Consider the following 72,089-nt stretch of genomic DNA (forward strand, 5'->3'; position numbering starts at 1 on the left):
CAGCTGAGAGAGTGGGAAGTTTAAGGAGTGAAAGCTCAGGCTTAAAAGCAGAGCAGAGGGCAATTTTGGGGGAAGACTATCAAGACAACATGCTTGTTGGGGTCAGTACTGACAGATGTTGGAGGTGGCAGGGAATGGGAAGGTTTTGCTATTGGGATGAGAGGAGGAATTAGATTTATCACAGAAGCGAAATCACTGCTGGGCACTTGGGAAGGGGGAAGGAAGACATTTAGGAATGGAGAGGTTGGGATGGGTAATCTGTACTTTGGGGGGAGTTAAAGTATTAATTTGCACAGACTGTGGTAGTCAGGAGGCAACCAATACACTGTCTTGCCTGTTCATAGAAACTGGACTTTTGACCATGTTTCAATAGATAAAGGCTTCTCCATTACTTCACTTTGCACTAGGTATGAAGTGTCCTCCATTCTTTGTACAATTCCAAGAACTGCACCAAGCCCAGATGAGGAGACATTTATATGGACAATCAGTCACATCCAATTAAGTCTGTGCTGTAAGTGTAGTGCTGATGGGTATAAACCCTCATTCTTCATAGCAACAGCCAGCTGACTGCCTGGAAGAAACTTCTGTAAGTGCGAAAAGCCCCATAATGCACAGTTTCTTCTGGCTCCAACCAGGATACTGACTAGATAAAGCACTGGTCTGAGCCAGCAGGACAATTTCTATGTTCCAAGAGAAGCATGCAAGCACTAAGCAAGAGAAAAGCAGGAAGAACCTTTCTGAATGTAACTAGGACCAAAGCATTAATGAAGCTAGTTTACTTCAAAAAGAGATGGCTTTCAGGTTGCCAGTTTGCTCACATTCTTTGTGCCAGCAGTGGGTCTACCAACAAATGCCACCTCACCAGGATGCAACTAGCCAAAAACTCGAGAAAGTGGACACTTTTCCATTTTTATTTTAAAAAAATCCAGAATACATCCAATAAGAACAATTTTATTATCAGGGAAATTGTTTTACCATATGCAGAGAACAGACATGTTATGGAGCAGAAAGCTTAGATAAGCAATGCACATAACTTCAATGTGGCCTTATTTAAAAGGAATCAAGTTACAGACAAATTAAAGTAACCCGTTCTCCTTCAGTACAAGAATACTAAGCTAGCTGCAGATTTAATGTTCTCTAGCAACGTAGCTGGCCCTGCAACTGCTGAACCCAGGACCGGTTACAAATCAGTTCACAGGAACTTGGCTCCACAAAGAGGATACACCAGGACTCCCATTCCCACCCCAAAATTTGTGACATGGTTTCGAACCTTTAAACAAATATAGTATACCACTTCGTCAAATGTTAGCAGTAAATTATGAGTGAATCCCCATGGCGCTCAGTTGAAAATACCACAGGGCTGATATTTAGAACTTGTCTAGCATGAATTAACTTTCATGAAATGATGATTCATCTAGTGGACACAACACTAAATTTATACATTAAAGAAATTATATATAGAATACTGCAAAAACACAGTAAGACTGAATTCTGCCCATTTCTGCTCAGGAAGGTCCCTTCACTCCCAAGCTTCAGAATTTTCACCTTCTTCCTGCTGCAGTCTCTGCACAAGAGTGACATTCTACTGTTTCTCTTCCTTCTGGTCCCCAGAACTTCCACCAGAACCCTCTCTCTCCGAAGCCATCTGTAAAAGACACCATCTGTTAGTTACAGTACGCTACTCCCACAGAGATATCCTGAGAGCGTGGAAACAGCTGCCCAGGTTTCTTCTAGACTGATCACAAGATTATTCTCACATTGAAAGAAACCCTAAAGGCCAAATTATTGAAGGTATTTAGGCGCCTAGTGGGAATTTCAAAAGCACCTAGGCACCTAACACCCACTGAAACCAATGGGAGTTAGGCACCTCAGTGCTTCTGAATAACTCATTAGGGCCTAAATACCATTAACAATCTGGCCCTGGCTGACCATTTTAGACAGAGCAGTCAGGAAGTCCATGATGAGTCTCTTGCAGCCAGTGACTATGCACAAAAGTTTAAACAACATTTACCATCATTTAATGGTTTTTAATAACTGCATTTGAGTATCTGGACGCAGTACCCTTTCTATGCTCACTGAAAGATCTACACTGATACTTCTGCTAGGAGGTTTGCCTGAGGCCCATTTATCTTTATGTATAAAAACAGTCTCAAGTATTGCTTGTCACCGATCAAGAGCTTTGTAATGACTGTTTCTACAAGGTATTAAAAGTTATACGTAATCCGTGGGACAGATCAGCAGCACAAACAAAATGCTGCATAATATCGAGGATCAGACTTCAGAACTTCCTTGATTGGCTGGACAGTTCAAGACACTGCACCAGATAAGACATCACTAGTGCAACTGCTGCTATTTAGGGTAGTTGACCTGTGGCTTCAAGCTACCCAGGCATGGACAATCCTCTAAGGCTTTATTTGGACCAGCTCCCTCTCCCTGTACAAGCCCTGCACACACACCTTTTTGTATGCCATTTCAAAGAGTTTGAGGGACGCCTGCTGTAGGCTGGATGCTGCTTGTCTGATGTTTTCTCCCGTTTCAGCATCTTTACGAGCCAGCAGCTCTCTCATTTTTGCAATCTCTTCCCTCAGTTTGTTGCACTGTAAACAAGTTACAAACAATAATTACATTGCACTTAGTTTCATTAAAACTGAGCCCTGCCCTTCACTTCTATGGCCCCCTCTCAGCTTTTGCCAAAAGGAGTGGACTTAAGTCTCAAATTAAAAGTCTGCAGTGTCTAGTAGCTTGTCCAGTTCCGAACAGGCACGTATCCACATCACTGAACACACCACAGCTGGCACCAACTGGTTACCTTGTTAAGCCAAGAACTTAAAAGGGCCACGGAAACAGAACCGCCCCCTTTGGCTGAGAGCGGGCCTCACCGATACCTCTAGTGACTTATTGCCACCACAGAGTCAAGGGGAGCAGAAAAAGCTGCTCTTCATCTCTCCATCTTTAAAATTCCACAAGAAAGAGCCACAAAGAGTGTTCAATGCACGAAGCCCCAAAGAGTCTCCTCCCTTTGTTTTGTGTGGGAGGAGTGGGGATGCAAACAATATGGTCTCGTCCCAGTCTCTGCTGCCATCTGTCAAACCCTCCACACAATCTGGCACTTCTTCGTCAGACCGGGAGTGTGCTCAAGAGGGCAGGACTGGCGATGTGAGGTTACTATGGGACAGCTGCATTGACAGAGCTGCGAGGGCGTGGGACACTCACTCAGCCAGGTCTAGAGGCAGAATGTGGGCAGGCACTGCCAGTCCTTTACTTTTAGGCCCACAGGTTGGAAGGAATATTATGTTCTTGAAGCCTCAGATTTTCCTCCTCCAAGCAGGCCATGATCCTTCCAGGGCCCATTAACACTGCCCCTCTGGTCTCCCACAAAGCGAGGGGGTTAGACATGTTTCCCATACAACTTCCCTTCAGAGGCTAAGTATTTAGTCTCTTGTCTTCCCAGCCCCTGCTAGGCCAGAGAACAAGTTCTACCCTCTCACTGGGCTACAAGAGCACCTGGTGTGTCCACACCCGTGTTTTAAAAAGAAGCCCAACAGTGATCTGGGTAGAGCCACTGAATCTTTATCTAAGCTAATCTAAGGGTACTTGCCAAGTATCTCCCGCCTCGGCCCTTCCTAAAACCACAAATTACTTGTTTGAAGTGGATGCTTTAATACTTTTGCAGCTTGTGAACTCATTTTTAAACATAACTTTTGAAATGAAGAATAATGCAGAGATGAAGCAGTCACTGAACAGTTTTAAAACCCCTCTGACACTAAGCATTTGACCCACTCCAGGTAAAGGAAGGAAACGAAGTCAAAACCATTTAAGCTGCTCCCAAGTTCCTGGGTGCTGTACTTGCAAAGTTCACCCACTGTTCTGAGACACTCAGAACAGCATGGAAGCCTTCACTTAATACTTATTGACTTACAAAGAAAACTTGTTTCATACATTCAGTGTCTTTGAAGAAAAAAATTCCCTCTGAAATCAGCCATTGCAAACCTTTCTATGGAGTCAGATCAAGGGTATGATTAATTGAAAAGCCTTTCACATTAACATCTTCATAGGCCACCTACACCTTATTAACATTTGCGACTCAGGGTTTGAAACAAATTCTCTGCTACAATAAAATGTCCTCCCACACAGCCAACCACCTCCACCATCCAAGTGGGACAAAAAGCAGCCATGGACTGTGCCTGCCTTCCACTGTTAAGAATCCTTCATGTATTCTGGAAGTCAGCTTCTCTAGCAAGTTTCAGCCACATGCTATTTTAAACAATTAAGAATCCCTGGGAGGTTACGTGCTAACCAGTGCTTCAACTGAGAGGGAAGATACTGTAGGGAACTCTGGCTCCTTTAACAAAGGCATCAGAAAATACCCACCTCATCTGCTGGCAGCTGATCCTTAAACTCCTCCATCTTAGATTCTGTATCATGGATAATCCCTTCTGCCATGTTCACAGCTTCAACACGTTCCTGGGCAAATTGACAACTGGGTAAGGGTCCATGCAATATAACAGTCAGATCTACACAACTCAGTTACAGTGTAAACAGATGCGAGTGGCACAGAACTGTATGGCTTAGTGGAATGGCAATGGATAGAACTCAGACAAGACTTAACCAACTTCCTTCCCCCACTGTAAGGAAACAAGTCATTTACAGATGAATCTGTGTTTGGAAATCCAAGTGAGCCATCTCAACCCTCATACCCCAGGGAAATTCCCAGCTGTGTTCCCAGATGGCAAGGCCAAGCACATGGCATTTGCTGTGCATGGATTTTCCCGTGTGTCAGTAACACCAATAAGGAAGGCAAAATGGTTTTTGTTTCAGTATATTGGGCAAAACACCTGGAGCCTCAGCTTTCAGACCCAACTACGGAGTTTCTCAGCTGACAGGGTACTAGAAGCAGTGTGGAGCATCATGCCTTCTGTGAATTCGGGGGTCCTTCAGATTTCTGGTATCCCCTATGCTTTCTTCAATATTTAAATTATTTTTGCATATCAGGTTTGCTGGTCAAGAAATGCCAATCTCTACTAGCTTTCCTGGTTGCAAAGATAATCAGCATGGGGCCTGCTGCAGTGCTGCCTTACTACAGGCAGATGAACCACGTGGGCCATTCCTCAAGTGCGTTAATCCATGTGGCGACATGAACTATTGCACTGATGGCAGTCTCAAATAGAGCAGGGCTGGATGTTCCACCTTTTTGGAGGAATACCCCACAAGAATAATGTGATCCTCAGAAGGGTGAGGTGCAATAGAGTTGTTAGCCAAAAACAAACACACACACACACACACCCCACCTTCCTTTATTTTCTATTGATCCTCGTCAGTGGTTCAAAGTTCACAGCACCTAACTCAAACCACCACCACCCCAGGCACCTGAGCTGGTACACCCTACAGAAGCCAAGAGTTAAAAATGGGAACCAGGGAATGAACTGCCCTCATCCGTGAGTGAGTCACTCCAGATCACGGTTTAAGCATGTCAGCAGGCAGCACGGGAAAACCTGTACTGTCTGTGGCGCACCCAATCTGTGGAGGGGTGTCTCCTCCCCATTTCACAGTTGTCATTTGGGCACTTGAAACCACCAACACTAGTTCAGTGGGTTAGGAACACGAACAGTGACAAGACAAAGAGATGGGGTGGGAATGTTCAGAACACTCCACACAAGCCCTATATATCCACAAAGTCTGCCCGACGGACAATACATGAAAACAGACAGTTATGCAAGTAGCTGGCACCTCTCAATAGTGTATTTTGCACATGTAACTTCCAAACGCCAAGCAGTCAGAATCTCAGGGTTTTCAAAAGAGGTATGAAGCAGAGAAGAAAAAGCTACAACACCTCCTAAGAAAACTCAGCTCCTTTCACAGAAAGCTACTCCAATATTCTGCTCTTTCGTCTATACCAGAACTTCACCCTTCTGAGGATCAAAGATTTAAAAGTGTTGCCAAAACAAGGTCACTAGTTCTGTAGAGATGAGAGCAGTGTAAAGCATCTACAGTGTCAATTTCTGCGGTCTGTAAGCATATGCTAGTGCCATATCCTACAGTATCTGCTTAAATCAATGTTCTATATTTAGTAGTGCAATTCATTATAGTTTACTCTCATTAAATTAATTAGTCCCAACCATTAACCTTATGAATATTATAGACTGGATCACTTGAGTGCAGAAAGTGTCACTCCTTTTTGACTAAGTCAATGTGGACTCTGGCCAGATATTCCCTGAGGGAATGGTGATCTCATGTGCACGGAGGCATACCAAAACGCAGATGAGATCTGGCACCCAAGATGCTGGAGACCAGGCTTTTAACATGTGCACTGCAATTGCCTATTAAAGGGTAGTGTGTCATGAGGGTTAGGACCAACATTTTGGTTTCGTAAAAATTAAAAAATTATTTCAATGAGTTCAGTGAAAACGGTTTAAACAGCTCCCTGCTATGTTTGCACCTACCGATGCAGCATTGCACTGTTCCATGAGAAACTGGAAGTGAAAGTGGTAGATCTAGCTTCAATATCCAAGATGAATTAAATGTAAACATTCAACAGCATCCATTGTGAAAAGTAGATTCAACCAGATTTTAAAGTTTCATTCACATATAGTAACAGGTAGGGGAATTTGTCTATTTATAAACACAACCACGTCCCTTTAATTCTTTAGAAAAGAATTTTAAAATACTTAGTTTGTAAACGTAAGGTCAACTACTGAACCGAGGTAAACGAGCTGGGTATTTATATGCTTATATTTTCTTGCAGTTAAAGCCAACTGCATGTAGAAATCTGGTAACAGGGGACAAGTGGTTATCTAGGCATCTACAAACCCATTTGCACATGCAATTGCAGTCATTGCACATGCAAATATAGGCTTGAGAACAACGACCTATGATCTCTTAATCTGGCCCTTATATGTCAAGCCAGAAGTCTTCTGAGTAGAGGGCAGTTTCATAATATGGAATGGAGATTTTTGACTGGTAAACTAGTAACCCATTAGATGAGACCACAATGACCACCATCAAGTTACCTTTCTTCGCCTATCTTCTTCTGCATATTTCTCTGCATTCTTCACCATGTTCTCAATGTCATCTTTGCTGAGGCCACCAGAAGACTGGATCACAACTATGTTAGAAAATATAGTATTTAAAAAAAGCTGTTTTGCATTTTAATCTCATTCCCTACAGCAGAGATCCAAATAATCATGTCTTTTGAAGAGAGAGCACGCCTACATTAATGCTTCAGCCACATTAGCTAGCCTATGTTGCCAGGGATCGTTTCCTTGTACTAATGAGCCACTAGCACAAGGCATGTATTTGACACAGTGCAATAGTGACACCTTAGAGCAGGGGTTTTCAATTTTTGTTTTCTGATGACCCAGTTGAAGAAAGTTGTTGACGCCCGTGAGCCAATGGAGCTGGGGATGAGGGGTTTGGGGTGTGGGAGGGGGCTCTGGGTGCAAGCTCTGGGATGGGGCCAAGGGTAAGGAGTGCAGGAGGGGGCTCTGAGTTTGGGGGACTCAGGGCTGGGGCAGGAGGTTGGGGTATAGGAGGGGATCAGAGCACTGCGCTGGGGATGAGGGGTTTGGAGTGCGGGAAAGGGCTCTGGGTGTGGGGGGCTGAGGAACGGGCTTGGGGCACAGGCTTACCGTCAGTGCCTCCCAGTCAGTGGCACAGCTGAGGTGCAGAGGCAGACTTTCTGCCTGTCCTGGCACCATGGACCATGCTGTGCCCCAGAAGTGGCCAGCAGTAGGTCTTGCTCCTAAGTGGAGGCGTGCGCAAGCAGCTCTTGCTCATAGCACCCTCCACCAGCTTCCATTGGCCATGGTGGAGCCAATGCTAGGGGTGGGGGCAGTGCTCGGAGCCCCGTCGCTCCCCCCGCCTAGAAGCTCCGACCTGCTGCTGGCTGCTTCTGGGGCACAGTGCGGTGTCGGAACAGCCTGCCTTAGCTGGGCAGCACCGCTGACAGGGCTTAACAGCCCGGTCGGCAGGACTGACCAGAGCCATCGCAACCCAGTACCGTCCATTCCAAAATTGGGTCACGACCCACAGTTTGAAAGCCACTGCCTTAGAAAATGCTTAGAATAAACTAAGAGATCCGATAAGAGAAAAGTGTTGATCTCCAATGACATTCATTCCTAGTGACGCATTTACCACCTCTCTGCTCTCATGCGAGCATTCAACTCTTGGGCTCAGAAAACAATCCTTGTACACCTTCAAAGTAACAATGCTGAACGGCTGCAGTTCCTTACAAAGCTGCTAGTAGTCTGTATTATTCTAGTTAGTGCACCTATCTAAGGAGACCTAATAGAAAGTACAAGGACAGAACTGCACTTGGAGAGGCTTGGTATAATGGCAACTCAGATAAAGGCTCTGTTCCCAGCCGTGCTAGATACTTCCTTTGTAACTATCTGCAAGTCACTTCACACTGTTCTTCAGTTACTCCATGTGGAAAGTGAGCCTGTGTATAAGGCCCTCAGGCCAAGCGGGCATTCTGGCTCAGAATGCAGGAGGAGTCTTTATCAGGTCATGGAGTTTCCTTTCACTTTTGGAGAGCAGCCCAGAGCAATTCAGAACCTGGCTTCCAGACTGTTTCCAGCCATGCTCTCCCTCTATTTCCTTCAGTGATAGAGCTGTAGCTAGCTTTCAAATAAAGCCAACTTATTTTTTCCTACTGCTGCCCTGTGAAAACTGCCTTGTTTGAGCCAACGTTGCAATCTGCATTTCAAGTGGGGTGGCGTAATGCAATTTCATTGGAAAGCAAGGGACAGATGTCATTGGACATTTACAACACTTCAGGAAGGGAACCAACTTTAGGTCTTCATCTCAGTAAGCACTTAATTTTTCAGAGTATTCTAGGTGACAGTGAGCCTAAACCCTAAAAACCTAATAGCACAGGTCTATTTCAAAGTTAGACAGGGGATTAACGAGTCAGAGGTTTACAATGGGATCATGGCTGCAACCGGTGTTATACGCTACAGATAGCTAGCTAAAGGCTAGGCCGAGAACCTTGGTCCCCCATATCCAAGGGGAGGTATCTATACTAATCTGTTGAACACCTGTAACCAGCTAATACAAGGCAACAAACAGTGCATGCGCCTGCTCCAAATGAATTTAGTGTTGATAAGGTGTTTTTTGTTGTCAACAACAGCAACAGGACTGAACCCAAAAATATTCACTAAGATCATTAAAGCACGTTTCTAATTATGTTTTCTTCAGCTATAACCTGCAAATTTATCAAGGAATTCCATAACTCTGGAATGAAGAGGCAAACGCCATTTTTGAATGAAGTAGAAAAACTGGAGTCAACAAATTATCATGATACGAAAATAAGTGTCAAATAATGACAATTTTTCTTCAAGCTTTGTAAAAATCCAGCAATCCAGGGTAAAGAAGCTTTCCAAGCCAAAGTTCTAGGGGTCTAAAACAGTGCGACATGTTTACAACAGTAACTGTGGAGGCAATATTGCCTCTAATATTTGATTGTGTTATTAAGTAAACACAGTGACAACAGCTTCAAGTCCCCAAACTCCCTGCAGTTTCAAGATGTTGTTTCTAGGCTACCAGAATCAGCTGGTTATCAGGGGAATCTGCCTTAAGCACCTGGGTTTTCAAATTTTTGTGGCAGAGTAGCTAGGAATAAGTACATTCTTAGTACTGTGCTTCTCTGATCAGATGCACTCTTCACGCCAGGTGTCTTGCTAATTAACCTCCTCCCCCCTAACAGAGCTTGGCACACTGATGCTGTCCCATGACTAGACAATAAGCTGCTAGGACTATTAGCAATATGACACTAGTTTCTCAGATGGACAGTGTGCCAAGGAACATAGCACAGCAGGCAAGTGAAAACGAGCTCCTACCTGGTCCAGGGTTCCCAGTCACCTACCTCCCTGCTCAGCCCCCTCCCTTCTCCCAACCAATGGAAGAACAGAACAGTCTCTGCCCCAAGTGCCTCTGTGGGTAGGTAGCTCTGCCTCTTGGAGGTAGAAAGGGGCATGACACAGCTGCTCACCTATCACTATAAGGGGACTTCTTTTCTGCCAACATCACTGCATTGCACAGAGTGAGAGACAGTCAGGCTGCTTTCAATGCAACTTCATCTGCTGAAGTGAGGACTTAAAAGCTGGTCCTATTTCCCACCAGCGATGAGTCTCAACAGGGGCTGCTCATGTACAGGGCTCATTTTAAATGGAAGTTGGGCAACTTTAAGGTAGTAGCAGACGAGGGTCACAACAGCCTTTGGCAGTCCATGCAGAAATAAAAGTGAATGAATGAGCCACTTTATAGAAGGGTGCCTTTTCTCACCCCCCCCCCCCACTGAAGTCACCACTGCTGCCTCATACCACTCTGCTCCCCGATCACCACATGCTCTGACTGTGCCCTATGCCATTACTGCTTCCCACTGGCTGGCTGTTTGAGAGCTGAGAGACAACAGCAGCAGGGGCAAGGCACACCTTTGCTAGTAAGGAGAATGCTACCAGAGCTGGAGACCAGAGCTGATGGGGAGCCTGGCACATGGGTGGAGTCTGTGTCCCTGGGGGAGGCAGAGTCTGGGGGGGAGAACCAGTCCAGGGTCCCAATGCCCCATACAGCGGCAGGGAAAGGGCTCTGCCGTTACAACCCCAGCTCTAGATATGCCTCCCACTGGCATGAGTGTGCCCCAACTCAGGGACTGACCACAATTAGATTGGCAGTGGGAGGAGAGAGCAAATGTTAAGACAGCAACCAGAGACTGGTAGTAAAGGGTGGAGCTCCGCCCCTGCTTCCATGATGGAGAGGTGATTGGGCCATTAGGTGGCACTGCAACCTGGTGTGTGGGCTCCTGCTCCCAGTCCTGGTGCTGAAGGTTTAACACACTGGAGCTGATACCATGCCTCCTGGATAACTTGTAACAAATACAAGTTGTCCTACCTCTCCCCTTCCCTCCATTTGTCTGCCTATCACCCTCACCTGCTATGCCATGTCTGACTCTAGACTGTAAGCTTTTGGGGGGGCAGGGGTCACATCTAGTTTGAGACATCTAGCACCTATTGGGGTTCACACACTCAGAGGTTACATACAGAGTAGCCAAGCATAATTCCATACATTTCCTTCCCTTCACTATAAGGGATCCAATGATAGCTGCACTTACTTTGCTGTTCACGTCCTGTCCCTTTATCCTTTGCTGAAACGTGAACAATTCCATTAGCATCAATGTCAAATGTGACCTCAATCTGGGGCACGCCCCGTGGAGCTGGAGGAATTCCAACCTGGAAACCAGAAGTGCTTAGCCATTAGTTCCCCAATAGATGTGGGTTTGGTCTACAAGCCTTTAGTGTTGTGCATATTATCCTGATGAACTGCCAATTCAACTAAAACAACCTCAAAGCAGATCCCAGGATATGCCTGTCAGAACTCATGGCAAATTAGTGGTATCTGACAGACTTAATGGGACAGACCTAATTTAATGCAGCAGCAGAAGCTGGGGAAGCTGCCATAAATGTCACAAGAAGAGCAAATGCTGTTTTATTACTTAATGCCAGTAAGTCACTCTGCCCATCCCATGCATGGCAGCAAGTTCAATTTCCTTTAGTTAATTACTTGGGTCTATTCTGGGGAGAGCCAGGCCCCGCTTGAGGCTACTATGTTTAAATGGCCACATATTCACCATGCTTCAGGAGATGCAAAGTCCTGCCTTACTGGAGGGCTCCTTCCAGGAACTGGATTTAATATTAGAGTTGTCAAGCAGGAAGAGGCCTCTTAAGAACCCATATAAGCTTGAGGAGGCCCCGATACAGTACAGCCCTATTCAACATGACCACTCTTGAAATTAAATCACAAGTGTCCATACGGATCAGGAGGACAAATACCTGTACAGGCTGATTACGTATGAAGATAGTCAACTAATCAGCCAACGTCCTATAAACAATATCCCTTGGGCATGGTAACTGCTGTCTACACAATCTAGGCTTCTCCAAAGGGACTTGAAAGGAGGGGGTGATCGGCCAGCTACTGGCTGCCTAGGGACAACTGTGAAGCAACATGGGATCTAAATAGTGAGTTATATTTGGTAACAGGCTCTAACATCCTAGTTCCATGGGTACAAAAATCAATGCCTCTAAGATAGTATGGCTACTGAAGGCAGGCTGACAGTAAGGCCTACTGATTTAGAAGCCTGGATCAACTGGTTCTGTTAAAGTCCCCACTTTCGGGGGGGGGGGGGGGGGCGGGGGGGTTTAAGGTCAAACAAATGGGAGGAGGCTTGGAACTTACTGAGTGAAGGTAGTTTACGGTCATGAACATTTAGTGCAACATACCAAAGTGAACTGGCCAAGAAGCTTGTTGTCAGAAGCCATCTCTCTCCCTCGCCCTGGCATACTTTAATCTCCACTTGAGTCTGCCCATCAGCTGCTGTAGAAAACACCTGTAGAAGGGGGAGAGAAACAGAATATCTGACAGCTTACAACCCCTGAATTGACCTACTTACTACACAAAGACTAAAGGACAGGGAACAGCATGAAAAACTAGAAAGATAGGCTGAAGGGATAAAGAACTACTTTAAATGTGTATTATCCCTCCATGCTTCTCAAGCCTTTTAATACAGTCAAGATTTTAAGGCAAAAAGATAAATATTGGAAGGCACCAGGGCAAGATTTCAACAAAGGCAGTCGAAGTGTTTGCCTGGGAGTCAGAGAGGAACAAGGAAATGAGCGCTGGAGCCCAATCTTGTCAGTATCCCTGCACAACAGGGGGAAGAGCATTCTCTATGACTCCAGGCCACCAAAGGCAGTTTTGGCCGTGCAGCTGTGCTCAGTTATATTAAGTCTCCGCACCAGTTCTCTTCAGAATGATGTGTTGATAGTAACATCATAGCACAGACACAGCCCAGTTCTGTCCCAAGACAAAAGCTCAAGAGATTTCTCACCACATGCTTATAAAGAGGGGGAGGGAAGTTGAGTTTATTGGGTTGAAAGCTACCCCTGCCCCAACAAAGAAAAGTTACTCACTAATCTGCCTCATTTTGGGTTGGATTTCAGCCTCTCCTTCCACTTGGAATTCTGTCTAGGTTTATGGGGGTGAAGAGGGAGAAGAGACTCTTCTGAGACCCCTGCTCTCCTCCCCAATGGCTGCACATGGCAGGGACCCTCATTAGCCAAGCTGAAGAAGCCCTCGGCCTCAGATGGTTTACTAGAGAGCAATACAAGGCATATCCCTCTCTCTCTCTGGGGCAGAAGGCTGCCCTAACAGGGTTTCCCAGCCCTTGCTGCAGTGAGAACTCGCTCTCTTAGTCCCGAGCCCAAAGTGCTAGAACATCACCACTACTAAAAGCAGCTGGATCTTCACTGTGTGTTCAATTCCAATGCCCTATACCTATTCCCCATGCTGGGTGTCCCACCTTCTCCCTCTCCAACCCTAGGATCATGCCCATGCTGCTCTCTCTGGCAAACAGTGCTCCTCCAGTCATGTTGCCACACGCAGCAGAGTGAAGTGTCTAGCTCTGAGTGGCATGACTTCAACCCTCCTGGGCAACATGGATAGGGGGAAAAAAGCATACTTATCACAGTGTCCCCATGGGACTTAAATGCAGGGATGGGGCAGAAATAGAACACATGGGGCACCTGAAGCCTGCAATTGTTCTGTCCCCAAGACAATAGCCCAGGAACTCCATTAGAAGCAGACAGTTTACCAAGATGTTTAATCCTCACCTGGCTCTTCTTGGCTTGGAATCGTCGTGTTCCTATTGATGAGCTTCGTGAAGACACCTCCCAGCGTCTCGATTCCCAGGGACAAAGGGTCACGTCACAGCAGCAAGCACATCGGTGACATCACCAGCTAACACACCACCTTGAATAGCAGCACCAATAGCAACAGCTTCATCTGGATTAACTGCTTTGCTAGGAGAACGGCCAAACAGATCCTGCCAGTCTGCTGCACCTGAATGAGACAGAACATAGCCCATGTGTAGGGAACTCCTGCTATCACAGCCTTCCCGCCACAGTCCACCCCATGGTATAGTGAAAATGTATATGAGAAAGGACCCCTCATTATTTGTCCTCCAACAAGCTGTCACTTCTGCCATCCAGTGGCAGATGAGACTAAGCTTCAGGCCCTATGACTGGCTCCTGCTTCCCCCATCCTTCATTTGCTCCTCATAGCACACCGTTGAGTGGATTCAGGTGCACCCATATTCGCCCTACACCTACATCATCTAGGAAGCCAAAAGACAGTCAGTCCCCTCCTCTGGAGTGCTGTTTCCAACCCAGTGAGCCAGCAGCGAGTCACCCAAGGAAGGGGATGAAGAACTCTAGCCTCCCAGAGTTCAACACTCCCACCTACACTGACCCCTAGCTCACCACACACAGCAATAATGCAGCAACATTCCGCTCGAGCAGAATGGGGAACACTTATCCCAGCTGGGCACAAGTCAGCACATTCCAGGCTTATTCTCCCCAGAGCTGGGGACAGCTCCAGGGACTGAAATGCAATAGTAAGCACAGAACTGTGGGACAGGTTAGAAAATCAACAGAAAGGAGGGGGCACACCTCATCTCGTTTAGTGTATTAAAGAATAAATGAAGCCATATGAAAGGCAACAATGTCTCCAGACCCTTATTTAATGTGGTGTTTCAGCAGATACTTTGCACTCCACCTTTTCAGAACAATGCGCTGATGAATACATCAGATCCATGGCTGAAGTATCAGGATAGGAACTCAGCTGGGTGTTTGAAACACCCCACACGGCTTTCAATTCCACTCCAAGGGGCCCACTTCCACCACTGAGATTTTAGCTGATGTTCACAGCTCCTCTGCACCCCAAGCTGTGTTAGTGGGCAGCCATTTTCTGCACAGGTGAGCACTGTGCTCCTGGGGAGCTGTGAGCATTGCTCCAGCTTGTCTGCCCACGAACACTCCCTTGACACAAGGAAACATACAGGAAGACCATATAATTAACTGGAAATCTTTCCCCTAGGGGCATGTTTTACAGTGCAAGGGGAGGCATTACTTCTGATCACAGATCTGACATTTCCCTGAGCATTGTCTGTGTGAGCACAGTTCCAAATAATGTCAAATTCCACCCCAGCAGTGGTGTGAAGGGGAGCTGGGCAAGATATAGTAAAAGAGGGAGAAAGCTACATTACTGTGTGCAATACACAGGCACAGATTTTGGTACGCCTGTGCTCAAGTCAGCCTGCAGTTAAAGCTTTGAGTGAGAGTAGTCATGGAAGCGTTATGTAACCCTGCAAGGTCACATGGTGCTAGAAAAGTATAAATAGGATACTGACATTTAAGTAGTGTCTTCCACCCCAAAGGAGTCTCAGTACTTCAGGAAGGGCTTCCCCCACTATGGAAATGAAGTCAGAGTGTGTAACACTATATAAGAGACTTGGACAGAAGGCAAGGAAAATATTGTACGTGGTTTAAACTGCAGGAACCTTAGCAAGGGGGGATGCAACCACTGGATTTTGGCCAGGACAGCAGCTTTTAGTGACTTTTGTCCTGCAAACCTTACAGGTATTGAAACATGTCTACACAGCATTTGAGCACCTGCAGGAGCAGCCTCCCAGCCCTTGTCAACAGATTTGGGTTAGTGGAGCTCCTGCTAGTGCTCTGAAAGCAGCTGGGTAGATAGCGCTTTGAAGTAATCGCTCCCAGGCAAATCCCCCTCAGCAGGGTACTCTGGATCCTGGATGGCTGTCAGTCACAGAAAGACAGTGATAACACCCGAAGAGTACCACAGCGTCTACAGAGTAAAGCAGTCTTTATTGTTCTCCACAAACTGGGAGAGAATAACTGAGGGTACGTCTACCCGTAAGACAACCCATGGCAGTCAGTCAGTCTGTCTCAGAGCAAAGGTGAACTGACTTGGGCTGGTGCTGCAGGGCTACAAAATAGCAGTGTAGACATTTGGCCTTGGGTTGGAGCCTGGTCTCCGAGATCTCCCCGCCATCCACTGGGCTCCAAGACCTGGGCTCCAGACTGAGTTTCTACGCTGCTATTTTCAGCCCTGCAGCACAAGCCCACGTCAGTCGGTCTGGGCTCTGATACTCACTGCCATGGGTCTTTCCCCCCCCTCCCCGTGTAGATGCACCCTAAGAGACCTCCATTAGCAGCATAGTCCACATTCTTGAGGATACCCTTGCACAAGCATATTCCCCACTGAGTTCAGGGGAGCTGAACAGTTCTTTTTGGAGCCTGGAATTTGAGAACACTAAATCAACAGCAGGCGGGTCCTAATGTTCAAGACTTTGCATGTCTGCAAAGCAAGTTTAAGTCATCTGCTGGTGACTATCACCATAGTATACAGGTATATCTAGGTAGCCAGTGCTAAGAGCCTAAGGCCAGTGAACCTGCTCATCACTCATGCCAGGGAGCAAACACATACCCAATTATGCCTTAGTGGCAGGTGACAGCATGGCTTTGCTGACAGCCAGAACAGTGAACCTACAAGATCCCTAGATGGCAAAGCTAAGTTGACAAGAGGGGGTGAATTCCACATAGGTCATGAGTCTGGCAGCAGCACACTGACCACACAAGCTGCTCTCCCAGGCTAGAGAGAAAAAGCCTTAAGTTCTTAAATCTCAACAGCACTGCTTACGTTCAGTCCACATCAGGCAGCAGGAGCCAGGAACAGAAATTTGTAACTCCTGCTAATTCTCACTGGTCCTGGCAAGGTTAATCCCGTCAGCAGCATCCTCCAGACAGGCCCTGGATCAAACACCAACCCAAGCAGGGAGTGGCAATTGTTCTACTCACATGAGCAGGCATGCCTGATCCTGCCCTCCCTCCCCACTCATCCAGCGGACCATATAGCAACCCTTCACCTACAGCATCTCCAAAGTTTCTGGACTTAGGAGTTGGGTTCCCTTTATAATGCTTCTGTGAAACAAATGAAAGTGACTCAATCCTTGGACAAAGCGGTTAAGCGGTGTGTGTCACATGGGAACATGCCATACCTTAGGCATTCTGCTCATTCCACCAACCAGGATGACTTCACCAATGTCAATCTTGCTGACTTCAGCATCCTGCATGGCTTTTTGGCAAGGTGGCCAATGTCCTCCTGATCAGATCTGCTACAATCCCCTCAAACTGGGAACGACTTAGCTTCATGTTCAAGTGCTTTGGTCCAGAAGCATCCATAGTAAGGTAGGGCAAGTTAATGTCTGTCTGGCAAAACAAGAATTCACTAGTTATCAGAAGTAGGAAATCAAGACAAGAAACTACATGTGGCATTCAGTGTTATGTATGGAACTGTGACAACTGATCACTTACAGATGAAGCCAATAGGTTTCTGTAAGAATCCCTTCAGGAATCTTTTGGGGAAAAAAACCAAGTTTTCACCCATATTTTAATATTTCTGTATATCTTTAACCCCATCCCCTATAGCCTAAGCTTAAAGAGGCCGGTCACATTTTATATTAAGGTCTGATTAACTATTTATTTAACTATCAATCATTAACTCATTATAAACTACATCTAAACAGAAACTTAACATTAAGTACAACCACAGATCCTCCATGGTTAAGACAAATTCCATATATTCTTCCCAGTTTCTTCAGTGGTGCAACTTTTCTGTTCATTTACCCTTTTTAAAATTTTATAAAGCTGAGTCAAGCCCTGTTCACAGTAACTTTGCAGAGCTGTGAATTGTTTGCTGTAACCAACACGTGTAAACACACAGGAATGGCAGTCTAGAAACTACTAGCCCCTTATTACATGTAATGTTTTTGATCAACATCTTCCCATCAGAGAGGTTAAAAAAAAAAATCGAAGTAGAAAAAGTGATAAAACCCCCACCAAACACAGAGCACATGCATATTTGCTGTTAAGACAGTATAGAAAAATTCACCAAATACCGCTCATTTTTATTTTTTTCAATACAGGACAGCCTACTTCACTGGGGTTAAACATACTCAGCAATAAACTGTTTTCTCAAAAAACAAACAAAATCTATTTTTATAACATTTATGGCTTGAGCGTGAGGCCAATTGAATATTTTAAACAACAATTTCCATTTAAAATTAAGCACCAGGCATTACAATTTAGAATGCTCATTTCTCCGACTATTTATGGAAGAGGTTTAAAATCGTTGTCCCTGCTTATAAGTCCACTGCGCTAATTTGAAGTAAGGCACAGCAAAATAATGGCAAAAGTGCTGAGTCATACTGACACCACAAATCACTGCAAAACATAAATGCCTCAACACACACACAAGGAGCAAGTCTGCAAAATCAAAACTGGTCTCTTGTTATAGACTAAAGCCAAGCTCTCTCCTCTTAAATAGCAAAGTCACTACAGTCATATTCAAAGACTTTCCTGAAGGCTCTTGCTTATTTAACTCTTAGTGGTGCAGTACAGAAGAATTTCCTGGCAGAATGGAGTATATTTCTAACGTAGTGTATTTTCTCTCTCCAGTGAGCTAGCAAACCAGAATCTGTTATGACCTTGTCAGAACCATTTATCCTTTGTGACTGGCCTAAGGACCATGCTTCCTGTGATCTCCCCATTTTGCCAAAGAAAACTCCCACCCAGAAACAGAACAAAGACGATTGGAACAAAGGAATTGGAAACAGAACAAGAAACTCAGACACTGTCTAGCTGACTTCAACAACATCTAAGTGAGACTGGTCCCTTCAATGAAAACGGTTCACTGTTTGCAGTGGATAGAGAGAGGGGTCTGGAAGCAGAGGGTGGGAGATGTGATCCTTGGAATCTGCTGTCTAGTGACTACCTCTCTGTGCGCAGCTTTTAAAAGAGAGCGTTTTTTTTAAAAGATTATTTTCTGTCATTATGCAAATAAGTAGTTCAGTCAGTTTTTACACTTAAAACTAAGATTTGAATTGCTAGAAGTAAAGCCACAATGTATCAGAAGCAGGATTATCAGCAATTCAATTCCTTGATGCCCTCCAGAGTTCTGGAATAAGTACCTGTAGCATGCAGATTTAAGAACAAGGTCAGATATTCCTACAGGAGAGAGAGGACATCTCTTTGGGGTCAAAGCTAACAGGATTAATATTCCTATCCAGGAGGTAGAAACCGCCACTGTTGTTCTAAGCCTCAAGCAATTATCTTGCATCACCTAACAGATGTTCAATTTTCTCTCAGACTGCTAATACCAATACTAGCTTGTCAAAGCATTTCCCCACAGAATGATGTCCTTTGCACATACTCAAGTTTGTTCTATCAACCGAAATTGCAGTCTACACATTTGGCTTGTCTTTACCTGTTAAATAAAATGTGCAAAGTGACATATCAAAGTGGCCTACTAATGCACTTGATTATCCAATCATCTCACCTGCACAGATGACGAGAGCTCACACTTGGCTTTTTCCGATGCTTCTCTCACTCTCTGAAGAGCCATGTTATCTTTAGTCAGGTCAATGCCCGTCTAACCAATAAGAAACGTGTGTTAAAAAAACTGTCACTCTCCAAAAACCCATTAGCCTGCACCTGTCATTTGCTGTAGGTCACCCCTGCCCCACTGTAATATAAAGACATCTGCCAAAATTAGAATTTGAGTCCTAGTGCTTTGTCTGCTTATCCCCCACACTTGTAAAAATAATAAATACAAGTATTTAGTATTTTACATACATTACCTCTAACCACCATGTGAAGTAGTTTTGTAGTAATATATCCATTAACAACTAGAAGAATTGGGGCAGACACTGTGCCTTGCTTAAGGTAACACTGGATCAATGACTGAGTTATGATTAGACTGCACAATTTCCCAGCTACCACCCTTGTGCTCCATCTACTAGGCAGTAGCATCATGCAGCACTAGTGGGTTTATGTGGCCAATTCCCCGTAAGATGAAAGGAGGTCAATTTATGTAGGACAACCCCATAGAGACATTGTCAAAGGAACAGACGAGCAGAAGTCTTGCTATTCTGTTTGACCTAGACTCCTGTGAGATATCCACTCTTTAATTTGTATTTGTCTTTAGCCAAATATGGAGGCAGATTACTAAAGAGCAGCCTAAGTTATTTTAATACCCTACACTTTAGCATTTAGTTAATCGTCAACTAAACTCAAAACATCAATACAGAAGAGGATCCTCACCCATCTAAGGTAATTTGAGATTCTCTAGTTTGAGAACTGGTTTTCACAGCATTCTTAGTAACACTATCAAAATTACACATGGCATGTTATCTGTGCAAACAGATTTCATTTACCTCTCTCCTGAATTCCTTGACAATATGCTGCAGCAAGGCCTGGTCAAAGTCTTCACCACCCAAGAAAGTGTCACCATTGGTAGATTTCACCTCAAAGACTCCCTTCTGAATTTCCAAAATAGAAATATCAAAAGTGCCACCACCCAAGTCATAGACTGCAATACTAAGACAGAAAACAGAGAGAACATACCCTTTAAAGACAGTCTTTTGGCTTGAACACTTTCAAACTCATGAGACGGGGTGCAGATAGTCATGTGAACCTTTACATTGCCTGCATAAGCTATTGTCTACAAAGGTGAAGGCTGATGTGGGCCTGATCCTGCATTCCTTACACACCAAAAGTCCCCATTTGAAGACATCTGACTCCTATGTAAAGTGGAGTTTGTGGTGCACAAGGAATGCAGGATCATGCCCATTATGTAATTTCATTATGTGGTTTACTACACTATTCAATGTTTTTTATCTCCTGGAAACTGCTGAATACTAAGTTTTCCCCTGAAGAAGCCTTCTCTAAAAAGAGTTATCAAGCTGACATAATAGGTTCATTCCATGCACATCTGGAATTCCTGACTTCAAATGAAAGTTCCAGATGCATATGGACTGCACTCTTGTGCTACTATGTAACCTTGGTCATTGCTATTACCTGTCTTACCAGGGAATGCTTCTCCAGGAGAACATCATACTCACTAGTGCTCTGTGCCAACCACTGACTAAAGCAGAAAGACTGGAACTGGATACTGCAGTTAAAACAGCCTTAACATTTTTATTAAGAGGAGACTGCATTCGTGGTTGCCCCCCGCATAAAGTCATAAGGCAAATTAAGGTATGGAGCTAAAGTCCAGGCATTTCAGAGACAGCTTTTGGGAAAGGCCAGGGGAAGCAGAGAGCACTTACACAACACTGTAAAATTCTCTTCAACAACATGAATTTACAGTTTGTAAGATCTATATCAGCAAAATTGTTATGGTAATACTGACACACAGAGGATAATAAAAATAAATGTCTTAACAAGTACATCGGGAAACAAATGCTTTCCAGTAAACCAGAACGTGGACAGAGATTTTTACGCCAATTTAATCTTAATATAAGGAACCTGTCAACTCAATCATCTTGAAGAACCACGCTAAGAAGCTGTTTACTAACCACAGTTCACTGTTCTTAAATTAATGGTGTGCAGCTGTGCAGCTACTGCTAACTATTTAAGATGCAGTTTTGCAATGAACATCTAAGATTCAGGTTTTTTTTTTTTAAACTGGTAAGAATGAAATAAGCTCTGAGAGCAACTGCACATAATAGATTACTGTGGAATTAGCTTAGCAATAGGGTATGAACTAGTCTCTTTCAGCAGCACAAAGTCTTTTATTATTTACAAAACAGAACCCTAGGTGCTCTGGCTAAGAGGGGTGGGGATTACTAGCAGACATTACACTTTGTCTTCAGACTTGTCTAGAACCGTAAGCCAGGGCAGCAGCAGTTGTTCATTGATCACCCTTAGAACATTGAGTCCAGAAATCTGCCCAGCATCTTTAGTAGCCTGAAAAAGAGAAGCAAGTTGACCAGTGAGAGAAGTTACAATCTGTTTATGGACACAGGAAATCCAGGAGCCTGTGATCCTACCTGCCTCTGAGAATCATTGAAGTAGAGCAGGGACAGTGATGACAGCATTCTTTGCTGAGTGTCCCAGGTAGTTTTCTGGAAAGAAAAACCAGTAAGTTATTGTAGCTAATAAAAACTTCAGGACCCACTCTAAAATGTTGGCGCTTTGTTTCTACTTCCCATCGGCTATAAACAGAACAGGGGTCCTCAGTCTGGGCTTTGTGATTTCCCTCCCTTTATGGAGAGATGGGAGAGGGTCCCAAAGCTTTTTTCACTTTGACACGGGGGCTGGACTATGGAAGAGCTTGTGACCCCCTTAGAATCGCAGTCACCTCAAGACATTTTATACTTTCCACTAGTGATCAGACAAAACTGCTTAGTGTGAATTCACCTATAACACTTGCAGAATTCTTTGCTTTTATAGCAGTAGAAAACAATCCTGAGGCTATGCCTTTACTTTGGAATGTCTTATATTTGGTCAATAGACTGCTTACCCCATTTGCCCAGTATAAATATTTTCCACAGCAGGTTGATATACAGCAGATTAATGGCAACAAAAATGTAATGTACGGTTAATCAGAAAAGCTCCCAGTTTTCTGGCACATCCCTATTCAGTATCGCACTTGCTGTTCCTTTGAATCAATATTGAAGTAGAAAGTCATCACTAAGTGCAAACAAACCTGTTCAAGTATTGGATGCATGCTACACACCCCAGAGACTGCATAGTGCTTCAATTTGTTTGCTGTTAATATCCTTACAGTATTCTATCCAATCTAATTCACAGCCTTTGTGGGACTGGTCCATCTGGATTTGGGTTGGCCTGCTGCACAACACTAAAGACTGCCATTTCCAGAATCTGGAGGCACTCTCTAACCTCCCGCACACTGCAACTCAGTCTTCTAGGCCCGCCTTCCATCCCTGCGAGACCTTGGTAGCTACTACAAGGTTGAATCTATGTATAGTCACTCACATCGCAGTCTTACTTGTTGATCACTCGATAATTGGGGTGCAAAAGTGCTCTCCAACCCAGACAGCAGGTGAGTAGTGAGGGTTCCAAAACTAAATGACAACTACCCCAACCCCACTATAGTTTGGAGATTTCCTTGAATCACAGTAGGGATGGAAGGGGAAAGAATCGTCAGCTCTGTGGGCCATCACCCTGGCAGAGCTCCACAGCCACCACTAGCTAGGGAGAAGTACTTCACACATGAGTCCCTTTACATTTCCTCTCTTGCTGATGGATATCACTAGCCATGTAAGAACCAACCCACCCCATCATCATTCCCATTAGTCTGCTTGCCACATAATGCAACTGGGCAGAGCTTAACTCCACATGGAAAGAGGCAGCAGATTTAAGATGCTGACACATCACAGTTAGGTCTCTGCCTAGCTAGCTCTGTCTGAACAGGAAGTCAAACAGCTGCTGCATAGACCAAAGGCGAGCAGGTATTTGTGGCAGCAATCACTATGCCAAAAGGAGGAAAGTATTAGAGTCTGTAAACGGCAAGTTCACAATATGCACATTTCTCTGGAAGAGATGACAAGTGTGCACTCCTTCACAGCCAGCAGACATGACTGACACTTTGCTTGAAACACTCATGTATTTCAAGACTCTGCAAACTGAGACTTTGAATAACAGCAACCAGGATAATGCTTTGCCAGAAGCTCTAACCTGGTCAATACCCTAACTTGGTCAGTACAAAATTAAGGGTCCTTCAATCTCCTGAGGGTACAACATAGCTTACTATCTTATCCCTACACATCTGATGCAATTCAGGCCATGGTTTAGAAGGGTTCTAGAAGGAGGAAGTTTGTATTATGGCTGTAGTACGCCCAATATATTTATCAGACACCTAGTACCAATACCAGGTTAAACTTGTGCTCAACCAAGTCAAACAAGGTAAACACCTGGCTGTACCAACCTGCTGTCTCCTTCATCTTCATTAATACAAAAGGCACCAATTTGGCTTGGAGAATACAGCTTCCCATGCGCCTCTACCCAGGCATCACCGTTGGAGCACGGACAATTTTAAAAGGAACATTTTACTGAAACAAGAATTTTACACTGAGTAAAGTTTGTCTAGATAACACTGATGCATCACACAAGACTAAGTTTATGATCTGAGGACTTCAGTAATTCAGCCAGAGGTTATGGGGTCTATTACAGGAGTGGATGGCTGAGGTTCTGTGGCCTGCAATGTGCAGAAGGTCAGACTAGATCAGGGGTAGACAACCTATGGCAAGCGTGCCAAAGGCAGCATACGAGCTGATTTTCAGTGGCACTTGCACTGCCCGGGTTCTGGCCATCTGTCCGGGGTGGTCTGCATTTTAATTTAATTTTAAATGAAGCTTCTTAAAACATTTTTAAAACCTTATTTACTTTACACACAACAATAGTTTAGTTATATATAGACTTTTAGAAAGAGACCTTCTAAAACATTAAAATGTATTACTGGCACACAAAACTTAAATGAGTGTGAATAAATGAAGACTTGGCACACCACTTCTGAAAGTTTGCTGACCCCTGACTAATGATCACGATAGGTCCCTTCTGGCCTTTTAGTCTATGAGTCTAAGGCCGACTCTGAACACACAGCTGGTACTGCTGGTTAACCTGAAATTGGCAAAACTTAGTGACCCTTGGTTTAAAAAGTGAGAGATCCTACAGTAAACCTCCCCCTAACAGCCTCCGATGCAAAGGAGGCACCTGAAAATACCATTTGCAAAGATCCCAGATGGAAACCACTGCATTTCTTGGAAAAGGTCAATACTAATCAGTTTGATTCAGCTATGATGTATCCTGGCATCAGTTACAGCCACGGACCCCGAGTAAGCTCAGGTTGTCCAATCGGCTCCCTCCCAAAGGGACCTATACAGGCGGTCAGCCTCCTGACACCACTCTTCACTCAACTCTGAAATATGGAGTCTGGAGCCCTCATTTGCTGCAATGCAGTTAGTGGTTGCTTCCTTTCACCCGCCCTTCTAACATTGCAACCATTCAGCTACCCAGCCCAATCTCACTGCCCAATAAGTTCCTTGCTGATGTCCTCCCCGCTTCTTGTTTACAGCCAGCCTTCCCCCATTACTCTCTTCTCCAGTGAGTACACCCAGTTATCATGTACTCAAGAGCTAAAATGTGCTGTTGCTACAGAAGTGACAATTAGTGCACACATTGGGTTCATTACTCTAATCCAGCAACAGTCTTATTGTAACCTGTCCTTTCACATCCCCCAGCTCCTTTGTTTTTTCTTATATCCATTTGTCATATCAACTCTTTATTTACAGTAGACTTGTAAGCTCTGTGGGGTAAATACAGTGTTTTCTGAGTGCTGTAAAATAACCAGAGCCTCTTGCTTGCTTAAATCCAAAATAACATAGGGCTTATACCATTAAAAAGCCAGAAGAAAGTTTAAAAGCTTTCATGCTAATCTGTGTTGGACAGAGTAATTTTGCATAAAATACCTGCTAAGATTGACTCAGGTATACACAACTTTCTGCAATATTTTGCAGAAAGTGCTGGAATTACGGATATACCTTAAGTTGTAAATATACAAGAATTTCTGGCCACACAACAAAACCAGTGCACACTTAAACTGAACAGTTTTATTTAAGAATCCCAGTGTAAACTGTGCCATAACTACTTTTATGCAAACTTTAATTCATGTTAAACAAGATCAAATCAGTGGTCCACCTAGTCCAGAAGCCATCCTCTGACAGTGGCCAGTACCAGCTGATTCAGAGGTAGATGCAAGAAACCCAATTGTGGACAATTAAGAGTCAGCCTTCACATATGGAAAAGATTTTCCTAAGCCCCCCTGTCAGCTAGTGGTTGGCTTAGATGTCTCATCCACTTACATATCTAACCACATTTTGAATTCCTAAACTCCTGGCCTCTGATATCCTGTGAAAAATTCCACAGGATACTTTATGCACTAGGTAGAAGGTATTTCCTTTAGTAAATTGTAAGCATGCTGCTTTCCTTTTCATTAAACATTTTTGTATTATGAAAGTTTCCTAAAGTGAGGAAAATAGCTTTGGAGTAGGACAAGCCACTAGAACTGAATTGCAATTCCAAGGAGAAACAGTCACTAAATTACTGTTCCTCTCCCTTGGATGAAAAATAATGGCTATTCAGTATCGCAATCACAAGGCATCTGCTCACAACTTTTATATGATAGACATTACGTAGAAAGTATAACCTTCCTGCTAACTCAGTGACTATTATGTGTGCAGTGTTCTATAGCACAAGGACTCAATCAGAAGTGAGATGCAGGAACCCTCAAGAATAGGGGCTCTCAGGATCCTGTACTGTACAAAGTACCGTCAGCAACTTGTCATTTGACCCATTTCTCTTGCCAATGCAGACAGCACCAGCTATATTGCATTGTCAAGAACCAAATACACTTATGAGTCTGCCCCTGAAAGCTTAAAAACCATCATAATAAATGCAGTGAAACACAGGCTAAACTTCTGAAGAACAGGAGGAAACAACACATGGGACACTACACACCGAGTACCATGTCCCACCATGTGCAAACAGCACTTTATTTTAGTCCATGCATGGACGCACTGCATTCTGCAAATTCTCTTTCCAGAACAGGGGAATAACTTTACTTAGTTTTACTTACATATCTTTCTGTACTTCAGAATCATCATAGCGCCGTCCAATGAGACGTTTGGTAGCGTAGAATGTATTGTGTGGATTAGTTACAGCCTGTCGTTTAGCTGGCATCCCAACCAATCGTTCACCATCAGCTGTAAATGCTACAACAGATGGGGTAGTTCTGGCACCTTCGGCGTTTTCCAGCACCTACATAAAAATGGTAAGAGGCTATAACCCAGGAAAACTACCTGCGAAAGTGGCAGCACTGATTCCCTTCCTTACAGCCAGATTGTTATATACTAGTAGTTATCTGCTACTCACCTTTGCTTGTTTTCCTTCCATAACTGCCACACAGGAGTTAGTTGTGCCCAAATCAATACCAATAACAGCACCTTTGACTGCTTCTGAGCTGCAAAATATATTTAAAACAAATGTTAGGGTTACTGCAACTGGTGAAACAACCAGAAAGCTTTCTCTCCTTGCAAGATGAGCATGGAGGGGAGGAATTACCTTTCAACCAGATTCTACCTGCAGTTGGGGAAGCAAATCCCTTTTCTACTCTAGAGTAAAAGAAGAAATTGGAGAACAACCCAGCTTATGTTGGAAGTCAACTTGGTATCATCAATTGTGGTTCTGTATTAGATTTGGTCATTCCAGGCATTTGTTGTGTCTAAATTCTTGCTTGTTTTCTATGTTCCACTGTGAAATCCCCTGGACTTTTTTTTATTGGCTAGCATCACACTTTAAATACTTAAAATCTGTACACAATTTGTGAGTGTGGCCCTTCAAAGACTGAAGTCAAGTCAGTGCTAACATCCCTAAACATCAGGTCTTTCATATGAAAGGCCTTATTCCCTCTCCCCAAGTAGAATTAAGCTAAAATAAGTAGGGCTGTCAAGTGATTAAAAAATTAATTGCAATTAATCGCACTGTTAAACAGTAACAGATTATCATTTATTTAAATATTTTTGGATTTGTTTTTTACATTTTCAAATATATTGATTGCACAGTGCTCATTTTTATTACAAGTATTTGTACTGTAAACAAAAGAAATAGTATTTTTCAATTCACCTAATACAAGTACTGTAATGCAATCTCTATCATAAAAGTTGAATTTACAAATGTAGAATTACGTACAAAAAACTTGCATTCAAAAATAAAACAGTGTAAAATATTAAGAGCCTGCAAGTCCATTCAGTCCTACTTCCTGTTCAGCCAATTGCTCAGACAAACAAGTTTGTTTACATTTGTAGGAGATAACGCTGCCCATTTCTTATTTATAACGCCATCTGAAAGCAAGAACAGGAGTTCTCATGGCACTGTTGTAGTCGGTGTCCCAAGATATTTACGTGCCAGTTGTGCTAAAGATTCTTATGTCATCCCTTCCTTCACGCTTCAACCACCATTCCTGAAGACATGCGTCCATGCTTATGAGGGGTTCTGCTTGATAACAATTCAAAGCAGTGCAGATTGACGCAAGTTCATTTTCATTATCAGAGTCAGGTGTCACCAGCAGAGGATTTTCTTTTTTTAGTGGTTCAGGGTCTGTAGTTTCCGCATCAGAGTGTTGATCTTTTAAGACTCCTGAAAGCATGCTCCACACCTCATCCCTCTCAGATTTTGGAAGGCATTTCAGATTCTTAAACCTTGAGTCAAGTGCTGTAGCTATCTTTAAAAATCTCACACTGGTGCCTTCTTTGTGTTTTGCCTAATCTGCAGCAAAAGTGTTCTTAAAATGAACAACGTGCTGGGTCATCATCATGAGACTGCTATAACAGGAAATATATTGCAGAATGTGGGTAAAACGGAGCAGGGGACAAACAATTCTGCCACAAGGAGTTCAGTAAGAAATTTACTTAACGCTTACTTTTTTAAACAAGAGTCACCAGCATTGAAGCATGTCCTCTGGAATGGGGGGGCTGAAGCATGAAGGGGCATACAAATGTTTAACATATCTGGCATGTAAATACCTTGCAATTCTGGCTACAAAAGTGCCATGCAAATACCTGTCCTCACTTTTAGGTGACACTGTAAACAAGAAGAGGGCAGCATTATCTCCTGTAAATGTAAACAAACTTGTTTGTCTTAGCGATTGGCTGAACAGGAAGTAGGACTGAGTGGATTTGTAGGTGCTGAAGTTTTATATTTTTATTTTATTTTATTTATTTAGAGAGTGCAGTCACATAACCAAAAAAAATTCCACATTTGTCAGTTACACTTTCAGGACAAAGATTGCACTAAAGTAGTGGTAGAGGTGAATTGAAAAATACGATTTCTTTTATTATCATTTTTACAGTGCAAATATCTGTAAGCAAAAATATATGCTTTGATTTCAATTACAACACAGAACACAATATATATGAAAACGTAGAAAAACATCCAAAATGTTTAACAAATTTCAATTGGTATTCTATTATTTAAGAGTGCAATTAAAACTGCAATTAATTGCGATTAATTTTTTTAAACACGATTAACTCAAAAAAGTTAATCACGTGAGTTAACTGTGATTAATCGACAGCTCTAATTAAACTGATCAGAATTACTAGCTGTAGCTTTTTATTTCCCATTTACAATAATTTCCCCTATACATAGTTTTGATTACAAATTCCCATGTAAAAGGCTATTTCCTGCAATCTAACCTGGAAAATCCATTACAGATTTATTCATTCATATAGCAAGCATAAAAACTATAGTACATTTATAAAGAGTTAATACAGAAATCTATGTTTTTTGTCATCAGAGACCCTCATTTGTATCTAATAATTCAGATGTTAATAGTCACACCTGCTTGAAAGCAGCTGCCTGGAAGTAAAAAAAAAGACTATAAAAAGTGCTCAGATCAGTTTATTAGGCAATTCTCAGTATGGAAAAATGCACATCTATAGATAAAAGAGATGAACTAAGGCCCTGTTGAGGTCCTCTGAGCCTAGGGTATTTAGAGCTACAGTTAGCTTTCTTTTTGAAATAAGACATGCTGACATTTTTAAGCCTTGACTGTGGAGTAACATGATGGGTGGTATTTCTAAATGAAATGATTTAGAGGGAGGAGGCTTTTGGGGGAGGTTGAATATCCTTTTCCCTTAGTTTACTTGAGAAGTCTTGCCTTTAGTGGCAGTTACACCAATTTATTGGATATGCAGTGAGCAGAGACAGGGAGGCAGCCCCAGATATGAGCTTTTCCTCTAGGGTCTCTCCCCATTCCCCCCACCCCAGTCCTCATCTCTCTCCCCCCAAGCTACCTTACTTCCATGACTTAGTTTATTTGGCTCCAGTGCTGAAGGACTTACATCAACTATATTGTTTTCATTAAGTTATACAACAGACCAGAATCCCTAAGGTTTATTTTTACCTTGGATTAACAAATTAAGAAAAACTGCAGAATATATTGTGAGGGAGCACAAACCACTTTGAATTAAAAAATTAATGTAAACTGATCTGCAGAGCTGTGGAACCCTCTCCAACACAGTAACAGAAAATAATGTTGATGATGCATCAGGATTAGTAGATAGTAATTTGTCACACTCATTTAATGTTCTGATTTCATAAGAAAGGAGGATTCCTAGATAGAATAAACTTTTTCAGGGATACAGAGTTCTAAGTATTTCCTGAAAAAGTGAGGGAAACAAATTAGGAGATGGAGTCAGTCTTGAGAAAGCGCCAAGTTTTGCAAATTCTAATAAACACACAATTTTCCTCCATTACTTTATACTGGACAGCAGAAGATTGGCGTATTGATTATGCTCACAAAAATGTTTTTGCTTCAAAAGAAGTTTCATTGGCATCTATGGAACAAACTGATGGATTAAATGAAGTTTTAAAGGTTTTATTAAATTTCTTTTTGTTGAAATAAATAGGTTTGTTTGGAATTTTATTAAGTCTAAGAACTTCACCTATAGCAGGAATTTGTTGCCATACTTAGTATCTGATTATTTATGAAATGCTGTGCCAGTAGAGGCCATTTTGTTTCTCGGTAATTTAACCATACACACATCTGACCAAGGATTTCAGATTATGAAGTTGGAGTCAATTTAGGTATCAAGACTGTTACAGTGTTGTGTTTTTCTTACAGTTCAATCTTTTCCCCTCTCAAAAAAAAGAGGGGGAGGGGAGAAAGACAAGAGATACTTACGCATACTTCCTACTTGATACTGTTCTGAGAACATCTTGACTGAGAGTATTCCAGACTGCCTATAAAATAAAGTCAGGATATTACAGCATGAGAGGTGTCTTGCATCTTATTTCAGGTAAGATTACCTCACATCCATATTTAAAAGGATCTGTAGCTATGCTACCTTAAAACAATAAAATGTGATACACCTCCACTACCACATTAGCTTTGTGTTTAATCTTCAAAATTTCTTTTCCTTAACTGAAAACAAGGACTCAAGAAAATATTCAATATATTATACAGCCATAAAACATTTACCTTAAGTTTATTATTTGTTGTTTATATGAAATGTGAACACTTTAAGACCCATATTATTTGAGCTGAGCAGTTGCTGGTAGAAAAGATTCTCCCTATGAACATGCATAAGTTAAACTTGCTGCAAATGCTGCAACACTAGTAAAGTTGAACCTTTAGCATGATACAGGCAGCAGCAGATAAACATTAACCAAGTTTCTTGATGTTTCCTCAAGGGGTAGACTAAATGACAGTGCTTCAGAGTTTCATTCTTTCGACTAGGTTTAAGAGATGCTAGATGAAACACATCAGTGTTTTTTAATCTGTAACCTCATATCATTTTAGTACAAACAGAATCCCATCATGAGAAGAAAATACTGCTTTGTTAATGCATCAGAGACTACAAACCCCTCCTGCTTAGCATACACTTTGACCTGGAGATGAGTGAGAAGAGGAGAGGCAAGAGACAAAAAGGAGAGAGTAATGGCTAACGCCTGGTCTACACTTAAAAATTAGATCAACCCAGCTACATTATGTATCTAATGTCACACTCTGCGGACTGCAGTTAGGGTGACTTAATACAGTTAATCCATTTCAATGCCCAGATTCCAAGAGAGCCCTCCCCACTTCCAGCTGCCCCAGATCCAGAGATCCCTCACCGTTAACGTCTTAGCACCTAACGGCTCCCTAAACTCCTTCCCCAGCAGCACAAGCCCGCCGGGAGGGATGGGGAACGAGATCGAGATTACAAGACTGGCTTCAAGTGGCCTCGGGGCAGCCACCGATCCAAGCTGGAGAGTTACACAACCCCGCAGGATGCTGGCCCTGAACTGGCCCGGAGCGCAGCACGGGACTGCCAGCAGCAGGGCCTCCGCCAGCCATCGGCACCGCCCCACCCCCGTCTCGGGGCCCCACTGCGCTAACAGAGCCCAGCCGTAACCCCCGGGGGGCGCCTTACACGGGTACATCGCTTCCCACCTCCCCCGGGTAACGCGCGGGCCCCTCACGGGCCCTGCTCCGCACCTGAGCGAGGCCGGGAGCGGTGCCCTGGCGGGGCAACAGGTGAAGGCGGGCGGCGGTGCGGCTGGCGCTCAGCATGGTACAGATGCGGCGGGGCCGGATACGCTCAGGCGGGGAGGAGAGTGCGGGCTGCGCAGCGGCTCTTCTGGAAACCTCCACCCACGTGGGCCGGGTCAGCGCACCCAGACGGGGCTGTCTCTGCAAAGGCCTGACCCCGCACCAACGCCTCAGCGCCCGCGCCGCAACGGAGACTACGCTGCGGCTCCGCGCGGCACCTTCCCGCGCGCGCGCTACCCGATCCCGCGCTGCAGCCGACAAGCCTCCTGTGAAGCGCTGGCACCCTGGGGATATTCCACACAGGCACCGTGATCGGCAGCTGGGGTCCTGATAGGCACTGCGTACTCAAGGTCGGACGCGATGAAGCGCTGGGAAATTGCAGCGGCCTTGCGTCAGGGCGACTGCCCACTACGCTTGCGCCGGTTACAGGCAAGAACGCATGCGTTGTCTTCTCAGGGCGGTCTGCAAGGCGCATGCGCAGCTGAGCCGAAGGGAGGGGGGGCTGTCTCAGGCGCTTTACTGATCATGCGCAGTCAGAAGGCTGCCGAGGGGCCACGTGTGCTCTGCTCCCAGGCGCGATTGGCAGATTTGTGCTACTGAGCCACTAGGGGTGTGGGAAACCAGCCCAGGCGGGGGCGGGGGCCTTGCGGAAAAGTCCGGGGTGTAGCCCAGCAGGCACAGCCTCCCCGCGCAGGAATAGGCGCCTCGGCTCCCCACTCGCTGCTGGCAGTACAGGGCTGTGACAGGTGGTCAAGCCTGCGCGCAGCAGCGCGGGTCCCTCCTGCCCTGCCCCCCGTCCTGTTCGCTCCACGCAGGACACTGGCCTTATGGACTCCTGGCCCAGCGTGGCACGCCTATGGGCAGCGCTGGCTGTGGAGCCCCTAAGGCCAGGAGGCTGCTCCTTGGGTGCCTGGGCCAGACTGCCCTGAAGAGGGGTCTCTCCTTGTGCTGCAGCAGGCGTGCCGATCCTGTTAACCTACCATGCCACCACACACAGGTGCAGCGTGCTCTGTGTTTCACAGTAGCATTTCCAACCTCAGCCACTTGAGGGCTGCTTTTCTGAGTTGCTGAGCCCAGCTGCAGTCAATGGAGATTCCGGGGTATATGGCATGCGTGCCGAAGGCGGCACTCACAGTGCCCGGGTCCTGGCCACCGGTCCAGGAGGCTCTGCATTTTAATTTAAATTTAGATGAAGCTTCTTAAATACTTTGAAACCTTATTTACTTTACATACAACAATAGTTTAGTTTTATATTATAGACTTATAGAAAGAGACCTTCTAAAAAGGTTAAAATGTATTACTGGCACATGAAACCTTAAATTAGAGTGAATAATTGAAGACTCAGCACACCACTTCTGAAAGTTTGCCAACCCCTGTTCTAGTTGCTCAGTATTCTGAAAATTGGGCCCAAGATGTCCCAGGCTGGACACCCAAACGTGAGGCACCCAAAATCTCCAGCTACTTTTCAAAAATTTGGCCCATGTGATTGTCCTGGATCAAATAGTTAGGCAGTGTTGGAGCCCAGCATGGGATCCAGAGGTTCCAACTCCCAGTCTTGCTCTTAACCATTTATTTCCCAACTCTGCCACTTGTGCATTTTGTTACCCCCAATTTCCACATATCTTTGCACAAGCTTTCCCATTAGTAATTAGTAGATATGAACAAGTGCAGTTTACACTACTTTAAAAGCTTTTGTTTCAGTCTCTGTAAGATAACAAACACTACTCATGTTTGGATGCTGATCGTCACAGCCAGAAAGGCAGGGAACAATTTTCAGCTATTGAAACCCTGCATTCTGTAGGATCTGAATCTATTGGAGGAAGAGCGGGCTGTGTTCAGACAAATAGATAAATGAGTTGGAAGTACAAACAATATACCCATGTAAGCATGTCTGTGGGTGCTGCTTTGTCACATTACCAGACGGGGGCAGCAGAGTGCCATGCTAAAGTCGCATCTCTTTCAGACTGTTCTTGTGAATTATGAACAATATGAGAAAGACAACTTAATTCAAATTACTGACATAACTTGCAAGTATTGGCCAGCCTGCAATTAAAGCAAAAGTGCTCTCAGAGGGAGCTGTCCGGAAGCATTGTCTGCAACAATCCCCCGTTTTCTTTTCATTTACAGAGTCAAGGATAGAAAGAACGTCTATCCAATCCTGCTGAAAAAGAGCCTCTAATTCTTGGCTCAGTTGCACTAACTGTACAGGCTGTTATCAACAAAGCAGTGGCTAATTAAATTCAGTACTCCACAAGGACATAATAATAACAAATGAAGAAAGCAGCTCTCTTGAGTAGCTGAACTCAGCGCCTAAAGATTTCCTTAGGGTCACTGCAGGGATAAGAGGGTGAAGTGTCCTGCAGCAGCTCTGGGTACAGTGTCCTTGGAATGTCAGTGGTTTAACATTTCAGAATCGAGTTGATTTTAGCCAGGGAGTATACTCCTGAAAAGTCAGTGCCCGTGTTTACAATTTCCAGATGTGGCCTTGCGCAGGCCTGGGATGCAGCTGGACTCAAGGCCCAGTGGATGAGCTAAAGAACTATTGCTGAAATGTCACATGTTCATCTTTCACCACACTAAGTGCAAGATCTTTTGTGTTAATTCAATATGCCCTGAATTAACTTACTGGATTCACCACCTCTTTTACCCTGTCTTTTTATACTCCCCTTTGCACCACTGATGCACCTCTGACTCTTTTCTTTCCTTGCCCTGTTCTCATCTCCAACTCTTCTTCCATGCAGTTTCTACTCAGAGCTGGTCCATTCTCTTGCTGAATCTTTGTCTATGTGATTCCCTCCCTGACCTTGTCTGCCATGGATCCTATCCATCTCTCCTCCTCCAAGTACCTCCTTAAAACAGGGGTGTGCTGTGATGCCTATTAACTTTTGTCCTCCCCACACGGTAGCAAAATAGATGAGACAGACACTTCCTAACAGACAATGTGGCATTCCCCTCACCACTCAGTCACTCTGACACCATCCTGCAAGATGCCGAGCAACTCTTGAAAGATGCCTAGTGCTCTCAATTCCCATTGAGTTCTCAGGGTATGGAGGATGCAGGATTGGGCCCTATATTTGCAGTTTCCTGGATCTGAGCCTTTCTAGGGAAGGGCGCTGGTGTGAGGGTGGGCCATAAGGAAGAGAAGGGGGCCAGTAGGGTGCATTTCATCATCATATACAATGGCGTGACTCCTTGAGGATTCTGCGATGCTGACTCAGTCTTCCAGAATACCTTTCTGGACCCACATTAGGTTCTCTCACAAACCCCTCTTTAAGGAGCAGTGTGGGGACCTGTGGGATGGGTACCCACAATGCAGTGCCATTGAAATGGTCAGAGGGAGTAGTGTGTGTAGATACAATTAACCAGTTTTATGCTAGTTGCTATGCTTAGTGAAGACACTTTGCAACATTTCAGGACCAAATTATTCCAGAGCCACTCTGCGTTCTAGCCTTGAAATGATCTAGCTGGCTAGTGCAAAGAAAAAGGAGAGACTCCACAAAAATATTCTGCCATAGGGTTGTGTCCTGCTCCCATTGAAGTTAATAGCAAAACTTTAATTGACTTCAGTGGGGACAGCATTGGGTCCTAACTGATTTCTGATACGGTTTAAGTCGGTTTCAATTTGTTTGGGGAAACGTCTTGTTAGTTCAACCCGCAGTTGTCTCAAGCAGATTCCTCTGTAACTGGCAGCATGTAAAAAGGTTACATGAAATCTTCAGTGAAATGAGTACGTTATAAAACATCTGTCATTGCCAAGGCAACTTAAATCCATAGACAAATGTGACAAGTTCTGCAGGGAGCTGTGCGTTAGCTTCTCCACAGTAATTAGTTCCTGTCTGCAGTGACTCTAAGGCAGCTGCTGCTCTCCGGCTCCTAGGTGTATGTTGTACATGCATTGCTGATGTGTCCTACTACGAAAGGGTCTGGTAGAGCAGCCTTTGGAGTCAGCTACAGCCCAGTCACTTTCCTACGCGCTGAAATGAGGTCCAATAGAAAAGGCACTGGCTGATCAAACATAACACGCAGTCAAGCTATATCTAGGATTCAAGGGCCCAAATGAAGAATATTAGGAGCCAAATTCTGCTCTGTGTTATTGTTACAGTGTACAGGCCCCTAATAAGCAACAGATATTCAAGGCAATGGGAATATTCAAGTGCTTAAAGTTAAGCATGTGTGGTGGGGCAACTGCCCCACACAGACAGAAGGGTTAAAACAGCCTTGGGGAGGCTGTGCAGAACCCAACCAATTGAAAGAGGGCTTATTGAGCCAGCCAATGGGGAGAAGACTTAGTGGAGCAGCCAATCAGGGCCAGGCTGGTCCATATAAGAAGGGCTGCTGAGCAGCTCAGAGGCAATCTCTTACTGGAGGCTAAGGATGAGGGGCTTCTCTGGAGCTTGACGGCTGTCAGCCTGAGGTCCTGATACAAGGGAGGAGAAAGTGCTAGGGCTGTAGGGAAGTGGCCCAGGGAAACAGGTGGTGGAGTAGGAGAAAGGGCAGTATGTGCCTGTTGACTATAGGGTCCCTGGGCTGGGACCTGGAGTGGCAGGCCTGGATCTCTCTTTTTCCCTCCCCCACATTTTTCACTGAGGTGAGTGGCCAATTCATGGACTGCAGTTTGCCACTGAGGTGAGTGGCTAGACCAGAAACTGCAGTATGTCACTGTGACATTCCCCTGGTGTTATCTGGACTGGTGATCTAGGTCACTTTAATCCTTGACTCTGGAAGCCAGCCTTACACTGCTCTGCTGTGAGAACCCTTGCTCCTGGCTGTTTACGCACAGGCCTCTAGCATATAAGCTTCTTGGATTGGTGCAACTGAATGACGCTAGCCAATATCTCCAGTCCCAGACAATCCCAGGAACCTCTGTCTTGCAGTGTCCAGTTATGCCCGTTGGACACTGCAAGCTTATATGAGTTTGTCAATTTAACAAAGAAATTGATATGCACCAGGCTTGTTATCCTAAAGGGAGTCTCTGACATGCTTCAAACCAAACACACTGTTCCATGTAGAATAAACAAACAGATTTCTTAACTACAAAAGATAGATTATGTGACTATAAGTCAAAACACAATAAGTTGGATTTGGTCAAATGACATAAAAGCAAAATGCATTCCAAGCTGATCTTAACACTTTTAGCGCCCATACAAACTTAGATGCTTCTCACCACAGGCTGGCTGGTTGCCCTTCAGCCAAGCTCTCCCTTTTGATCATCGCTTTAGTTGCTTAGTGGTGATGTCTATAGATAGAGGTGGAAGAGAGAGGAAGAGCATGGCAAATGTCTCTTCCTTTTATCGTGTTCTTTCTTCTCTCTTGGCTTTGCCCCCACTTCAGGGTCAGGTGAGCATTACCTCATAGAATATCAGGGTTGGAAGGGACCTCAGGAGGTCATCTAGTCCAACCCCCTGCTCAAAGCAGGACCAATTCCCAACTAAATCATCACAGCCAGGGCTATGTCAAGCCTGACCTTAAAAACCTCTAAGGAAGGAGATTCCACCACCTCCCTAGGGAACCCATTCCAGTTGCTTCGGCACCCTCCTAGTGAAAAAGTTTTTCCTAATATCCAACCTAAACCTCCCCCACTGCAACTTGAGACCATTACTCCTTGTTCTGTCATTTGGTACCACTGAGAACAGCCTGGATCCATCCTCTTTAGAACCCCTTTCAGGTAGTTGAAAGCAGCTATCAAATCCCTCCTCATTCTTCTCTTCTGCACACTAAACAAACCCAGTTCCCTCAGCCTCTCCTCATAAGTCATGTTTTCCAGCCCCCTAATCATTTTTGTTGCCCTCCACTGGACTCTTTCCAATTTTTCCACATCCTTCTTGTAGTGTGGGGCCCAAAACTGGACACAGTACTCCAGATGAGGCCTCACCAATGTCAAATAGAGGGAAATGATCACATCGCTCGATCACTGGCAATGCCCCTACTTATACAGCCCAAAATGCTGTTAGCCTTCTTGGCAACAAGGGAACACTGTTGACTCATATCCAGCTTCTCGTCCACTGTAACCCCAAGGTCCTTTTCTGTAGAACTGCTTCCTAGCCATTCAGTCCCTATTCTGTAAGAGTGAATGGCATTCTTCCGTCCTAAGTGCAGGACTCTGCACTTATCCTTGTTGAACCTCATCAGGTTTCTTTTGGTCCAATCCTCTAATTTGTCTAGGTTCCTCTGTATCCTATCCCTACCCTCCAGCGTATCTACCACTCCTCCCAGTTTAGTGTCATCTGCAAACTTGCTGAGAGTGCAATCCACACCATCTTCCAGATCATTAATGAAGATATTGAACAAAACCGGCCCCAGGACTGATCCTTAGGGCACTCCGCTTGAAACCAGCTGCCAACTAGCGATGGAGCCGTTGATCACTACCTGTTGAGCCCAACGATCTAGCCAGCCTTCTATCCACCTTATAGGCCCTTCATCCAGTCCATACTTCTTTAACTTACTGGCAAGAATACTGCGGGAGACGGTATCAAAAGATTTGCCAAAGTCAAGGAATAACACATCCACTGCTTTCCCCTCATCCACAGACCCAGTTATCTCCTCATAGAAGGCAATTAGGTTAGTCAGGCATGACTTGCCCTTGGTGAATCCATGCTGACTGTTCCTGATCACTTTCCTCTCCTCTAAGTGCTTCAGAATTGATTCCTTGAGGACCTGCTCCGTGATTTTTCCAAGGACTGAGGTGAGGCTGACAGGTCTGTAGTTCCCCAGATCCTCCTCCTTCCCTTTTTTAAAGATGGGCACTATATTAGCCTTTTTCCAGTCATCCGGGACCTCCCTTGATCGCCATGAGTTTTCAAAGATAATGGCCAATGGCTCTGCAGTCACACCCACCAACTCCTTTAGCACCCTTGGATGCAGCGCATCCGACCCCATGGACTTGTGCTCATCCAGTTTTTCTAAATAGTCCCGAACCACTTCTTTCTCCACAGAGGGCTGGTCACCTTCTCCCCATACTGTGCTGCCCAGTGCAGCAGTCTGGGAGCTGACCTTATTTGTGAAGACAGAGGCAAAAAAATCATTGAGTACATTAGCTTTTTCCACATCCTCTGTCACTAGGTTGCCTCCCTCATTCATCAAGGGGCCCACATTTTCCTTGACTTTCTTCTTGTTGCTAACATACCTGAAGAAACTCTCCTTGTTACTCTTAACATCTCTTGCTAGCTGCAACTCCAAGTGTGATTTGGCTTTCTTGATTTCACTCCTGCATGCCTGAGCAATATCTTTATACTCCTCCCTGGTCATTTGTCCAATCTTCCAACTTCTTGTAAGCTTCTTTTTTGCGTTTAAGATCAGCAAGGATTTCACCGTTAAGCCAAGCTGGTCGCCTGCCATATTTACCATTCTTTCTACACATCAAGATGGTTTTTTCCTGCAACTTCAATAAGGATTCTTTAAAATAGTCATAGTCCCTGACTGACCAAGGGAAGCGGGGTGATTCACTTGGAAGTCCAACAGATCCTTTGTTGCTGCTTATGCCAGTATCCTTTATTTCTGTGAGGCTGGGCTGGGTTTGTCCCATACCTGCCCTGATGAGGTGTGAACTGCCCCTCTGTTCTTGGAGAGTTTTGCCTGGGCTTGTTTTAAGCCATGAGAACACATTTTCAATCTCATAACTATATACATGAAATTATAACCTATAACATTACTATAACAACTATACTCAGGCATCATGAGCCTTCCGAAGACACCCAACATGACAAACTTTGCATTGGATACCACACAGTCATATTATAAGGATAAACATGGGGGTGCAGCATGTTCCCCCGATATACAGAGTGTCATAGCCACTGAGGCAAATGGCTGGACTAGGACTGTTGGGTCCCCTGGAATGGGGGAGAGAACTGAGTGGGGCACAGCCTGAGGGCTGTGTCCAGGAGAGGACACTGCGGTCTGGGGAGCAACATAGGTCCTAGAGGGGGAGGCGAGAGTGATGACGAGTGAGACACCACTAGATTAGGGTGCTCTGGTGAAATGAGAGCTAATTCCCAGGATGGCCAGAAGGTGGCGCTGCAGTAGTGAGTCACAAAGTGCTTGAGAAGTTTGCTGGACTGGGGCCTGAACAAAGACAAGACACAACAGGTGGGCATAGAAAACAACCGAGAGGTGGCAGGGAGAAGATTTGAGAAGATCAGGGTGACATATGGGGTTCATAGGTGGTATGTTCATCTTTGTTAAGAGAATAAGAGAGGTTAAGGAATCATTGACAGGACACTTGCCTAGCTATTATCATTAGGCATTTTACCATAGGCATCACAGGGGATGAGAGTCTTCAGATATAATTTGGTGGAGAACAGGAGTGGCTGTATAAATTGATTTGGGATGGGTGTTCAGCACATAGATGGGAGACAGTTGTACCATGCTCCTCACATGGATAACCCCACGGACTTCAAGAGTTACTCCAAATTTACCTCAGCACAACTGATACTAGAATCTAATGCAGCTGGGATCCTCATCGACAGTTATCAAGGTACATTTTATCAGCTACGTGGATGTGAATTTTATTACTTGATCATGGCCTAGAGGGGGACTAGAAAATCATATGGAAACAACAGAACAAGTAGACAAAAATCTACAGCTTTAGAGTCTGTTAGCAGCTCACAAAAAATCCTTCCTACTGTTTAAGTGTCAGTGACTTGTCACTTGTGCCAAAGGTGCAGACCACAATGGGAAGCAGCAAACCACATTTCATCCTTGCACAATCGCAGCTGTTGTGATAGGTATGTGAGGCACCCCCAAGAACCAGAATAATGAAGGCAATTAGTATGTTACAAATGAGAACCTCCCCTTTATACATTCTGTAGATTGTTTCCTTGCTCTGAAGCTTTTCACAGTAAAAAAAAAAAAAAAAACCACCAACAGAGGGAGGTTTCAGAAAGCCTAGTTCAGCTTAGTGGAGGTGTGATCATCATCTCTGTACAAAGATCTATGTTCAAAGAAGGCTAGCTGTTTACATGGTTATGTTAAAGAAGACACAGGTAAAGGATGGGGCCAACCTAGCCTGAGTCCATCAGTCCACAGGTGGGAGCTCTGACTGGATAAGATTTACAATTAAGCCACAATCTCTTGTACAGTTAAAGTGGAACATGAAGTCCATGCAACAGCACATTCAACTCAAAGTAAATATTTGTGTCTGGTTCAAAGCCCATGCAAAGCCAAGGCAGAAAGAGGTTAGTGGTCTGTACTAGAGACGAAGGCTAAATTTTCAGCTGGTCTAAAGCAGGATAGCTCCCTTGACTCCAAGGGAATTACACTGATTTACACTGACTAAGGATCTGGCCCAAGTACCTAAATCCATCATACAAGGCCTCCTGAGGGGTCAAGTGTGGAAAAAGGACAGTCCAGCTGGAGTTAATAACCGACAGCACTGGTGGCTGGCGAAGCTAGAGCCACCCCATGGAGCTGCCACGCCATGCCACAGTGCAGCCCAGAGCACCGGGTCAGGCTGCAGCTCTGCAGCTGCGCTGCCCCAGGAGCTTGCAGCCCCACTGCCCAGAGCATTACTCCAGTGGTGTGGTGAGGCGAGCTGAGGCTGCAGGGAAAGGGGAACAGTGGGGGAGGGCCTTGTCATTGTATTCGGCAAGGAGTTCTATTAAAATCAATGGGGTCACCTGTGAAGTATGGCACTGCTCAGTGAATAAAGGTGGTGGAATCAGACCATCTTGGAGTGGCAGAGACCAACCAGACAGCTCCAGGAAAGGGAAGACCTAGGCCTAGTCTAGAAGTGTTCTTCACCCTCCACTAAGGAACTGACCCTGGCATGGCAAGGGTACATCCATGGAATTGCTTTACCTCTTTTAAGCACCAAGATGACTTCTGGAGACATGTCCTTTTTGACCCAGTAGTGAGCACTTGGGTGAGTTGATACCTACACAGTGGCGAGGTCCAAGATTATTACTGGTCTTACAAAACGCTCAACAAATATTATCAGGGATTCTGAGAATGAGGAATTTAACTTTCATCAGGAAACACTTACCTGGCATAATAAAGAATCAATATCCTGTATGAGTCATAAACTAGTACAACTAAAACTAACACATATAAAATAGTGGGCTACAGTGGAGGTAGAAATAAAATAGAATTATGAGCCCATATAGATCCTGTAAGGCAGAAGTGGGCAGACTATGGCCTGTGGGTCATATCTGGGCTGCGGGACCCTCCTGCCCAGCCCCTGAGCTCCTGCCTTGGGAGGCTTGCCCCCAGGCCCTCCCCCACTGTTCTCCTTTCCCTGCAGCCTCAGCTCGCCTCACCACACCACTGGAGTAATGCTCTGGGCAGTGGGGCTGCAAGCTCCTGGGGCAGTGCAGCTGGAGAGCTGCAGCCTGACCCGGTGCTCTGGGCTGCGCTGTGGCATGGCGTGGTGGCTCCATGGGGTGGCTCTAGCTTCGCCAGCCACCAATGCTCCAGGCAGCGCAGTAAGGGGCTGGGGGCAGGGAGCAGGGGGGGTTAGATAGAGGGCAGGGGAGTTCAGGGTGGTGGTTGGGGGCGGGGCTGTCAGAGGGCAGGGAGCAGGGGGGTTGGATAAAGGGCAGGGGAAGGTGGTGGTTAGGGAGCAGAGGTGTGGATAGGGGTTGGGGCGGTCAGAGGGCAGGGAACGGGGGTTGAATGGGGGCAGGGGTCCCTGGGGGGTAGTCAGGAAGGAAAGGAGGGGTTGTATGGGGCGGCAGAGGGTCTGGGGCCTGTCAGGGGACAGGGAACAGGGTGGGTTGGATGGGGCAAGAGTCCCGGGGCAGGGCCCATCAGGGGACAGGGAACGGGGCGGGGGGGATAGGGCAGAAGTCCTGGGGGATGCTGTCAGGGGGTAAGAAGCGGCGGGGGAGGTCAGATAGGGGGCGAGGCTGGGCCACGCCTGTCTGCTTGGGGAGGCACAGCCTCCCCTAACCGGCCCACCATACAATTTTGGAAACTCAGCCCAAAAAGTTTGCCCGCCCCTGCTGTAAGGGGATAGTTTTTGTTACTAGTATAACTGCAGAAATCCATGTGGCCTGTGAGGTCTCCCTCCAATGAGAAGACACATCAACCCTTTGTCTGAATGATTTGCAATCTTGGGGCTTTAAAAATCAGCAGAGGGATGATGCAGAGGTTGGAGAACTACCCTGGTATAAATTTATCTGGGTTAAGTTATCTGCTCTGCCACAAACCTCCTGGGTGACCTCAGGCAAGTCACTTAGCCTCTCTGTGTCTCAGTTCCCCATCTGTACAATGGGGATACCAGCACTTCCCTGCCTCATGGCGTGGTGTGAAGAGAAGTACATTAGTTTCTGAGCACTTCACAATTTTTACAGTAATGGGGGCCAGATAAATACCCAAAGTGGACAGATAGTTGCTCCTGCATTCCCCAGATCCATGGCTGGATTCCTGCCATGGCCTGTGCTTGGCGCATAGTTGGAAATTTCAGCCATGTGCCTTTTTAAGGGGAGAGGCTGGCACGAGTACATGAGCAGAAAACACGGGTGCTCTTCATTGGCTCAGTCTGCTTCTGGGTGCAATTCAGTTAGCATCCATAAAGCCCTAAATAGCCTGGGACGTTGCTGGCTCCCTGAGAGCACTGTCACTGTTACAGAAACATGAGCTCATGTTTTGAAGTATGTGAGTAAGGCAACAGCTCTGAACTCCACTGCCCTGTAAGCCAGGGGAGTTCTGCCACTGACTTCAGTGGGTGTAGGATTGGGTTCATGTTGCCCCTCTGGCGCAAGTATTGCTGGTGGCATTGCTACAATACAGGCCCACATGGCCATCTCGCTGACACCTCCAGTTTGTGCTGCTCAGGATGAATACACCTTTGTCAGAAGATTTGTGCTACTGTACATGGCATGTTCCGCTGTGTAAAAAGCTGACAGTAGCCAAGGAAGATGATGCTGATAAATCACTATTAAGGCCCTATAAAAACCCTGGGAAATTCATCTACTGCCAGGAAACCAAAGGCTGCACAGCGCTCAGCACCTTGTCAGACAGAGCCCTCACGGAGCAGCAATATCTGCTCCCTGCTCTGTAACTTGAGGCCTCTGTGTATGACAAAATCGCATTAGCTTTTTCAATTGCCATATGCCAGAGGTTCTCAAACTGTGGTCTGTGTACCACCAATGGTCCGCAAGCTCCATTCAGGTGGTCTACAGATAGTTCCCTCTAAGGGGTGCACCTCGGCAGCCGCACACAAGAAAATGAAGGGCCACCCACCTAATTAGTGGAACTGTGCAGGTGTGGATCCACTAATTAGGTGCCTGGATGCTGGAGAAGAGAAGACTTACATGTAAGGTGAGGTGGTGGCCTTGGGGAGAATAGGGGGTAGGTGGGAGGGAGCAGTGGGGGTGAGGAGATGGAGTGGGGGAATTTGGGACATGCAGAGCTGTGACAGCCAGAGAAAGAGGAAATTTTCCCCATCTGCCTGGGAGAGATGTCCCTCCTTCCCAGCCTCAACTCTGTGGCTGCTGTGGTGGGGGAGAGACCTCCCTCCTTCCCAGCCCTGGCAGGGGAGAGAGGGCACATCCATCACATTAGAAAGGTAAGATTACTGATATTAAAATGAGTTGCGTGCTTTTATTTGCAGAACAAAAAAAATTAATTATTACGTTATTTTTATATAGTGCTTTTATCCAAAGCGCTTTACAATAGTTAGCTAACGGTACAAACAACATTTGGAAAGATCATTAAATGATCGGCCGAGACCCTCAGCAATTTTCAAGTGGGCTACGAAAAAAAAAGTTTGAGAACTGTTGCCATACACCATTCCAATCTCAGATCGAACTGCTGTCCTGGGTCACCCCTGGCTCTCGCTCAGCCTTGCTGCTCTCCACATTTTGCCCTGGGATTAAATGTGGTTTGAATGGTTCTCTTGCAGATGAACTAGCCTGCATTTCTCTGTGCTGTATCTCATTCTCTTATTTTCTGCCCATACTTCCAGCCTGCCTGGCCTTGCTGTTCTCACCAGTGTTTGAAACATGTCCCAATGTCCCATCATGAACACAATGGGCTGTTTACTCCTTCTTCCAAATGAGTCCTGACCTAACGCCAATCCCTGCAGTAATCCATGATGCACTACCCCCACCCTCTCAATACCATGCACTCAATCAACACTCTTTGTTTACACCTTTGGCCAGTTTTATGTCCATATGACAGCACTACTGCACCAGTCCCTTTGCCTCTGTGCCTCAGTTTCCCCATAAGTAAAAGAGGAATAATAATTCCGAGCTCTTTTGTAAAGTGCTTTGAGATCTGCTGCTGAAAAATACTATATTGCTATTATTATTCTGTTCAGGTTCTGATGCTGTGCCCATCACCATGGTATCTGAACACTTATCCCAGCCAATTTGAATTTATACTTCAAACTGGCTAGAATGATCCACTTGAGTCTGTGTTTCAAGCCAGGATGGCTGCTGCCTGGATACATTGAGTGACTTTCTGAGTCAGCCTGTGAATGACACACCAAGTCCTGATATTGAACTGCTTGTTTTTGCAATTGATGCAAATGATTATGGCAGTTTGTAGTGAGCTCAGCCCTGTGACAGATGCATGTACATTGAAAGGGAAGGTTTAAATTTAGAATGGTGAAAAAAAACTGGTTTAGGCATAAAAAGAACAAACACTCATTTTCAGCCATCCTGGTGCTGAGATGGTGGGGGAGAAAAAGACATCAGAATTTCAGAACTTCTTCTCTGCAATTTTGTGTCGCAGAAAAATTAATAGTGAAGTGTTTTTTCATAAACACCAGACCACCACAATACTCAGACGTGCTACATGGCACCTCCTACTTGCAGAGCAATCGTGCCCAGCTAAGAGTGGTGTTCTCCACTCCTTACTCACACAAAACTCCCACTGAGGCTGGTGGGAATTTGTGGCATGATTCTAGATCACAGATATGATCCATTCCTGCTAGAGCTGAATGCTTCTTTCAAGTCAGTGAGAATCCTCAACTCCCATTGATTTCAGAGGGAGCTGAGAACACTCACAGCCTGATTCTCTGACATGCTGAACACTTCAGCTCAGCATCTCACAGGATTGGGCCCTACATTTTGTGTGTGTGTGTGTGTGTGTGAGGGAGGCTATTAAAGAAGTTAAAGGTTTGAAAAAATTGCATCTGATCATGCTCCATGGGCACCTGCTATGGGCTATAGGGTGCCCTGTGCCTATGTGGCTACCAGGTGGGGAGGGAGCAAACAAAGAGATTTCCACATCTTGCATCCCTTCGCAGAACTGACCACAAGCACAGTCTCGCCCAAGTGCCATGGCTAAGGGAGGTGAGTGGTGCTGGCCCTGCCTCCCCAGTGTGTGCCAGGAAAGCTAGCTGCCCCTCTGAGGGGAGTGAGTGCTGCATTCCCTGAGATGGGATGGAAATAGTTGCAACAACTCAGGGGAGCACAGCAAGTCTCTGGATCTCCCTGAAGTGACACTAGAGCCTCCTGGATCTCTGAGTGTGGGAGGGCAGGGCCTAAGGCACAGTCAAGCAGCTTGTGGATATCCCATCTGTGATATCATGTAGAGAGGAGGGAGAACAACCTCCCTCTCCCTGCGGCATTATGCAAAAAAAAAAAGCAACATGATTTTAGGGTCTCGCCCCAGTTTTTCCTGCATTCTGCAGCATCCTATACGTTCTACTTTTTATTAAAGGACCTGTCTCTGGGAGGGAAATTTGTACTAGCATAGCTACACCAGTGTAAACTCTTAATGCAGACACACTCATAGACTCGTAGACTTTATGGTAAGAAGGGACCATTTGATCATCTAGTCTGACCTCCTGCACAGTGCAGGTCACAGAATCTCACCCATCCACTCCTGTAACAAACCCCTAACCTATGTCTGAGTTATTGAAGTTCTCAAATCGTGGTTTAAAGACCTCAAGGTGGAGAGAATCCTCCAGCAAGTGACCTGTGCCCCACACTGCAGAGGAAGGTGAAAACCCTCCAGTGCCTCTGCCAATCTGCCCTGGAGGAAAATTCCTTCCCAATCCCAAATATGGTGATCAGTTAAACCATGTGCATGTGGGCAAGACTCACCAGCCAGCATCCAGAAAGAATTCTCTGTAGTAACTCAGATCCCATCCATCACAGACCACTGGGGCATATTTAACTGCTAATAAAGATCAATTAATTGCCAAAATTAGGCTATCCCATCATACCATCCCCTCCATAAACTTATCAAGCTTAGTCTTGAAGCCAGATATTTCTTTTGCCCCCACTACTTTCCTTGGAAGGCTGTTCCAGAACTTCACTCCTCTAATGGTTAGAAACCTTCATCTAATTTCAAGTCTAAACTTTCTAATGTCCAGTTTATATCCATTTGTTCTTGTGTCCACATTGGTACTAAGGTTAAATAATTCCTCTCGCTCCCTGATATTTATCCCTCTGTATATTTATAAAAAGCAATCATATCTCCCCTCAGCCTTCTTTTGGTTAGGCTAAACAAGCCAAGCGCTTTGAGTCTCCTTTCATAAGACAGGTTTTCCATTCCACAGATCATCATAGTAGCCCTTCTCTGTACCTGTTCCAGTTTGAATACATCCTTCTTAAACATGGGAGACCAGAACTGCACACAATATTCCAGATGAGGTCTTACCAGTGCCTTGTATAATGGTACTGACACCTCCTTATCTTTACGGGAAATACCTCGCCTGATGCATCCCAAGACCGCATTAGCATTTTTAACGGCCATATCACATTGGCGGCTCATAGTCATCCTGTAATCAACCAATACTCTGAGGTCCTTCTCCTCCTCTGTTACTTCCAACTGATGTGTCCCCAATTTATAACCAAAATTCTTATTAATCCCTAAATGCATGACCTTGCACTTTTTACTATTAAATTTCCTCCTATTACTATTAGTCCCATTTACAAAGTCATCCAGATCTTTCTGTATGATATCTCGGTCCTTCTCCGTATTAGCAATACCTCCCAGCTTTGTGTCGTCCGCAAACTTTATTAGCACATTCCCATTTTTTGTGCCAAGGTCAGTAATAAAAAGATTAAATAAGATTGGTCCCAAAACTGATCCCAGAGGAACTCCACTAGTAACCTCCCTCCAGCCTGACAATTCATCATTTCAGTATGACCGTTGTAATCTCCCTTTAACCAATTCCTTAGCCATCTTCGATTTTCATACTTTTTTCCAATTTACCTAATAATTCCCCATATGGAACTGTATCAATGCCTTACTGAAATGAGGTAATTAGATCCCACTGCGTTTCCTTGTCCTAAAAAATGCTGTTTACCTCCTCAAAGAATAGATCAGGTTGGTTTGGCACGATCTACTTTATAAAACCATGTTGTATTTGTCCCAATTACCATTGACCTCAATGTCGTTACTACTTTCTCCTTCAAAATTTTTTCCAAGGCCTTGCATACTACAGATGTCAAACTAACAGCCTATATTTACTCGGATCACCTTTTCTTCCCTTCCTAAAAATAGGAACTATGTTACAATTCTCCAGTTGTTATGGTACAACCCTGAGTTTACTAATTCATTAAAAATTCTTGCTAATGGGCTTGCAATTTCATGTGCCGTTTTCCTTTAATATTCTTGGATGAAGATATCTGGGCCCCCTGATTTAGTCCCATTAAGCTGTTTGGGTTGGCTTCTACCTCAAATGTGGTAATATTACCTCCATATCCTCATTCCCATTTGTCATCCTACCATTATCCCTAAGCTCCTCATTAGCCTCATTAAAGACTGAGGCAAAGTATTTGTTTAGATATTGGGCCATGCCTAGATTATCCTTAACTTCCATTCTATCCTCAGTGTTTAGCTGTCCCACTTCTTCTTTCTTTGTTTTCTTCTTATTTATATGGCTATAGAACCTTTTACTATTGGTTTTAATTTCCTTTGCAAGGTCCAACTCTACATGGCTTTTGGGCTTTCTCACTTTATCCCTACATGTTCTGACCTCAATAAGGTAGCTTTCCTTGCTAATCTCTCCCATCTTCCACTCCTTGTAGGCTTTCTGCTTTTTCTTAATCACCTCTCTGAGATGCTTGCTCATCCAGCTTGGTCTACAACTCCTGCCTATGAATTTTTTCCCTTTCTTGGGATGCAGGCTTCTGATGGTTTCTGCAACTTTGACTTGAAGTAATTCCAGGCCTCCTCCGCCTTGAGATCCACAAGTTCTTCAGTCCAATCCACTGCCCTAACTAATTTCCTTAATTCTTTAAAGTCAGCCCTTTTGAAATAAAAAACCCTAGTCCCAGATCTATTTTTGTTTATCTTTCCATCTAGTTTGAACTGAATTAGCTCATGATCACTAGAACCAAAGTTGTCCCCTACAACCATTTCTTCTATGAGGTCCTCAGTACTCACCAAAACTAAATCTAAAATGGCAACCCCTCTTGTTGGTTCTTCAACTGTTTGGTGAAGGAATCCATCAGCTATCGCATCCAGGAAAATCTGAGTCCTATTATTATTACTAGCACTTGTCCTCCAGTCTATATCTGGGAAGTTAAAGTCTCCCATGATCACACAATTCCCATTAGTGTTTACTTCATTAAAAACATTAAAGAGGTCTCTATCCATATCCAAATTGGATCCTGGCGGTCTGTAGCACACCCCAAGCACTATCTCAGGGGAGGCTCTAGTAGCTTTCTTTCCCAGTGTGATTTTTGCCCAGACAGACTCTGTCTTATCCATTCCATCACTTTTTATTTCTTTGCAGTCTATCTCGTCATTGATATACAATGCTATTCCACCACCTTTGCCTTTATTTCTGTCTTTCCTAAATAGCACATAGCCTTCAATACCTGTACTCCAGTCATGAGTACTATTCCACCATGTTTCTGTTATCCCTGTAATATCTAGTTTCATTTCCTGCACCAGTAGCTCTAGTTCCTCCATTTTGTTATCTAGGCTCCTCACATTAGTGCACAAGCATCTTAATTTTTGCCATTTGGCTTCACTGACATTCTTTACCCAATTAGGCACAGACATTCTAACACCAGTGTCACCTATTAGACTGGTATCTACACTACTCTTCCTCCTTATGTCCATTCTCATACCCACGGCTGTATCCTTTCTTACTTCATTTTCTTCCCTCTCAATGTTAAATTCTGGCGTGGAGATTACCTGGACATCTCCCAACCATGTCCCCCAAATTCCTAGTTTAAAGCTCTCAATCTCTTGTGCCAGCCTCCATCCTAGAAGTCTATTTCCCTCCTTACTCAGGTGAAGTCCATCCCAAAAGAACAGTCCTCTGTCCATGAATGCTTCCCAGTGGCCATACGTCCCAAAGCCCTCCTTATAACACCACTGCCTGAGCCATCTGTTGATCACCATAATCTTGTCACAACTTTGTTGCCCTTCTCTAGAAACAGGAAGAATCCCACTGAAGATCACTTAAGCCTCCATTTCCTTAAGTGTCTTCCCCAGCCAGGCATAGTCTCCCTTGATACATTCCAGTGAGAATCTAGCCGTTATCATTTTGTTCCCACATGAAGGTCAATCAGTGGATTCTTTCCTGCTCCCATAAGGATCCTTTTCAGCCTCAAGTCCACATCCCGTATCTTAGCACCCGGCAGACAGCATACCCTTCTGTTCTCTGGAGCAGCTCTGGTTACAGGACTGTCTATTCTTCTCAGTAAGGAGTCCCCAGTCACGTAGACCTGTCTTTTCCTGGTGATGGTGTGATTCTCTGGTCTATCCCCTGTTCTCTCTGGCAGCAAATCCTCTCGATTTCTATTGTCCCTTGCAATCCTCTGCAATCCATCCCATATCCTCCTGGGACTCATATTTGGTGTTATCTGCATTGACTCTTCCCCTCTTCCTATAGGACTAGCAGTTCTTCTCTTTTTCCTTGCCCTCCCACCTTCAGCGACCACCTGCTGTGCCCCTTCTTCATTTTCCAACTCAGCAAACCTGTTCCTGAGCTCTATTTCTCCTTCATTAGCCTGTCTTTTCCTCTGCCTGGTTCTCTTAGTCACATGCTTCCACCGTTCACTTTCCTCCCCCAGCAGTTTCCCCTCAGAGTTCCTTGGTCCTGCTTCCATCTGCACGTCTGAGCTTTTCCCTTCAGCCTCCTCATGTCTTTGCTCCATCATCTGCTCGAACCCCCTTCTAAACTCAATCAGAGTTTTACCTGGATTTCCAGTCCTCGGATCTTTTCTTCCATCAGCTCTATCAGGCGGCACTTCAGGCAGATGAAACTCTTATCAGGTGCCCCCTCCAGGATCATGTACATGCTGCAGCTTCCACACCCAGTCATCTTCATTGTGTCTTCCACTGCTGCCTGTGTATCGGTCATAGCCTTCCCACCGAAAACCTGTTAGTCCAGGAAACACAAACCACACCACCACCACCCACAGCAAAACAAACCCCCCAACAGGCACCAGAAGACTGGCAGAACACCACCCACTCCCTTCACTAGCCTGTCTATTCCTCTGCCTAGCTCTCTTAGTCTCCCCCGCAAACTCTCCTTGCAAACTCCCACTGAAACTCCCCTGTTTACAGCTCTTTTTGCTGGCTCCTGTGCCGCTGCAGCAGATGAGGCTTGCAGCTTATCCCAGTAACTCTTTGGACATCAGGCCCATTTTGTACCAGTGCAGACTATCTGCATATGAGATTTGCACGGGTGTAGGTGTGTCCATGCAAGTTTCCCTCTTTTTGGTAGGCTCAAAGTAACTGAAATCCTTGGGTGTAGTTAACAAATTCACTACTGGCTTCAGAGGCATTGAAGTCCTGCGCCAAGATTGTGCATTGTAGTGCGTCTCAGATCAAATCGCTTAAATCAAGAGGAGAATGGCTCCAGCAAGCACAAAAGGGAGGGGAAGGACTTTGCATTCTTCTCCTCAGCTCCTTCTGTCATTAACACTTTGCTGCTGTTTCTGAGTCAGACGCCTCAAGCATCCAGAATCGTCACCTCCAATGTACGCAAGACCAACTGCACCTGAGGTACAGAAAATGTAGGCACAGTGTGGACAGAGGTGGCAGCTGCTCAAGTGCATCTGCCTCTTGTTGTGTGGCCATCTAACCTGGGGCAAAGCAGAAGAACCTCTCTCCTTCCAATAGTTTTCCTTCACCTCATGCAGTGCTGCAGTCCATCTAACACCCCTCCACCCCCAGCCTGCTTTAGACCAATGAACACTAGCCTAGAGGCAAACATGAGAGTTGCCAGTCTTGAACACCTCATGTGTTCATCTATTCAGCTGTTCTGCTTTGGCCAGTGGCCTACAGCAGGTGCTTCAGAGGGAGGTGAAAATCCATCTACACTTGGACACTTGTGCAACTAGGAGGAAGTTGATAGATTTATTCTTGAGTCCAGCCAGCAATCGACTTACACCCAGAGAATGCTTAAATAGCAATTCTTAGCTAATGGGTTAGTAGCATTATCTCCATCTTTACAGATGAGGAAACCAAGGCAAAAGACTCAGACTCATCAAGGGTCTCCCAGCAAATCAGTGGCATAAAATGCATTGTCCTGACTTCTACTCCAGGGCTTTCCCCACTGACCCTTACTGCCTCCTTGGTAACCCTTTGAATTTTCAACGTTATTAATGTCACTACTCTAGTCTTGCTCAAGATGAGCAAACTCCATTTTTAAAGCAAGCCAGAGTTATTTGCTTCAACAACCACCCGTGGAAATGAGTTCCATGGATTAATTGCATGCTGCTTTAAGTACAATGTTTTCTTTTATAGCCACTTTGAATTAGTGCCATGAAAGGTTCCCTGCATGCAGTCGTCTTCTCAGAAGATCATCTCACCAAGTCTGGAATCCGGCGAAGTTTGCTGATGAAAAATAGCACAAGGCAGAAAATAAAGAGAATTAGACTGATAACGCTCTTATTATTTCCAGGGAGTCATTTAGGATGCTGTCTATTACTGTGCCTTTCAAAATGTGGCCATAGTTTAGTACAGTGATTCAAGTGACCTTAGCCATTAACCTCTGCGGTTTCTCCCATCCTCTGACATACTGTACAATTTTAGCCATTAAAACTATATATTTCAACCTAAAATGATTAAAGATATTCTTCTGAGAACTAGTGATTTTTGTCTAGTTTTTTCCTCTCAAACTTCAGCAGCAAGAATGCATAAATTGTGTGACATAGCTGCCTTTTTGTCTGTCCGAGGAGTTATAGACTGTGCACATAAGACAATTCATGTACCTCTGCATAATAAGGTAAGTTTTATAAATCATAAATCTTCACTTAATATGCAGGCAGTGTTTGCTGCCAGGTTTAGGAAATCTGATGTAGTTGCCAAGTTTATGAATATCATAAATCATTCATGCTAAGGTAGCTGGCAATTGCTTAGTCCTTTGAGGCAGGCCAATTTCAAGGTGGTTGTTTAACACACAAACGTTATCCTCGTTGATTGTTGATACAGATATCTATTTTCATTATTTTTTAAATATACTTCCATTTTTTCCTCCTTAGGTGAAAGCTGCTGTGTCCTGAAGAATTCATGGCTAATGACATTGTTCTTTTTAGTCTCAAAATTCCATCAGAAATACATTATCCAACACATAAAAATCTATAGATTTGTGATAGTCTCTCAGTGCTCCAGTAATTCAACTCGGATGTCTCAATAAATTTTGATGCATGCAATTAAAAGAAGAAGAGATCCTCAACTCTTGCAGGATGTTTTTTGATATGCTGTATTTTCCATGAAATTGACATTAATTAAAGGGGGACTGATCCCCACAGGCTTTTGATCTCTGCTTGAACTGCAACCACTGTGTGCAGAGAAACAGGTAAAGCAGCTGTAGGGCACAATGGGCATAGCACTGAATGTTTGGTTTGCATAAGCATCCATATGCTTGTCTGGGGTTATCAGGATCTCTTGGATTTGCAAAATGCAGGGGGAAATGTCACGGGGAACCAGCTTTATGGTGATTATAGGACATAGGACTGGAAGAGCCCTCGTGGGTCATCTTGTCTAGCGCAGGCAACCCCATCGTATCAGCTCAGTCATAAACATATCAGGCTCCATCTTAGAACCAGTTAGGCTGTTTGTTTCCACTTCTTCCTTTCCTTTGAGAGGCTGTCCCAGAGCCACACTCCTCTGATTGTCATAATCCTCTTATAATTTCGACCCTACATTTATTCATTGCTAGTTTCTCTCTATTTGTTCTTGTGCCAACATTTTCCTTTAGCCTCAGTAGCTCTTCTGGCTCCCTGGTGTTCACTCCAGATATATTTACAGACAATTAGATCCCCTTTGCCTGCATTTTACTAGGCTAAACAGGCGAGCTCTTCTTATTCCCTTGATCATCCTAGTAGCTCTTCTCTGAGCCTGTGCCAGTTTGAATTAATCTTTCCTGAATATGGTAACCAGAATTGTATACAGTATTCCAGATGGGATTTTACCAGTGCCTTGTCCAATGGCATTAATACTTCCCTAGCTCTGCTGGAAATACCTCTCCCGATATATCCTAAGATCTTGTTTGCTTTTTTCATGGCTGCATCACATTGTGACTCATAGTCATCCTGTGACCAACTAATACACCCAGGTCTTTCTCCTTCTCTGTTCTTTCCAACCTATGAGCCCCCAACTTACAGTAGAATTTCTTATTAGTCCCTAAGTGCATGACCTTCCAAATCATACTATTACATTTCATCCCAATCCTATCACTCCAGTCCTCAAGGCTTCCAGTTTCACATTCTGATCTTCCTCTGCATTGATGATGCCTCCCAACTTTGTGTCATGAACAAATTAGTGCACACCTACATTTTGTGCCAAGGGCATTAATGAAAATATTAAACAAGATGGGTCCCAAGATAGATCCTTGAGGAATGCCACTAGTAACCTCCCTCCAACATGATCATTCTCCTTCTGGCACAGCCAATTGCTGCCTCCCCTTTAGGCAGTTCAATACTTACAATTCCTGTATTAGTTTCTGGGCAACAATACATTGAAAACGCTGCATTGGCCCAGCTGTACCGATGTAGCTGAGCTATGCTTCTCTAGAGCTTTAATGAAGATGCTCTAAGGCGACAGGAGAGAGCTCTCCCATTGTCTTAATTAATCCACCTTTCTAAGAGGTGGTAGCTCTGTCAGTGGGAGAAGCTCTCCTGCTGGCATAGTGCTGTCTACATGGGGGGGTTAGGTCGGTATAACTATGTCGCTCTGGTGTGTGGCTTTTACATGTTTAAGCAACGTAGTTATACTGATATAGGTGTGTAGACCAGACCCCCATCTTCTCCAGTTTCATGAACCATTTCCCATGTGGTACCGTATCAAATATGTCACTACAGTCCAGATAGAGTAGATATGTGGTTTGTGGTTGGTCTGGATGTTAGAGCTGTGTGAATCCAGCTACGAATCCACAGTTCAGTGCGTGAGGGGCTGGAATGAAAACCCCCCTTCCATCTCACTAGGACAGTGGTTCTCAAAGCCGGTCCGTCACTTGTTCAGGGGAAGCCCTGGGCGGGCCGGGCCAGTTTGTTTACCCGCTGCATCCGCAGGTTCGGCCAATCGTGGCTCCCACTGACCGTGGTTCACTGCTCCAGGCCAATGGGGGCTGCGGGGAGTGGTGCAGGCCGAGGGATGTGTGGACCAGCTTTGAGAACCACTGCACTAGGAGGTTTTGGTTCAGCATCCAAGGGAGCATCACATTTCTCATCCACAGCCTCACTCCTCCCAACCCCAATATACTTGGGTTTCTTTAGTTACTGTTGCTGTCTTCAAGAAGGCCTGATAGCCATTTTTTACCTTTCTCACTGACTCAGGGCCCCCATGCTCAATCTGCAGTCGGCTCTGTACAGCTGGTCTATTTCTGGGGCGCTCCCCAGGAAAGGCAACAGTCTGTCCTGCCCCAAAGTATTTTGAGTTATCCAGGAAGTGGCCTGACAGCCCCATCCACCTGAGCAGAGGAGTGAAGACACTTCCTTTGCTTTAAGCCAACATACATACCTTTTTCAGTCTGGTCTTGATTTTTAAGTCTCAGTGAGATCGCCAGAACAAGGTAAGTTTGAAGGAAACTGGTTGAAACATTGTTATCAGTACTTAAATTTTAAATTTGAATGACCCTGAGTTTGAGATTCACCCAGTGTCTGAGGGAATCCAATATTCCAAATCCCACTCATTTTGAAATTATCTAAACCAAAACCGAATTAGGTGTCTCAGGAGGGACAAGATGGAAGTTCCAACTGCTGATTTTAAGTGTTTGTAACTTGCCACATAGTTGGCTCATCCTTTGCTGAAATAACTAACTCATAGGGAGCAACTTATTCAGTGAATTCTTTTTCTCTGTGAATTGCCCACATGTACTGAAGTTTCTCAAATTTCTTTCTTTTCCAGAATTATTCACTGAATAATTTCTGTTAATAATTCTTGAGCTGTAGATGTTCACTGTGAATAGTTAGTGACCCGAATTGGAAATTTGAGCTGTGCTGGTTAATTTGGATTGGACACAGAGGTCTGATGATACCAATTCTCTTCCCCTGTTTGGATGTGCATCATGCTTAGAACCTGGTACCCACTGTGAAGACCTTTGAGTTCAAATCTGACTTTCCATAAGTATTCTGATATTCGCTTGGTTCTCAATCCATCTCTTGGGCCACCCGTTGAAATCATGATTCCCCTCCTACTTTGAGGCATCCTTCAGAGACACCTTGCTAATAAAAATAACGTGCACTTAATAGTAACTCAAAGTTAAGGTTAAATGTAAATTAATCCTAAACATTTTAAGATATGGACATGCACAAGTAAGGTACCCAACCAACTGTAACGCTGTTTTATAGCTACATTGGGCAATAACCATATAATTATAGATGAATGTATTTTAATGTTTATTTATGGTCCCTGATTTGATTAAACTGATTTTTAAAGACACATTGATCCTTTAAAAAACACATTTTCCCACATGTTGTTATTGGAGTTCATGCTGCTTTTGTGCTTGATTTGTATGAATGAGTTTGTAGCAAGTAAGTATGGGGGCAGGACTATATATCAGGGCCCTCATCCAAAGCCATTGAAGTTAGTGGGAATCTTTCCATTGCCTTCAGTGGGCTTTGGATCAAGGTCCAAAGAAGAAAAATGTTCTAGTCTATACTGGAAGAATATCCACAAAAAGTGAATTTGGAATTTGTAGTCACAGGTATTGGCACAGAAAACCTCTTCCTGGGAACTGAAATATCTTGTCTGATTTGTGTCCAATCAAATCAGCTACACTCCCTGCAATGAACTGCTGGCAAATGATGCCTAATGAGTGTGAACAAACTTAAGAAAAATCACACTTTGTGAATGGACAAATAAGAAATTACAGAATAAATGATTCCTTCTTATTTACTTAATAGATCCATAATTACAGCATAGATGTAGCCATGCTAAACATGGAATAAACACCTTTATTTATTTAAGTCAAACTATTTTACATCCATCTCTCCCAGAGCTAATTTCTAACAGCCTAAGTCCCTGAGTAGCTACCCACAGCCACCATATCTTACATGTCTTGCCTATACTAGCCCAGTAATAAGGGATCAGGAGTGGAGAGGAAGGGAACAGAAAAAGAAGATGAAAACAAAGGAAGGGAAAGAGCAGATATGGGAGGAGGAACATTACAGGTAGAAATTAAGAAAGGGAAAAGAAAACAAGAAGAGATGACTTTAGTTTAGTAAAATGTCTTGCAATTATACCAACATATGAGCATTGCAGAGGAAATGCTAACTAATATGTTTATGTAAATATATGCAGATTAATTTGGGCCACTGAGCTCCTTACAAGTTGCAACCCTTAGAGCTCAAAAATCTCTCTTCTGTGCACACTGGTTTCCAAGGCTCTCCAGCGATATCTGGCATCTATTTCTAGCCGTGGCAACTTGCGAGATATTGGACCTTAAAACTGTGACATGAAATTTTAAGTAAGTTTTCCATAAAATGTTTAGATTATTTTGAAAATGTGTTAGTATAAACTCCTCTGCCACATTGGGACCCGTACACAGTCACCTAGACCACATGGTAGGGAAACTTTCCAAACTGTAAAAAAATGTTTTCTACAATATGTGGCATCAGCAGAACATATGAGCATGTGTGTGACAGTATAAAGCACACACTGGCACGCCTTAAGGGCAACCTGCATGACTCACTGATGGCTTCGCCCCTTATGAGCGAGGAAGCTACTCCAGCACCTAACAAATCATAGCTTTAAACCATCCCACTCACTCAAATACTTACTCCACAGAATTCCATCCCCACATTAGAAACTTGAACATAGAGTTACAGGATTTCTGGGGCCTTTGCAGTAACATTTGTTTAGATCTTCATTTATATGGATGTCTTCATGAAATAAAAAGTATTTTTTATTATTCAGCACTTTCCTCCTTCAAAGAAATTTACAAACGTGATTTAATCCTCAGATCACTGTTTAATGTAGAAAAGTGTTTTGGAGCAGGGTGGGACCAACCATCTGTTCACTAGTCAACAGTAACTCAACACGTGCTATACAGAGCCAAAACGCAGCCTCTTCCTGGGGTTCAACTGATTATGCAAATAAGAAGACAGACCCAGTGCAAGTCTTCTCCCCACACTTGGTTGCTCCTAGGTTTCCTAGTTCAGGGTTGCTCAGCTCATCCAGTAGGTCCAGTTGTGCAGATGTTTGTACTCTAAGGGTACATCTGTGCAGCATCAGGGAGGTGTAATTCCCCCCTCGGGTAGATGTACAGCACTAGCTTTGATTTGGCTAGTGCCTAAAAATAGCAGTGCAGCTGTGGTGGCATGGGTGTCGGCAAATGCTAGCCACCCAAATTCAACCCTGTCCAACCCCCAAAGTGCATATTCTGGCAGCCAGCCAGAGCCACCACAGCCACCCTGTTATTTTTAGGTGCTAGCGCGTGTACATCTACCCAATCTGGGAATTACACCTCCCAACTGCAATGCAGATGGACCCTTGGTTGTTCCAGGTAACAAAAGTCCAAACTAGCCTGTGTGATGATGCAGCCTCTCATAGAATCATAGTTTATCAAGGTTGGAAGGGACCTCAAGAGATCATCTAGTCCAACCCCCTGCTCAAAGCAGGACCAATCCCCCAAATGGCCCTCTCAAGAGCTGAACTCATAACAATGGGTTTAGCAGGCCAATGCTCAAACCACTGAGCTATCCCTCCCCCCTCTGGTGAAACACTACTGAGAGTATCAATTCAGGACAAATTGCTTAGAGCAGGGCAGTCACAGCCCAAAGCTGTGTCCTTTATTACTAAGGCACACCAAACCAGCCAAACAGAGAGGACTTCAGTTTTGGCTAACCGGAAGTCATACAAGCAATTCCCTCTGACACTCCAGCTTCCCAGTATCACCACCAGCAGCCACTCCTTAGGGGGATGAATGGTTACAAAAACCAATACCCTAGTAAAAGAAAAAAGGTTCGCCCAATCCTAAAGGTCCAAGCCCCAGAGCCAGGTCAATATACCAGTCAGATCTTACCCACAAATCACGCTGTTGCCAATCCTTTAGAATCTAAAATCTAAAGGTTTATTCATAAAAAGAAAAATATAGATGAGAGCAGGAGCACCGCCAGCTTTTTTGCCACCCTAGGGGGTGGAAGGTCCCGCTCCCAAAATGCTGCCCCCGACAGAGATGGCGGAAGGTCCTGCCCCCGAAATGCTGCCCCTGACAGAGGCGACGGAAGGTCCAGCTGCTGTGGTCACCGACCCCCAAATGTTAGCGCCCTAGGCAACCACCTAGGTTGCCTAATGTGTTGTGCCGGCCCCGGATGAGAGCTAAAATTGGTTAAATGGAATCAATTACATACAGTAATGGCAAAGTTCTTGGTTCAGGCTTGTAGCAGTTATGGAATAAACTGCAGGCTCAAATCAAGTCTCTGGAGTACATCCACAGCTTGGATGGGACATTCAGTCCTTTGCTTAGAGCTTCAGTTTGTAGCACTGTTCCTTCAGAGGTAAGAAGCAGGATTGAAGACAAAATGGAGGGGTTTCCAGGGGTTTCCTTTTATATTCTCTCTCTTATGGGTGGAAATCCCTTTGTTCTCCTGTGCAAAATTATAGCAACAAGATGGATTTTTTAGCCATATGAGCAAGTCACATATCCATGCATGACTCTGTTCTTTACAGGGAGAGCAGCCATTGCTCACATGCTACTTTGAACGTTCCCAGGAAGACTTCTTATGTGGCTTGGAGTCTCTCAAGGTCCATTGTCAGTTAAATGTTTTTTGATTGGGCACTTAATCTGAAGAGTCCCTTCTCAATAAGCTAGCCAAATGCTTTACTGGTGCTACTTAGACTTAAACACATTGAGATACAAGTACATAGCCGCTATTAATAAGTTCAAATACAGAAATGATATATGCATACAGATAGCATAGTCATAACCTGCAAATCATAACCTTTTCATAGACACCTCACTTGACAATCTTTGTACAATATTTGCTGTTAATATATAACAGTGGTTGCAACAATGATCTATGCTGTTACAGTTCATGTCAATAATGTCACAGCCTGTTACATAAAATCATTTGTAAAAGTCAGCAACAGCTCGGGGCAAATAGACTGGAACAGACTGGACTGGTCAGGTTACAAGAAGTAGCATAAGTGGTCTGCAAGACTGCAGGTAGAGTCAAGGATTAAGGTGGCAAGACCCTGAGTGAGTCTAGAAATAGGAGAAAATGTTTATAGCTGAAATCACCCATGTTAATAGGATGATACTGATGTCCGTTCCCAGACATTGTGTATTTGCGGGTCACTAAAGGAGAAGTGGGGACACATGGACAGGCAGGAGTGAGCTTTACCGTCATGGCTGCCACCCTCACTGTCTCCTAGGACCTGGGGATCCACCATGACATGCTTGGCCTTCATTGTGCTGATCTCGGAAGGATACTTGACTAGACTGGCCCAAAGAGAAGGAGACAATGACACCACCACCAGCTTCTGCTAAATCCTGAGCATCACCTGGGATGTGAGCCTTGGGGTCCTACTGTCACACTCTATCTCATGTGTTACTTTCCTCCCCCATCATATTTTCCTTTCTCTCCCTTGTAATAAGTATCTGGCTGAGCCAGCAAGACTAATCCACCTTTTGCAACCCTGCTGTAAACCCATGACAAGAAAGGCAGCTACACAGCCAGCTCTCAAAGTGACTGATCAGACTATGAGCTGGGCCCATTTTTCTCAAGCAAATGTCAGCATCACAAAGGGATATGGCATTTTCTCTCTTTCCTGTTCTTTTCTCTCCTCGCAAGAACATACAAATGGTCATATTGGATCAGACCAATGGTCCGTCTAGGCCAGTATTCTGTCTTCTGACAGTAGCCAATGCCAGCTGCTTCAGAGGGAATGAGCAGAACAGGGAAGTTATCGAGTGTTCCATCCCTCTTGTCCACTCCCAGCTTCTGGCTGTCAGAGACAAGGGACACCCAGAGCATGGGATTGCGTGCCTGCCCATCCTGGCTAATAAGCATTGGTGGACCTATCCTCCCTGAACTTATACAATTCTTTTAAAAAAACAGTTATATTTTTGGCCTTCATAACATCCCCTAGCAACAAGTTCCACAGTTTGACAGTGTGATGTGTGGTGAAGTCCTTCCTTATGTTTATTTTAAGCCTGCTGCCCATTAATTTCATTAGGTGACACCTGGTTCTTCAGTTATGTGAAGGAGTAAATAACACTTCCTTATTTGCTTTCTCCACAACAGTCATGATTTTACAGACCTTTATCGGATACCCCCTTACTTATTTCTTTTCCAAGATGAACAGTCCCAGTCTTTTTAATCTGTCCTTGTATGGAAGTTGTTCCATACCTCTAATCATTTTTGTTGCCCTTCTCTGTGCCTTGTCCAATGCTAATACATCTTTCTTGAGATGAGGCTACCAGAACTGCATGCAGTATTCAAAGTGTGGGCATAACATGGATTCATATAGTGGCATTATGATATTTTCTGTCTTATCTATTCTTTTCCTAATGGTTCCTAACATTCTGTTTGCCTTTTTGACTGCCACTGCACTTTGAGCTGATGTTTTCAGAGAACTATCCACAGTGACTCCAAGATCTCGTTCTTGAGTGGTAATAGCTAATTTAGATCCCATCATTTTGTATGTGTAGTTGGGATTATGTTTTTTAATGTGCATTACTTTGCATTTATCAACTCATTTGTGTTTGTCTTGTTTTGTTTTAAAGAAAACAGGATTGGACTTTGTAGTGAGGCCTTATTGGAATCCTGGAAGGTGGGTTTGCTAAAATAAAAGCCTTTACTTAATCCTTTACATTTCAAAGGCTTTTTCATCTCCTGATCTTTAATAAAAGGTTAAAAAGATTGTAATAGTGGTTGTTGCAATGGGAGTGAGCCAGCAGTAACTTTACACACAGTCTCAGATCACCCTTAACTGTTTAATGTTGAACCAGGAAGAGGAGGTGGATGAGGTATTTCTAGAACAAATGGGTGCATAACTGGTTGAAAGACCATTCTCAAGAAGTGGTTATCCATGGTTCACTGTCAAATTGGGAGGGTGTATCTAGTGAGGTCCAGCAGGCAGTCAATTCTAGGTCTGGTACTATTGAATATTTTCATCTGTGATTTGGATAATGGAGTGGAGCATATACTTCTAAAACTTTCAGGACACAAGCTGCGAGGGTTGCAAGCACTTGGGAGAGGAAAACTTGACAACTTGGAGAATTGGTCTGAAATCAACAAGTACTTTGTACTTGTCTCTGTAGAATTTAATCTTAACTTACAAAGGAAAATATCAGAAATACACAAGTACAAAATGGGAAATAAGTGGCTAGGCAGTAGTACTGCTGAAGAGAACCTGGGGGTTATAGTGGATCACACATAGAATGAGACTCAACATTGTGATGCAGTTGTAGAAAAGGCTAATATTCTGGGATGTATTAACAGGAGTGTCATATGTAAGGCACAGGAGGCAATTGTCCCACTCTACTCAGCACTGGTGCTGTTTCAGTTGGCATACTGTGTCCAGTTATGTGCCCCATACTTCAGGGAAGATGTGGACAAATTGGAGAGAGTCTACAGGAGAGCAAAAAAAATAAACAAGGGTTTAGAAAACCTGACCTATGAGGAAATATTAAAAAAAACCTGAGCATGTTTAGTCCTGAGAAAACAAGACTGAGCGAGGACCGGATAATAGTCTTAAAATATGCTAAGGGTTTCTATAAAGAGGATGGTGATCAATTGTTCTCCATGTCCACTGGAGGTAGGATAAGAAGTAATGGGCTTAGTCTACAATAAGAGAGATCTAGGTTCAATATTCGAAAAACCTTTTTAATGCTAAGGGTAGTTAATCTCTGGAACAGGCTTCCAGAAGAGGTTGTGGAATCCCATCACTGGAGCTTTTAAAGAACAGGTTGGACAAACACTGATCGAGGATGGTCTAGCTTCACCTGATCCTGTCTCAGTGCAGGGGACTGGACTAGACAGCCTCTCCAGGTCCCTTCCAGCCCTGCATTTCTATGATTAATATCCTACCCCTTGTTGGGCCTGAGACACCCCCACTTTTTAACACAACAATCCTCTGTCTCACAGCCAAGATCCCACCTCCAAGGATCTGAAGCCTGGGACCTTCCTTCTGGCTGCACATCCTTTCCTCTAGATTTGATAGCACTGGGAGGTGTTGCAAAGTGGGGCTGGTTTCTGTCCTTGTGTTCAGGGCAGACCATTAACCCCTTCTTGCCCTGTTCAGTGTGGGGTTGGTCCACCCATCACATCTCTCAATTTCATCAATGGGGAAGCTGGGACACAAGTAAAATAACTTGATCAAGATCACACAGTGTGTCAGTGTCAGGCCTGTGATTAGGACTTGAGAAACCCCAGACCTGTGCTTGTCTCACCAGATCTCACATCTCTATATATTTTCCTACTACTGCCAACCCAAATTATTCAAAAATCACAAGTTAGGAAGCCCAAAAATATGAAATTAAAAAAAAACCCCTCATGGTTTAAAAGCCAAAAACAAAATATATCGGAGGTTCCTTTCACTTGCCTTCTAGTTTCTGAGCCTTTAGGCTGCTCTTGTGTCACATTTCAGGCTTTATTAGTGACTAGAGAGGTGGAAACCCTAAGGCTTTATGCTCCACTAAAGTACAGGCTCTAGAGACCTGATTAGAGGAGCTTCGGCATCCCTCATTGGGCTGGGTACACTATTTAAGCCAGAAAGAGATGCAGGAAGTAGTTCATACCACAAGGTGGATGCTGGCTTGCTGCTGCTGCTACAGACCCTGCCATCAGCTACCTCAGTGTTTCTCAACCAGGGTTACATGTCCCCCTGGGGGTATGCAGAGGTCTTCCAGGGAATACACCAACTCCTCTAGATACTTGCCTAGTTTTACAACAGGCTACATAAAAAGCACCAGTAAAGTCAGTACAAACTACAATCTCGTACAGACAATGACTTTTTTATACTGCTCTATGTGCTGTACACTAAAATGGAAGTACAATATTTATATTCCAATTGATTTATTTTATAATTATATGGTAAGAATGAGAAAGCTAGCAATTTTTCAGCAATAGTGTGCTGTGACACTTCTATATTTTTGTCTGATTTTGTAAGCAAGTAGTTTTTGAGTGTAGTGAGCAGGTGTGGCTCCCTGCCGCCCTGGAGGGGGAAGAGCCCGTCCGGAGGCCAGACTGGGCAGAGCTAGGGAGCTCTGAGCCCGCCCCTCAGAGGGTCAGGCAGCGACCCAGAAGTATAAAGGCTCGCCCTCAGAGCTCAGTAGGAGCTCAGCCACCGGAGACACCAGATGTCTCTAGCCTAGCCCGCGACTGGGAAAATCCCACAGCCCAAGGTGGCCACCCAGACTGGCCAGGCCTGCCCTGCGCCCGCTATCCAGAGGAGTTGCCAGATCTGCCCTGCGCTCGTTACCCAGAGGCGTTGCCAGGCCTGTCGATCAACCCCTGCCCCGAAGAACCCATGGTCCTGGATCCCCCAGAGGCCAACAGCAGGACCCAGGTATGCCCTGAGGGGGAGTGTGGAAGTAGCCTGGGGGCAGCCGACCCTAGTCTGGCTGCAGCACTGCCAGAGCCCATGTTGGTGTGTTGTGGCCAGGATCCCCATTGACACAGCAGTGGGTCTTCTGCTGCTGCTAGGGCCCTGGGCTGGAACGCAGTGGAGTGGGAAGGCCTGCATCCCCCCTGCCACCCAACTCGTGGGTGGCATTCTCCCCTTCTCCCTGGCCTGAAGAAACTGGGGCTTATTGTTTTTGCTCAGCCCTGCCTGAGGGTCTGAGCTCCTGACTCAGCGTTTGTTGTACCGCTCTGACCTAGGGCTTGGGCTTATTGCTACTGTTTATAGTGCTAGTGCTCAGCCCTGGCCCAAGGGCCTGAGCACCTGACCCAGTGTTGCCCCGCCCCGACCTAGGGCCTGGGCTTACAGTATTCGTTCTGGTTACAACAAGGGCTACCGAGGGAGACCCCATGGCCAGACTAATTCCCCAACATCAACTGTCTGTAGTGAGCCTGTGTGGCTCCCCACCACCCCGGTGAGGGTTGAGCCCCAGTGAACCCTTGTACAACGAGACAAATAAGACTCCTGAAAGGGGTACAGTCCTCTGGAAAGGTTAAGAGCTACTGAGCTACCTGACTCCTTGCCCCCAGTTCCTGACTTCAACCGTTTCCTCAGCTTAGGCTCCTTTTTCCTGTCTGATGCTGGCTCCTGACCTGCTCATTGGCCTTGGCTTCCTGAACATCACACTGACTACCAGGCTGGACCGCCCATGTCCTAGTCACTGCTATCAGTTTTCCACACAGCCTGATGTATGAGTTTCTTTTGCTGTGTCAGCTCATTCCAGGAAAGCTTCTGCAGACTGCCCTGCAGGGATCTCTTGCCTTCAATATTCACAAAATCAGTTAGTGGATGTTCTGATATCCATGTAGCACCAGCACAACCTTGAAATGCTTCCAAAAGAGGACAAACATCTAGAGAGTCATTCATCTGTAACTGCTGGGAACATTTTATTTTCCTTCTTCAGACTCAGTGAGCCTCTTAACTTCTGAACACTTAAACATTCCTCACTGACTTGGACATGGCTTTAAACGTTAAATGCTACTTAAATCTACATCTGAAGTCACAGAAGTAATTTTTATTTCCAGCCTTGGAGTAGTTGGAAAGTTTCTGATATATGCTTGGATGTCGTTAAAAAGTGTTCATTTGTAGAAGCCAATCTTTTTATAAAGTAAACCTAGGCGTTCTTGAGTGGGAGGAGAGAGACGGGAAAATGTAGGAAGCGGAACAGAAGGATTGTTAAAAGTCCAGGAAGGTCTTATCAAAGATTTACAGATTGGCAAACAGACACTTGTACAAAGGGCAGAATGAAATGAGTTCTTGGATGAAATGAAATTAACAAAAGGAGGAAAGGAGGTCTTGACGTTCAAGCACAGGAGAGTGAAAGTCAGGAGATAAGGAGTCTGATTGTCAGTCCTGCTTCACCCCCTTTACTGTCCCTCCTGTGTAAAGAGACAGTAAACTCAGACAGAACTCACCACTGGGAAATAACACCCCCCCCCCCATGTCCAGGGCTTCCCCAGGTGGCATGGAGCCAGCAGAGCCAGCTCTGTCCCGCCCCCTGGGAGTCTCTCATGAAGAGGCTGCGGCTCGAGCATTGCTGAATCCCAGCTGTTGGAAGCTTCTGGAATGGCCATGGGGCTGATGGAGGCCGTGATGAAAGGTGTAGTTGCTTGATTGCTATTATAAACTTATCTGAGACCAGACAGAAACTATAGTAGATGGCAAAGTAGCATAAAGCCACCTTTACCCTCCACCCCAAATTCCTGTACATGTCTAACAGAACTGGTCACTGGGCCCATGGATTATATTCCAAGCTCTGGCATTGACTTGCTGCATGGGCTTGAGCCAGGCACGTTCCTGTTTGTTGCCTCAGTTTCTTTATCGGTACAATAGGGATAGTATTGCTCCCAGGATGTTGAGAGGCTGTATCAATGTCTACAAAGTGCTTTGGCATCCTCACAAGTTGCTATAGAAGGGACAAGTATTATTTTTCATCTGACATTTGTCAGATATTATTGTTAGTTTACTGACTGGAATCTACCAAAAATCTGTGGAAACCTCAGCTCTAGTTCCCTTGGGAAATGGAACCAGCAGGAAGGATGTGGGTTCCCATGAGGCAGGTGTTCTCAGGGCAGAGATGCAGCTTCCCCTCATGGCTTCTGAGATCTGCCTGGGAGAAATGAGAATAGTCCTCTCAACTCCTGCTCAGTTCCACAAATGGGCTGCCAGTTCCTTGCAGCAGACAGTGTTGGAGGCAGAAGATAGGTCCAGTATGATTAGTGGGGCTGTCTTTGTGCTGTCTTGGCCATGAGATCATCTATCCTCACACCCAGTGCTATCTCCATAAAATCTCATGAGATTTCCCATTGGCTGAGCTTGAGAGATGTCTGCCATTTTGAATCCAAACCCAAACCACAAGATAGCCTTAAAGCTTGAACCCTGAGCAAAAACTAATCCAGACCACATCCAAACACAAAAGCTGCCACCACAGCACGTCTCTTTTCTAGATCACAGAGTTCTGTTGTGAATCAATACACAATCCCCAATAAGCAAAGCTAGAATGGGCCAATTAAAAACAGACCTAAGTCTAAGACAAGGGAGGTCACATGGTCAATTCTCAGTTGATTTGTGTCCTTGATTCATCTGAAAAGGGGCAGATATAAATATACATATAAAGGCTCATGATAAATTATGAAAAAGGGATAAGGATATTTTATAGACAATTTTGATAAATGGACAGAAAAAGAGTTTTACAGGAGTTCTAAGCAGAACGATCTCTGATATGAATAAACAATGAGAGCTCTTTGCATGGATGTAAAGTTGGTATAGAAATGAGCTCTAAGAAGCAGAATGAGCCTGAACCAGCATTGTTTGTTCTCAGCATTGTGTGGCGTGCACCTCCTCTGCTCAGTAGCGCATTGAAGATTGGCCCTTGATGTTGGCACTATTGACACTGAAAAATGAGTTTTGATGTTTATCCTTTACAGATCATTTAAATGTTATGTGATTCCTTAAAAATATGAATGAGCTGCCTGCTAGTGCAAGATGAAAGTCTATCTCCATACCAGTGATTTTCATGATGATCCTTTTCATCTTTGGCTGCTGGAAGCTTTGAGAGAAAATATATTGCATTTTCCCCTCTAATAAAACGTGATTTTTTTTATATAAACGTACATTTATTTTTGAATTATATTGAGCAACAGGCTCTAGCTGCAGCTGAATCTGCAACGTGGAGGATAAATCTCTCTCTCTTTCTGTCTCAAGTTTCTGGGACCTAATTCTTCTGCTGCAGGGTACAAGTAACTCATATTGACTTCAGTGAAAGTTACTTGTATCCTGCGGCGAGAGAACAGGGCCCCAGGGGTTAATTTGCTGTTGATTAAAAGCAAGAGACTAATAGCACTTGGCATACATGTTGTGTGGACAAGTGTTGTGGAAGCTTCCCACATGCAGCTTTGTCAATGCATTGACTTGCAAAAGTGCAGCTATTGCAGTCCCAAGGGCCCTCCCATGGCTCTGTTAATGGACCTCGCTCCTGACCCGCAAAGCCTCCTGGTTCAGTTGTCACCCTCACCACACAATTCAGCCTCCTTGATCCGGATACACAATGCACCTATTCTAGCTATGCCCCTTCACAGAACTCTGCCAATGCACCTCAGAATGCCACTTGGCAGCATTTTCTGTTCTTCCAAACCATCCACGAACACAGCACAATCATGACCCACAACACCCCATGCCTGGAAACACCTCTTTAATGCCAGTGCACCTCAGTCCATGGCTACAGCAACCAGGTCTGCTATTCTCAACAAGTGCCTTTCCTGAGCAGACTCTGCCAAGTTATGTGGTGATTTTGCAATAATGTGACCGTGCAGTCAGCAGATGTGCAGATGAAACTTTCCCGCTCAGTTCTACTAGTGATCTGGCATGACTGAAATGTGGCCTTCAGAAATTAAAGAGAAACACTGTACCCCACTTTGCCTCTGAGCTCTTTCCATACTTAATTTTGTTTCTCGCTAAATCACCTGTGTTTGGAGAAACCGAAGGAAACAACATGATAAGAATGAAGAAGGCAACGCCAGTGAGATTCTTGTTATTGTATTGCAGTGGTGCCTAGAGGCATCATTGTGCAAAGCCTGTATAAATACATGGTAAGAAGCAGTCCCTGCTCCAAAGACAAAGAAATATTATTATTCCCATTCTAGAGATGGAAATTGAGGCACAAAGAGATGAAGGATGAGATTTTCAAAGCTGCCTAAGGGTGTTTGACACCCAACACCCATTGACTTTCAGCAGCACACACCTAACTCCTTTAGATTTCTGTGAAAACACCAGCCAAAGCTTCTTGCCCAAGGTCACACAGAAAGCCTAGGGCAAATCCAAGAACTGAACACTGATTTCCTGAGTCCCAGTCTAGTTCTTTAGCCACCTGACCATCCACCCACTGTGATCTGATTGAACATAACGAACTGTAACCCTTCTGCCCCTCTAGTTGGCAGCAACAAGGGCCGGGTTCAGTATCCAGGGGTTCCGTTTCAGTAACACAATGCATAACCGGCTCGAGCCCCCACCCAGTGACCTGGGACACTCACATACCACACCCGCCTGGGCGCCTCTAGGAGGCAATACTTCCCCTCTCGCAAGCACGGAGTCTGAGTGTAGCAAAATCTTTTTTAATAAAGGAAGGAATCAATGCGGCATCCCATTGGAGAAACACCACAAACAGGGTTATAACACAAACCATAAACAAAAACCCCCCTCCAAGTACGTTTGCCACTGTCCTTTTTCCGCTTAGGGTTTTAAGTCCAATCACCCCAAAGTCCAACAACCCAAAAGTCTCTGGTCAATGCCACCCCAGAGTTCAAGAGTCTATCTGTAGAGGTCCCCCCCCCCAGCCTGGGTAGAAAGGGGCACCTTACGTGGTCCGGGGCCAACTGCCCTGCCTCTCCGTGGGTTCTGCTTCCGCCTTCTCCATGAACTGCTCCGCTTTACCAGCTGCTCTGTTCCACAGCATATCTTCAGGCTCCCCCACTAGTTAGCACAATGCTCAGTGCTCTCAGCTCAGTCATTTCAGCTTTTTTGTGATTTCAACTCTTAGTGATTCCAGCTCATAGTAGGGGAGCCCCAGTGCTAGTGCACCATTAGCCCAAAGTGATTTCAGCTCAGTAACCTGTATCTGGATTCTTAAGGAAATAAAAAATCAACTCTGACATTCCACAGTGGAGAGAGGAGGGGGTGCAACTGGTGCTTCTAGCTCCACAAGGAGCCTGCACCACCAGGCACAAATACCTGTCCCCAGCCTCTCTCAATTCTCTGGGTTTTGGAACCCATGTCCCATGTCTAGCCAGTACCACCCAACTGAGGGTGAGCAATTTGTCACCAAGCAATCCCACAGCTTGGGAGTCTGGGATAGGGTGGGCGTGCCTATGCAAATACACTCTCTGACATTCCTTCCACCAGATGTCAGGGTAGAGCTTATCCTGACTCTGCTTACAAACTATGCAAGAATGAGAGAACTTCCATCAGCACGATTAGAGTTGTTCTCCAGGGAAACTGACACGACAAGAAGATGGGAAGATGACTGGTGATGGAACAGGAACAGATGGTCTTTCTCAAGGATAATGATAGGACAGTAATTATAAGAGATAAGAAAGGAGTTATTGGCATCCTTACAAGAATTTGTCTAAACAATCACAGAAAGCATTAACCTTCCATGAGAGCAAGGAAAAAAGTGCACGGGAGAAGGAGGAGGAGGCGGAGGAGATTTGCCTGAATAATACTAAGGGCTTTAGATATAATTTTACAGGCTGCTCCAAACAAAAGACAGCCTATAGCTGATTGCCGAGGGAGTAAGTTGGAGTAAAAATTGCGGCTTGGAGACTCACAGTTCTTGGCCTGCTACCGCTGGGTGAGGACAGTTGAGTCAGCCTGGTACACACAGGACAGGGTAAGATGCTCTGTGGAAAAGGATATCTGCTCCAGCTGGTGAGCAGGGAATGTGGAGCCAAGGCTCCTACCCTTCCCCACCACAAAACACACACACCTCCCTCCTCATGGCAGGAAGTATCAAGTGAGGCCTTTGCAAACAGCATAGGGGCTTCCCCTGTGACACTAAAAATGAACATAATTCAGCAGCAGACTTATCAAAATGCCACCCAGCAGGATGTAACCTGAAATGCACCACCTTGGGTAGAATACCAGTTCAGCTGTTTAAACTGTGGAGAAAACAACACTGTGCCAATGATCTCACAGCCTGGGATTCGCAGTGGTCATTGGAGTCGCTGCCAAGAGTTCTCTTGGGCTTGGAGTAAAATGAAATTAAGAGTCCAGAGGCAAGTTAGCCTTAATCAAACAGGATTTGCTTTGCTGATTCATCTGAGTTTAATTGAAACTACGGGTACATCTAAACTGCAATTATACACCTGCAGCTGGCCCGTACCAGCTGGCTTAGGCTCACAGAGTTTAGGCTAATGGGCTGTTTAATTGCCCTGTAGATGTTTGGACTGCAGCTCCGGCCAAAGCTCTGGGACCCCCCTACCTTGCAGGGTCCTAGAGCACAGGATTCAGCCCAAATCCAAACATCTACACCACAAATAAATAGCCCCTTAGCCTGAGCCCTAAGAGCTCAAGTCAGCTGGCCCAGGCCAGGGCAGGTTTTAAATTGCCATGTAGACATATTAGAGCAGGGGAACTCCAGCTTCTCACTTCCACTCCATTCCCATTGCCCACTCAGATTTAACACTGACTTCAGGTAAAATTTACAAAAGTCAATATAGCAGATGACTAGATTATAAAAATCCTAGTTCTTATTCAAGGGGTCAGCCTCCAGCCATCTCCTACTCAGTCGTTATTTGCACTTTTGCATATGCAAATATTGTTCCGAGAACAAACTAAATTGGTTTGGGCAGAGGTGAAAGTAAGCCAGTTCAGTCCAGTATGGCGTACCGGCAAGAGCCAGTATGCTGTGCCAGACTGGACCGGTTTCTCCGGCAGTGATTTAAAGGAACCGTGGCTCCAGCCACTGGAGGGAGCCCCAGGCCCTTTAAATCACTGCTGGAGCTCCGGCAGCCAGGTTCAGGCAGGAATGTAAAGGTCCCAGAGCTCTGGCCCCTGTGTGGAACCCCAGGCCCTTTAAAGCGCCTCCCAAGCCCCGCTGCTGGAGCTCCGGTGGCGATTTAAAGGGCCCGGGACTCCCCTCAGTGGCAGGAGCACTAGGCCCTTTAAATCCCCACCCGAGCTGGGCTCCAGCAGTGTTTTAAAGGGCCCGGGGCTCCCCGCAGCGGCTGGAGCCCCGGGCCCTTTAAATCACCACTAGAGCCCTGCCACTGCTACCCCAGCCCTAGCCTTGCCGCCCGGGGTAGCAGCGGCAGGGGTCCCAAGGTGATTTAAAGGGCCTGGAGCTCTGCAGCGGCTGG

At 44.9% G+C, this 72,089-nt stretch overlaps 1 protein-coding gene and 1 non-coding gene across 2 annotated transcripts; both read right to left on the minus strand.

The window, feature by feature from the left end:
* Nucleotides 1-895: 895 nt before the first annotated feature.
* On the minus strand, nucleotides 896-31,916 carry HSPA9 (heat shock protein family A (Hsp70) member 9). The gene is given in 25 exon segments (XM_030571819.1): nucleotides 896-1,645; nucleotides 2,457-2,597; nucleotides 4,372-4,464; nucleotides 7,008-7,102; nucleotides 11,108-11,225; nucleotides 12,273-12,317; nucleotides 12,320-12,379; nucleotides 13,662-13,673; nucleotides 13,675-13,767; nucleotides 13,769-13,878; nucleotides 13,881-13,890; nucleotides 16,910-16,999; nucleotides 17,001-17,120; nucleotides 19,249-19,341; nucleotides 20,126-20,288; nucleotides 21,553-21,659; nucleotides 21,743-21,766; nucleotides 21,768-21,817; nucleotides 23,644-23,674; nucleotides 23,676-23,740; nucleotides 23,743-23,786; nucleotides 26,350-26,531; nucleotides 26,646-26,733; nucleotides 30,454-30,512; nucleotides 31,750-31,916. Coding segments are annotated over 25 exon segments (2,031 nt in total). The 5' UTR covers nucleotides 31,825-31,916; the 3' UTR covers nucleotides 896-1,582.
* LOC115656920 lies at nucleotides 12,761-12,831 on the minus strand. Its single transcript, XR_004001794.1, has one exon. It is a non-coding gene; the product is annotated as a small nucleolar RNA SNORD63 (small nucleolar RNA).
* Nucleotides 31,917-72,089: the final 40,173 nt, after the last annotated feature.

This window comes from Gopherus evgoodei, chromosome 8 (genome assembly GCF_007399415.2).
Source record: "Gopherus evgoodei ecotype Sinaloan lineage chromosome 8, rGopEvg1_v1.p, whole genome shotgun sequence".
In the NCBI taxonomy this organism is placed as follows: Eukaryota; Metazoa; Chordata; order Testudines; family Testudinidae; genus Gopherus; species Gopherus evgoodei.